We start from the raw sequence: 71,353 nt of genomic DNA on the forward strand, positions 1-71,353 counted from the left end.
GCTAGAAGTCCTAATGCTAGTGCTATAAATTTAGCCTATACAAAACATATTACAAATGCTCTCATTAAAGCTAGAGAAGAGAAATTAAATCTTGAAACTTCTATTCCTAGGAAGTTAGAGGATGGTTGGGAGCCCATCATTAAGATGAAGGTCAATGATTTTGATTGTAATGCTTTATGTGATCTTGGTGCAAGTATTTCCGTTATGCCTAAGAAAACCTATAATATGCTTGACTTGCCACCATTGAAAAATTGTTATTTGGATGTTAATCTTGCTGATAATTCTACAAAGAAACCTTTGGGGAGGATTGATAATGTTCGCATTATGGTTAACAATAACCTTGTCCCCGTTAATTTTGTTGTGTTGGATATTGAATGCAATGCATCTTGTCCCATTATATTGGGAAGATCTTTTCTTCGAACTGTTGGTGCTATTATTGATATGAAGGAAGGCAATATTAAATATCAATTTCCTCTCAAGAAAGGTATGGAACACTTCCCTAGAAAGAGAATGAAGTTACCTTTTGATTCTATCATTAGAACAAATTATGATGTTGATGCTTCATCTCTTGATAATACTTGATTCACACTTTCTGCGCCTAGCTGAAAGGCGTTAAAGAAAAGCGCTTATGGGAGACAACCCATTATTTTACTTCTGCACTTTTGTTTTATATTTGAGTCTTGGGAGTTGTTACTACTGTAGCAACCTCTCCTTATCTTTATTTTATTGCATTATTGTGCCAAGTAAAGTCTTTGATAGTAAGGTTCATACTAGATTTGGATTACTGCGCAGAAACAAATTTCTTGCTGTCACGAATTTGAGTAGTATTCTCTGTAGGTAACTCAGAAAAATCTGCCAATTTACGAGAGTAATCCTCAGATATGTACACAACTTTCATTCAATATGAGCATTTTCATTTGAGCAAGTTTAGTGCCCCTGAAAAATTTGCCTTTACGGACTGTTCTGTTTTGACAGATTCTGCCTTTTATTTCGCATTGCCTGTTTTGCTATGCTTGATGGATTTCTTTATTCCATTAACTTTCAGTAGCTTTGTGCAATGTCCAGAAGTGTTAAGAACGATTATGTCACCTCTGAACATGTGAATTTTTGATTATGCACTAACCCTCTAATGAGTTTGTTTTGAGTTTAGTGTGGAGGAAGTTTTCAAGGATCAAGAGAGGAGGATGATACAATATGATCAGGGAGAGTGAAAGCTCTAAGCTTGGGGATGCCCCCGTGGTTCATCCCTGCATATTTCAAGAAGACTCAAGCATCTAAGCTTGGGGATGCCCAAGGCATCCCCTTCTTCATCGACAAATTATCAGGTTCCTCTAGTGAAACTATATTTTTATTCCATCACATCTTATACGCTTTACTTGGAGCGTCTGTTTGCTTTTGTTTTTGTTTTGTTTGAATAAAATTGGATCCTAGCATTCATTGTGTGGGAGAAAGACACGCTCCGCTGTTGCATATGAACATATATGTTCTTAGATTTATTCTTAATGTTCATGGCGAAGGTTGAAACTGCTTCGTTAATTGTTGTATGGTTGGAAACATAAAATGCTACATGTGGTAATTGGTATAATGTCTTGAGTAATTTGATACTTGGCAATTGTTGTGCTCATATGGATCATGTTTAAGCTCTTGCATCATATACTTTGCACCTATTAGTGAAGAAATACATAGAGCTTGCTAAAATTTGGTTTGCATGATTGGTCTCTCTAAAGTCTAGATATTTTCTAGTAAGGGTTTGAGCAACAAGGAAGACATTGTAGAGTCTTGTAATTCTTGCAATATGTTCTTATGTGAGTTTTGCTGTACCGTTTCATACTTGTGTTTGCTTCAAACAACCTTGCTAGCCTAAGCCTTGTATTGAGAGGGATTACTTCTCATGCATCCAAAATCCTTGAGCCAAAAACTATGCCACATGTGTCCACCATACCTACCTACTACATGGTATTTCTCTGCCATTCCAAAGTAAATTGCTTGAGTGCTATCTTTAAACACTTCAAAAGTTATTACCTCTTATTTGTGTCAATGTTTTATAGCTCATGAGGAAGTATGTGGTGTTTATCTTTCAATCTTGTTGGGCAACTTTCACCAATGGACTAGTGGCTTCATTCGCTTATCCAATAATTTTGCAAAAAGAGCTGGCCATGGGGTTCCCAGCCCCAATTAATTAACTTTCATAATTTTACAAATAGACACTCCTCCATGGTATGTGATTGTTGGACGGCACCCGAGGATTCGGTTAGCCATGGCTTGAGAAAGCAAAGGTGGGGAGGAGTGTCATCTAAATAAAACTAAAATAAAAGACACTCCTTCATGGTATGAGATTGTTGGAAGGCACCCGAGGATTCGGTTAGCCTTGGTTCGTGAAAGCAAAGGTTGGAAGGAGTGTCACCCAAAAATAAAATAAAAGATTTTTCATGGGAGCCGCTCTTTGAAAGTCTATCTGGCAAGGGGGTTAGAGTGCCCACTACCATTCGTTGACAACAACAAACACCTCTCAAAACTTTACTTTTATGCTCTCTTTATGTTTTCAAAATAAAAGCTCTAGCACAAATATAGCAATCCATGCTTCCCTCTTCGAAGGGCCTTTCTTCTACTTTTATGTTGAGTCAGTTTACCTATTTCCTTCTATCTTAGAAGCAAACACTTGTGTTAACTGTGCATTGATTCTTACATACTTGCATATTTGCATTCATCATATTACTTTGTATTGACAATTATCAATGAGATATACATGTTACAAGTTGAAAGCAACCGCTGAAACTTATATCTTCCTTTGTGTTGCTTCAATACCTTTACTTTGAATCTATTGCTTTATGAGTTAACTCTTATGCAAGACTTATTGATGCTTGTCTTGAAAGTACTATTCATGAAAAGTCTTTGCTATATGATTCAATTGTTTAATCATTGTCTTTACCATTTCTTCGAATCACTGCATTCATTACATATGCTTACAATAGTATTGATCAAGATTATGATAGCATGTCACTTCAAAAATTATCTTTGTTATCGTTTACCTACTCGAGGACGAGTAGGAACTAAGCTTGGGGATGCTTGATACGTCTCAAACGTATCTATAATTTCTTATGTTCCATGCTACTTTATTGATGATACTCACATGTTTTATACACACTTTATGTCATATTTATGCATTTTCCGGCACAAACCTATTAACAAGATGCCGAAGAGCCAGTTGCTGTTTTCTTCTGTTTTTGGTTTCAGAAATCCTACAAAGGAAATATTCTCGGAATTGGACGAAATCAACGCCCAGGGTCTTATTTTTCCACGAAGCTTCCAGAAGACCGAAAGTGACACGAAGTGGGGCGACGAGGCGACGCCACGCCAGGGCCGTGCGGCCAGGGCTTGGGCCGCGCCGCCCTGTTGTGTGGGTCCCTCGTGACGCCCCCTGACCTACCCTTCCGCCTATAAGAATCATTCGTCGAGAAAACCCCAGTACCGAGAGCCACGATACGGAAACCTTCCAGAGACGCTGCCGCCGCCAATCCCATCTCGGGGGATTCAGGAGATCGCCTCCGGCACCCTGCCGGAGAGGGGTATCATCTCCCGGAGGACTCTTGATCGCCATGATCGCCTCCGGAGTGATGTGTGAGTAGTTCACCCCTGGACTATGGGTCCATAGCAGTAGCTAGATGGTTGTCTTCTCCTCATGTGCTATCATTGTTCGATCTTGTGAGCTGCCTAACATGGTCAAGATCATCTATTTGTAATGCTACATGTTGTGTTTTGTTGGGATCCGATGAATATGGAATACTATGTTATGTTGATTATCAATTTATCATCTATGTGTTGTTTATGATCTTGCATGCTCTCGGTTGCTAGTAGAGGCTCTGGCCAAGTTGATACTTGTAACTCCAAGAGGGAGTATTTATGCTCGATAGTGGGTTCATGCCTCCATTAAATCTGGGACAGTGACAGAAAGTTCTAAGGTTGTGGATGTGATGTTGCCACTAGGGATAAAACATCAATGCTATGTCTAAGGATATTTGTGTTGATTACATTACGCACCATACTTAATGCAATTGTCTGTTGTTTGCAACTTAATACTGGAAGGGGTGCGGATGCTAACCCAAAGGTGGACTTTTTAGGCATAGATGCATGCTGGATAGCGGTCTATGTACTTTGTCGTAATGCCCAATTGAATTTCACAGTACTCATCATAACATGTATGTGCATTGTCATGCCATCTTTATTTGTCAATTGCCCAACTGTAATTTGTTCACCCAACATGTTATTTATCTTATGGAGAGACACCACTAGTGAACTGTGGATCCCGGTCCATTCTTTACATCGAATACAATCTACTGCAAACATTGTTCCTACTGTTCTTCGCAAACATCATCATCCACACTATACATCTAATCCTTTGTTACAGCAAGCCGGTGAGATTGACAACCTCACTGTTAAGTTGGGGCAAAGTATTTTGGTTGTGTTGTGCAGGTTCCACGTTGGCGCCGGTATCCCTGGTGTTGCGCCGCACTACACTCCGCCACCATCAACCTTCAACGTGCTTCTTGACTCCTACTGGTTCGATAACCTTTGTTTCTTCTGAGGGAAAACTCGCTGCTGTACGCATCACACCTTCCTCTTGGGGTTCCCAACGGACGAGTGCTTTACCGTCACAAGCAACACCCAGATCAGTTGCGTCCCCGAACCGTCCTCTAAGCGGCGTCAGATCGAGCGTTTGGGGGACGTGTTTTGTTCGTGCCGCGTTTGGGGGACGTTGCTCCCCAGTTGTCGTGGATATGACCACTGCAGATGCTACAGGGGGTAGCACTTCGTTGATGCGGGGGCAAGGGAACATTGCCATCTGCGGGTCGAGGTGCAAGGGACGCAAGGTTTTACCCAGGTTCAGCCCCTCCGGAGAGTAAAAGGCTTACGTCCTGCTAGATCTTATTGCTCAGTGGAGAATTACAGTGGGGGGGCCTAGTCGGCGCGTAGCCAAGAGCTTACAGGGGAGAGATTGGATCTTAGATGTTGTGTCGTCTAGGGTTTAGCCCGGGGGTTTATATATCCACCCCCGGTCTAGGGTTACAAGGGGATAACTCCGAATCGTTTCAGTTGCTACTAATCCGGGATACACCACCCTTCTGCAAGTAATCTTCTTATACAGCCGTACGGATCTCCTCCTTGGATCTTCGGCCCAGTCGCCTTCGGGTCCAGTCGGCCATGCGACTGGCAATCTACCTGGGCCTCCATCTTCATGGCGAGTGGAACTGGCGACCCACCCCCTATGGGCATATCCCCATCAGTAGTCCCCGAGCGCGGTGGTGACAAGGCGCAGATCCGGAGCGGGTCACGAAGGGGCACAGGGACGGGTTAAGGCGAATCGCCATCGGGCTCCCAAAGAAGAAATCACCAGCTGGCCTCCAGTCTCCAATCGCCTGAACTCAATCAGCTAGTCGGCGTGTGACAGTCGGTGCTGGCCAGTCATCGTCTGACAGTCTGCGTGAGCCAGTCATCGTAGGCCAGTCAGCGCAGGTCCACTGCGTAGACACGTGGAGGAGCCAACGGCTAGATTTCACGTTGACCGAGGCGCAAGCCGTTTGCATGTAGCGGACCGTTGGGCCTGATGTGACCGTTAACGGCTAGCTTAACGCCCGTTCCACCGGACCTGACGTTAATCTCGACCGTCGATTACGGGCGGCGATTCCGGGGCGCATTAACGGACGGATCTCATGCTTAGTTTGAGCGAGTGTGGCGGTACAAAGGGTCGAGTCCGGGGGTTAAGGCTTATCACTCCGCCGCATTCTTCTCCCCTTCTCTTCTCATCTGCTCCCTGTTGAGAGTTCCAAGTGAAATCATGGCGGCAAGAGGTTGGGGCAAGTCCAAGGTCACGCGCGAGTCCCTCCTCCCGTATGTCGCCTCCGGGGTCATCCCCGAATTCAAGCAGGAGCGATGGCGGGTTCCGGCGTTGAACGAGGTGGAGCCACTTCCGAGGCCGTGCGAATTCGTGCTCTTCCTCAGCTTCCTCGACCGCGGATTCGCGCTCCCCTCCTCCGACTTCATCCGGCAACTGCTGGCCTTCTACAACATCAAGAGCTGCGACCTTGGGCCGCACAGCGTGCAGCAAATCTCGTTGTTCGTGGCGTTGTGCGAGTGCTACTTGGGTTGCCCGCTGTACTTCCCGCTGTGGGTGTCAATCTTCCACGGGCGGGCGACCCGGGTCAGCAAGAACAACCAGGCGCTCATCCCGAACGGCGGGATCACCTTCCAAGTGAAGTCGGGGGAGAGCTTTATCGACATGGCGCTCCCCAAGAAGGCGCAATCGCAATGGCGCCGGTTCTGGTTCTACGCCAAGGAGTACACTCCCCCGGGCGAGGTCTGCATCCCCCAGTATGATCCTGAGCCGAGCGTTCCTCGGCGCCTCAACGTCCGGTCGCTGCCGCGCGAGCAGGAGGAGGTGGTGAAGGAGATGCGCCTGGCGATCCAGGCGCTGAAGGACGGCGGTTTGACGGCGGCCAACATGTACAACTGTTGGCTCGGTCGCCGGTTGATCCCTCTGCGGTGTCGAGCCCATTCTATGTGGGAGTACCGGGGGCAAAACGATTGCACCCGGTCAACGGCGACCGAGTGGGATGAGGCCGAGTATCGGAAGACGCTCGCCAAGATCACCACGGCCACCTTCACTTCCTTCGAGGACGGCCTGCAGCCCTTCTCCGAGGATAAGCCGGCGCCCCAGGTATTGATCTGGTCACTGCCGCGACCCCGAATGCCTAAACTGTGCTTCTCCTTTCCTAACTTATTTCCTTGGCCCGGATGCAGCGATGGCAGAAGGTCGCCGATCATCTCCCCCCCCCCCCTTGCGGAGAAAGAGCCTCCGGAAATGACCGAGGGCGAGGAGGAGGAGGTCGATGACGAGGAGGAGTGCACCGAGTCGGACTCCGAAGCAAGGGACTTTGTCCGGCTCCCGCGCGGGACGAAGAGGGGCGCGACGTCCTCGTCGCAGGGCGCGCCGAGGCCGCCAGAGGGTGACGGGGACGAAGAGGCGACTTCGCACCCCGAGGAAGGAGGGCCCTCGAAGGGAGGAGTCGAGCCGCGGCCCAAGCGGTTGCGCCAGACCATCCTTGAGGGCTCCATGAAGCTCCAGTGCCCCCTGAAGGACGCCATCGACGCTGGAGCCCGAGCCGGTCCGGGCATGAAGGCGATCCCCACGGTGAAGTAAGTATCTCCCGCTAAGTTTTGCTTCCTTGTAGGCGGGGTGATGAGGACATCCCTACTACACCACTACCTCCGTCATTAATAAATGAAGATGAACCTGCTGTGAAGCTCAAGTCCAATGAAGTTCGGATTGGACCAATTACAAGGGCTCGTGCGAAGCTACTTAAACAACAGGTGAACTTGTTTCTAAACGGTACTTTGATTGATGAGAACTTTATACTGCCTAAATCCTATTACTTATGTATCATCAGGTATCAAGAGGAGACGAGCGTCGCACGAGGAGTAGAAGAGCAGCTGGACATGAAGACAGACGTCAAGATGGACGTGAAGCTGGGCATGGAGCTGGACATGAAGATATCTCATGGTCGCGCGAGGGAGGAGCGGGAGGCATGCGCGAGAGGAGAAGACGACGTCCAGGCCGGTCCAGCACCCGGTTAGACCAGCCTCCAGACCGGCCAGCCCGGTCCCTGGCCCGGTTGACCGGGGTGCCAACCGGATGGTATGCATCGTACCGGGCAAAAACCGGAAAGTTGCGAAGTTTCCGGTTGCCGCTCGGTTGACCGGACGCCAGACCGGCCGATCCGGTCCCTGGCCCGGTTGACCGAATTCCAGACCGGATTCGTCCGAGTCTGTTTCGACCAGATCTATTATGGGTCGGTTATTTTTGTATCTTTTCGACCAGAACTCGTCCAGGACACCTATATAAGTGCCCAGGACGCCCCCTAGCTGCTTTAGACCATGTTTAAGATAAACCCTAGTTCTTAGTTGTTTGCTCTAGCAAAACTATTGAATCCCTACACCATATTGCTTGATATTGTGTTGATCCTGAAAAAATCTTGTGTGATCTGCTGTTCCATTGGGAATTAGACGGTTGCAACTTACCGCTTCGTGGTCGGCGGCAACATGCGCAAGTGTGTGGAGTTGCGAATATCTTGCAGGGTTGAGAGCTGTTGCATTGGCGACAGGGACCAATCGAGAGATCTCGTTGTGTCATACAAGTTATCTTCCACTTCATCGTCGTGTATCTCCGCTGCCATCACCCTGTGATCATCATCACCACCGTTGCTTACTGAGAAGATCGGGCCACCCCTTATCATCTTGGTATCAGATTTCTAGTTTTTCTCGGTAAGCCATCCACAATCCACCCCATAGTTGAGTTGTGAGTGTTTTCCTATCCAGAAAAAGCCATAAAAAGTTAGGGTTAGGGTTTGCCATAGCCTTAGATTGCACTAATTTCAAGTTTTAGTTGTTTTTCGTAGTTGTTTTTGCGTATCTTTTCTTTCCATCTAGTATTTTAGGGTTTGAGTTTACTCTATCATCTTGTGTTACTCTGTCGTCTAGTGTCAGTTTTTGTTGCTCCGAGTCCACATAGCGTACAGTGTGCTTGTTCCCAACCATAGACACGGTCTTTCGATATAAAGTGACTAGGAACTTCCCCAGAAGAGACTAGTTTTACCGCTCGACAGGCTGCTCGTTAGGTTATCGGTGCTTTGCATATTTCTGTTGGCCGTGTTATCAAGGAGTTGTGTCAGAAAATCAAAAAAAAAGAGAAAATTGAAAAGAAGCAACAAGAGCTACATAGCTGCGTGTGTTATACAAAAAGAAAAATCCAAAAAGAAAAGTGTAGTGCTAGTTGAATCAAGTGAAGGCCTAAGTTTACTTTACTGCACCTGTAGTTGAGCAATCTTGTGCCTGTCTCGTTGAGCTTTGGTAGCGTCTCTCGTGTGCATTGCAACTTTTCCCACATATAGTTGCATTGCCCCATTATATCGCCTTGTGTGAGTATCATTGGTTGTCTACGGTCAGCGCTAGAGCTTGTTATTGGTGCAAATAGGTAGCCTACCTATAGCCCCACATATACCCTGCTTTGTCGTGTGATTTTTTCTCATACCCTTGATATTCGCTTTGCTACATCCATGCACTAGTTGTTACTACAAGTGGTAAGCAACACTAATTTACTTTGGAACGGTAAGATCTCCTTTTCTTATCAGTTTTGAGTGAGTTGTGAGAGTACCACCATATATTTTTGATTTAGTGCACTAACCTACTAACGATGTCTGCTAGTGATCATAGAATTGTTAACCAGGAAAATAAGAGTGCTGCAGATATCATCACATGGAGGGAGTATGAGGCTCTTCGTAATGAGATGCGACGTGAATTCCGCGCTCAGGACGATGTGCTTAATGGGAAGATTGACGAGATCTCCCAAAAGCTGGATGCTACTCATGTGACCGTCACTGATACGTCTCCGACGTATCGCTAATTTCTTATGTTCCATGCCACATTATTGATGATATCTACATGTTTTATGCATACTTTATGTCATATTTATGCATTTTCTGGAACTAACCTATTGACGAGATGCCGAAGAGCGATTCTTGTTTTTATTGCTGTTTTTGGTTTCAGAAATCCTAGTAAGGAAATATTATCGGAATTGGACAAAATCAACGCCCAGGGGCCTATTTTCACACGAAGCTTCCAGAAGACCGAAGAGTCAACGAAGTGGGGCCACGAGGCGGCCAGAGGGTATGGCGGCGCGGCCCAGCCCTTGGCCGCGCCGACCTGTCTCCTGGGCCCCTCGTGTGGCCCCCTGACCTGCCCTTCCGCCTACATGGTATTTCTCCGCCATTCCAAAGTAAATTGCTTGAGTGCTACCTTTAAATTTCTAATCCTCTACCTTTACAATATATAGCTCATGGGACAAATAGCTTAAAAACTATTGTAGTATTGAATATGTACTTATGCACTTTATCTCTTATTAAGTTGCTTGTTGTGCGATAACCATGTTCCTGGGGACGCCATCAACTACTCTTTGTTGAATATCATGTGAGTTGCTATGCATGTCCGTCTTGTCTGAAGTAAGGGCGATTTACCACTTAATGGTTAGAGCATGCATATTGTTAGAGAAGAACATTGGGCCGCTAACTAAAGCCATGATCCATGGTGGAAGTTTCAGTTTTGGACGAATATCCTCAATCTCATATGAGAAAATTAATTGTTGCTACATGCTTATGCATTAAAGAGGAGTCCATTATATGTTGTCTATGTTGTCCCGGTATGGATGTCTAAGTTGAGAATAATCAATAGCGAGAAATCCAATGCGAGCTTTCTCCTTAGACCTTTGGACAGGCGGCATAGAGGTACCCCTTTGTGACACTTGGTTAAAACATGTGCATTGCGATAATCCCGGTAATCCAAGCTAATTAGGACAAGGTGCGGGCACTATTAGTATACTATGCATGAGGCTTGCAACTTGTAAGATATAATTTACATGACACATATGTTTTGTTACTACCGTTGACAAAATTGTTTCTTGTTTTCAAAACCAAAGCTCTAGCACAAATATAGCAATCGATGCTTTCCTCTTTGAAGGACCTTTCTTTTACTTTTATGTTGAGTCAGTTCACCTATTTCTCTCCACCTCAAGAAGCAAACACTTGTGTGAATTGTGCATTGATTCCTACATACTTGCATATTGCACTTGTTATATTACTTTGCATTGACAATATCCATGAGATATACATGTTATAAGTTGAAAGCAACCGCTGAAACTTCATCTTCCTTTGTGTTGCTTCAATGCCTTTACTTTGAATTATTGCTTTATGAGTTAACTTTTATGCAAGACTTATTGATGCTTGTCTTGAAGTACTATTCATGAAAAGTCTTTGCTTTATGATTCACTTGTTTACTCATGTCATTTACATTGTTTTGATCGCTGCATTCATTACATATGCTTACAATAGTATGATCAAGGTTATGATGTCATGTCACTCCAGAAATTATCTTTGTTATCGTTTACCTGCTCGGGACGAGCAGAAACTAAGCTTGGGGATGCTGATACGTCTCCGACGTATCGATAATTTCTTATGTTCCATGCCACATTATTGATGATATCTACATGTTTTATGCATACTTTATGTCATATTTATGCATTTTCTGGAACTAACCTATTGACGAGATGCCGAAGAGCCGATTCTTGTTTTCTGTTTTTGGTTTCAGAAATCCTAGTAAGGAAATATTCTCGGAATTGGACGAAATCAACGCCCAGGGGCCTATTTTCACACGAAGCTTCCAGAAGACCGAAGAGTCAACGAAGTGGGGCCACGAGGCGGCCAGAGGGTAGGGCGGCGTGGCCCAGCCCTTGGCCGCGCCGACCTGTCTCCTGGGCCCCTCGTGTGGCCCCCTGACCTGCCCTTCCGCCTACAAATAGCCTTCGTCGCGAAACCCCCAGTACCGAGAGCCACGATACGGAAAACCTTCCAGAGACGCCGCCGCCGCCAATCCCATCTCGGGGGATTCAAGAGATCGCCTCCGTCCCCCTGCCGGAGAGGGGATTCATCTCCCGGAGGACTCTACACCGCCATGGTCGCCTCCGGAGTGATGAGTGAGTAGTCTACCCCTGGACTATGGGTCCATAGCAGTAGCTAGATGGTTGTCTTCTCCTCATTGTGCTTAATTGTCGGGTCTTGTGAGCTGCCGAACATGATCAAGATCATCTATCTGTAATGCTATATGTTGTGTTTGTTGGGATCCGATGAATAGAGAATACCATGTTATGTTGATTATCAATTTATATCTATGTGTTGTTTATGATCTTGCATGCTCTCCATTATTAGTAGAGGCTCTGGCCAAGTTGATGCTAGTAACTCCAAGAGGGGGTATTTATGCTCGATAGTGGGTTCATGTCTCCGTGAATCTGGGGGAGTGACAAGAACCCCTAAGGTTATGGATGTGCTGTTGCCACTAGGGATAAAACATTGATGCTATGTCCGAGGATGTAGTTATTGATTACATTACGCGCAATACTTAATGCAATTGTCTGTTGTTAGCAACTTAATACTGGAAGGGGTTCGGATGATAACCTGAAGGTGGACTTTTTAGGCATAGATGCATGCTGGATAGCGGTCTATGTACTTTGTCGTAATGCCCAATTAAATCTCACTATACTCATCATAATATGTATGTGCATGGTCATGCCCTCTCTATTTGTCAATTGCCCAACTGTAATATGTTCACCCAACATGCTATTTGTCTTATGGGAGAGACACCTCTAGTGAACTGTGGACCCCGGTCCAATTCTTTATACTGAAATACAATCTACTGCAATACTTGTTCTACTGTTCTCTGCAAACAATCATCATCCACACTATACATCTAATCCTTTGTTACAGCAAGCCGGTGAGATTGACAACCTCACTGTTTCGTTGGGGCAAAGTACTTGGTTTGTGTTGTGCAGGTTCCACGTTGGCGTCGGAATCCCTGGTGTTGCGCCGCACTACATCTCGCCGCCATCAACCTTCAACGTGCTTCTTGGCTCCTACTGGTTCGATAAACCTTGGTTTCATACTGAGGGAAAACTTGCTGCTGTACGCATCACACCTTCCTCTTGGGGTTCCCAACGGTCGCATGCTGTACGCGTATCAGTCACTACAATGCAAGATCAAATGACGGATGTACAACGCAATCTTGCTGATTTGCGCTTGGCTGTTGAGAATTTGACCGCGCAACAACAACAAGAAGATGACGATGATCCTTAGCTTCAAGATGACGCACACAATGCTCGTGATGCGCCACGTGGTAATCGTCCTCGCGGTTGGGTTCCACTTGGCCGCAATGGTCGTGGACAAGATGAGGAAGATGGTTTGGGTAAGCCCAAATTTTCTATACCCAAGTTTGAAGGAGGAGCTGATGTTGAAGAATACCTCTCTTGGGAGCTCAAGATTGAGAAGTTGTGGAGCTTACATCCACATTATACTGAAGATCGGAAGATCAAGCTTGCTTCTTCCGAATTTGATGGCTATGCTTTGCGTTTGTGGGATGCTTTTGTTCGTAACCGCGAAGAGGATCGTGAGCAGCCTATACACACATGGCGTGCTATGAAGGAGGCGATGACTTCTCGCTTTGTGCCTACAAATTAATTGCGGAATATATATGATAAGCTGACTCTATTGAGACAAGGTGTGAAGACTGTGGATGAATACTACATGGAGATGGAGATGCTTATGCAGCGTGGCCATGTCCGTGAGTCTCTCGAGATGACAATGCAGCGTTTCCTCAACGGATTGCAGTATGATATCAAAGGCATTGTTCGTCACTACAGCTACACCAATATGAATAAATTGTTACATCATGCAAGAGAAGCTGAATCACAGTTGGCTGACGAAGCAAAGATCAAAGGTCGAGCTACAGGAGCTGGGCGTTTCACACCCCGCGCGGCCCCATCTACGGCGCCGGCGCCTTCGACGCATTCCGCACCTTACTCTACTACGCCTAGTAAGCCGGTCTCCAATGTGTCTAACACAAAGAAGTCCGAATCTGCTGCAAGTACAAGTGGCTCTAATGTGTCTACAGCGCGTAACCGTGATATGGTTTGTCATACATGTGGTGGCAAGGGTCACTTCAAAAGAGATTGTCCTAACCGCAAAGTCATGGTTATCAATGAGGACAATGAGTACGAGACTGGAGATGATGTTGATCCTAATGCTCCAGAAGATGATGACTATGACACTGATGGTGAAGATGCATATCCGTCTGATGCTCGCACCATTGTTGTGTCGCAGCGTGCTCTTAATGTATTGCCTAGTGCATCTACTCAGCGCTGCAATTTGTTCCAAACAAAAGCTTTAGTTGGTCCTGACGAGGCTTGCAAGGTCATTATTGATTGCGGGAGTTGCCGCAATTTAGCAAGCAAGGAGTTGTGTACCAAGCTGAAGTTGAAGTATCTACCGCACCCACATCCATACTATATTCAGTGGTTGAGCGACAATGGTGAGATGAAGGTAAACCACATGGTGCGTGTTGAGTTTGCTATTGGACCGTATAAGGATTGCATTGATTTTGATGTCGTTCCTATGACGGTGTGTCACCTACTATTGGGTCGGCCTTGGCTCTATGACCGTTCTGTGCAACACAATGGCCGTGCCAATACATATCACTTGGAGTTCAAGGGCAAGAAAATTAATTTACAGCCTATGACACCACAGCAAATTGTCAATGAGTCTCGTCAGAAAGTTGAAGTCAACTTGGAGGATGCTTCTTTAGATAGGCGAGAGAATTGTAATGTTGTGAGTGATATAAAGAAAAGTGAGAGAGTGAATTCCTTAGTCTCATTAGCCACCAAAGAAGACATGAGAGAATTTAGTGAGGATCCTACAGCCATGCCTCTTGTGCTCTTGTACAGGGGCACGGTTTTGGTTTCTAACGACATGACCCCTCTTCCTCTTGGTGTTTCTAATGTTTCGCAGGAATTTGGCGACGTGTTTCCGGATGAGGTACCCGCAGGACTTCCACCATTGCGAGGTATTGAGCATCAAATCGACTTGATTCCCGGAGCTTCGCTACCCAATCGGGCACCATATTGAACGAACCCCGAAGAGACGAAGGAGATACAGAAGCAAGTACAAGCACTACTCGACAAAGGTTATATCCGCATAAGCCTTAGTCCTTGTGTTGTTCCTGTTATTCTTGTTCCTAAGAAAGATGGTACATGGCGTATGTGCGTAGATTGTAGAGCTATAAACAATATCACTATTCGATATCGTCACCCTATTCCCCGTTTAGAGGATATGCTAGATGAATTGAGTGGTGCTGCTGTTTTCACTAAAATTGATTTGCGCAGTGGTTATCATCAAATTAGGATGAAAGAAGGGGATGAGTGGAAAACCGCCTTTAAAACAAAATTTGGTTTATATGAGTGGTTAGTAATGCCTTTTGGTTTGACTAATGCACCTAGCACTTTCATGAGACTGATGAACCATGTTTTGCGTGAATTTATTGGTAAATTTGTGGTTGTGTATTTTGATGACATATTAATTTACAGCCGTAATGAATCTGATCATATTATACATATTCGACATGTTTTGCAAGTGTTGCGTGATAGTAAACTCTATGGTAATCTTGAGAAGTGCACATTTTGCGAAGATAAGGTCATATTTCTGGGTTATGTTGTCTCTAAGCATGGAGTAGGCATAGATGTGTCTAAAATTGAAGCTATTCAAAATTGGCCTACTCCCATGAATGTGAGTCAAGTTCGAAGTTTTCATGGTCTAGCTGGGTTTTATCGCCGTTTTGTGCCCAATTTTTCTACTATTGCTGCACCTTTGAATGAATTGACTAAAAAGGGTGTTGCATTTGAGTGGGGCGTTGCCCAAGATCATGCTTTTGATGAACTGAAACGATTGTTAAGTTCTGCACCGTTGCTTGCACTTCCTGATTTCAATAAGCAATTTGAGATTGAATGTGATGCTAGTGGTATTGGAATTGGTGGTGTGTTGATGCAAGAGGGTCGCCCAATTGCATATTTTTCTGAGAAATTTTCTGGTGCTAAGTTGAACTATCCAATATATGATAAATAATTGTATGCTTTAATTAGAATTCTTGAGGTTTGGCAACATTATTTGTGGCCAAAAGAATTTATCATACATTCTGATCATGAAGCTTTGAAATATCTGAAAGCCCAATCTACTTTGCATAGGCGTCTTGCTAAGTGGGTTGAGTTCATTGAGTCTTTTCCGTACATTATTAAGCATAAGAAGGGAAAAGATAATATTGTTGCTGATGCTCTATCTAGGAAGAATATGCTATTAACTCAACTTGATGTTAAAATTTCTGGATTAGAAGTGCCATGTGATTTGTATGCTACGGATCATGATTTTGTTGAACCATATCGCTTATGTGCTCTTGGTAAAGCATGGGAAAACTATCACATACATAATGGGTTCTTGTTTCGAGCTAACAAACTATGTGTTCCAGAATCGTCTGTGCGTTTGCTCTTATTGCAGGAATCACATGCTGGAGGTTTGATGGGTCACTTTGGGCGTGAGAAGACGCTACTCATGCTCGCTGATCATTTTTATTGGCCAAAGATGAGGCGGGATGTGGACAGGTATGTGAAGAGATGCATTACTTGCAACAAGTCCAAGTCCAAGCTGAAGCCTCACGGTTTGTATACTCCATTATCGGCACCTACTACACCTTGGGAAGATATTAGTATGGATTTTGTGTTGGGTTTGCCGCATACTAAAAGAGGCCATGATTCTATATTTGTGGTAGTGGACAGATTTTCTAAAATGTCACACTTTATTGCCTGCCACAAAAGCGACGACGCGTCGCATATTGCTAACCTGTTTTTCAGGGAGATTGTTCGACTACATGGAGTCCCAAAGACTATTGTTTCTGATCGTGATGTGAAGTTCATGAGCTACTTCTGGAAGACACTTTGGGGGAAGCTAGGAACAAAGCTACTGTTCAGTACTACTTGTCATCCCCAAACTGATGGTCAAACTGAGGTGGTGAATCGAACCTTGTCACAACTGCTGAGATCCATGATCAAGAAGAACCTGAAGGAGTGGGAAGAGTGTTTGCCGCATGTAGAGTTTGCTTACAACAGGGCGGTACATTCTACCACGGAGCTATGTCCTTTTGAGGTGGTGTATGGTTTCAAACCCATTACTCCACTTGACTTATTGCCTTTGCCCATACATGAGAGAGTTAATATGGAGGCATCCAAGAGGGCAGATTTTGTGCGAAAGATCCATGTGAAGACTAAAGAGTTGATAGAGAAGAAAGGCAAGAGCAATGCTGCAAGGATGAATAAGAAGCGCAAAGAGATGTTGTTCAAGCCTGGTGATATGGTCTGGGTACATTTTCGCAAGGATAGGTTCCCGAAGCTGCGGAAGTCTAAGTTGAAGCCTCGTGGTGCTGGTCCTTACAAAGTGCTTGCCAAGATCAATGATAATGCATACTCGATAGATCTTCCAGTTGATGAGTTTGGTGTCAGTAATTCTTTCAATGTTGCTGATTTGACACCATATGACGGAGAAGACCTTGGAGCGTCGCGGTTGACGCCTTTTGAAGGGGGGAGATGATGAGGACATCCCTACTACACCACTACCTCCGTCATTAATAAATGAAGATGAACCTGCTGTGAAGCTCAAGTCCAATGAAGTTCGGATTGGACCAATTACAAGGGCTCGTGCGAAGCTACTTAAACAACAGGTGAACTTGTTTCTAAACGGTACTTTGATTGATGAGAACTTTATACTGCCTAAATCCTATTACTTATGTATCATCAGGTATCAAGAGGAGATGAGCGTCGCACGAGGAGTAGAAGAGCAGTTGGACATGAAGACAGACGTCAAGATGGATGTGAACCTGGACATGGAGCTGGACATGAAGATATCTCATGGTCGCGCGAGGGAGGAGCGGGAGGCATGCGCGAGAGGAGAAGACGACGTCCAGGCCGGTCCAGCACCCGGTTAGACCGGCCTCCAGACCGGCCAGCCCGGTCCCTGGCCCGGTTGACCGGGGCGCCAACCGGATGGTATGCATCGTACCGGGCAAAAACCGGAAACTTGCGAAGTTTCCGGTTGCCGCCCGGTTGACCGGACGCCAGACCGGCCGATCCGGTCCTTGGCCCGGTTGACCGGATTCCAGACCGGATTTGTCCGAGTCTGTCTCGACCAGATCTATTCTGGGTCGGTTATTTTTGTATCTTTTCGACCAGAACTCGTCCCGAACGCCTATATAAGTGCCCAGGACGCCCCCCTAGCTGCTTTAGACCACGTTTAAGATAAACCCTAGTTCTTAGTTGTTTGCTCTAGCAAAACTATTGAATCCCTACACCATATTGCTTGATATTGTGTAGATCCTGAAAAAGTCTTGTGTGATCTGCTGTTCCATTGGGAATTAGACGGTTGCAACTTACCGCTTCGTGGTCGGCGGCTACGTGCGCAAGTGTGTGGAGTTGCGAATATCTTGCAGGGTTGAGAGCTGTTGCATTGGCGACATGGACCAATCGAGAGATCTCGTTGCGTCATACAAGTTATCTTCCACTTCATCGTCGTGTATCTCCGCTGCCATCACCCCGTGATCATCATTACCACCGTTGCTTACTGAGAAGATCGGGCCACCCCTTATCACGGGGTTTGCGAATGATCCATATCAATCCTCCGCGGGTCCAAGAGGAAGGTCTTGGCGAAACCCGCTTCGGTGGGCGGGGCGGCAGCCACGAGAGCTGCCGAGGCAAAGAAGGCGGCCGACCTGAAGAAGGCCGCCGAAACGAAGAAGATGGCTGCCGACCCCGCGGGCATGGGGTCGACCCGGGAAGAACCCGCCGCTGCGGGTAAAGCGACGGACGCGACTGCCAGCCGCGCCGAGCCCGTCGCTGAGACTTATCCCTTGGCCAGTGTAGGTCGCGGTGGTGCGGCGAGCGCGGCCGTGGGTTCAGACGCCGCTCCCCCCGTGGTAGAGGAGGAGTCGGCGGGTGTCGGATCGACTGAGGCCCGGGGGGCGGATGTCGTGACGCCCGAGGTCGAAGAAGGTACCGCTGAGGAGGATGGCCTCTCGGTGCCGAGGAAGGAGCTCCGGTCCAAGGCCGCTAGGGACCAAGTCCGCACCAGCGACCCCGAGACGCGAGCGGAAGGGGCACCGTCGACTGAGGCGGTGTTGCAGGCGAGCGAAGCGGCCGAGTCACGCTGTCCTCCGCCTTCAACTTTGTCCTTTACTGAGCTCCACACGGCGCTCAGCGAAGTGCATGTGGTACGCACCCCTTTACTCGCAGTCCGGTCCTCCCCCAGTCCCCGAGGGTCGACTTGGTCTGAAGGGGCGAGTCGAGGCTCTTATTGCACCTGGACTGCTGTTGTTGACATTCACCCATTCTCTGCGCAGGCGGAGGTGAAGCGATTGACGACGCTTGTGGAGGAGGTGGCGCAGAAGAACCGCAAGCTTATCGCCCTGGGCAGTAAGTCGCTTTCACGTGTCTCCCCCTCCTTGTCGCGCGCATGCAAGTTGACCTTGTTCTCATCATACCCTTTTTCCTGTAGCAGAGGCGCAGGCGAAGGCGCTTGCCGAAGCCCGTGAAGGATTCGTAAAGGAGTCCTTTTATCAGGAAGCCATGTTCCGGGTGAAGCAGGCCGAAGAGGCGAGGAAGAAGGCGAAGGCGGAGGTTGTGGACCTTACGAAGGTCCTGGTGGACAAGAGCCGGGATCTTGAGGACGTTATCGCGGAATACAAGGGGAAGCTGGAGTCCGGGACGGAGGCGCGGGACGCTGCGCGGGGGGCCGCAGCGACTCTTCGAGAGGAGGTCGCGGCTTTGAAGCTGCAACACGCCAAGGAGCTTGCCGCGGAGAAGGAGGCGTCCGAGGGCATTGTCCTGGCGGTGCAGGCCGAGAAGACCAGCTTCGAGGCGTTTGTCCGCGAGATGTCACGGCAGCTCCTTGGTAAGTTCCTGCAGTCCTCCGTTGATGTTTTGCTGATCGCCGGGTGGGCGAGTCCGCTCCAGGGGGCTAGTCCCCGAGCGTGGCGAGTCGGCCTCGGGGGCCAGTCCCCGAGCGTGGCGAGTCGGCGCCAGGAGCGAGTTCTGACTTGACTTTCTTTGTTGTTTGTTGGTTTCAGGCACGAGCAACTTCGTGGAGACGGCGACCCCGCGGGAGTGCCTGTCAACTGCGACCGCGCGCATTATCGCCTGTGCGGGGGAGATCCTGGCGGCGCTCCAGTATCTGAGTCCGCGGGAGGTGATTCCACGGGACACACCATCAGTCTTCAAGGCTATTGATACGTCTCCAACGTATCTATAATTTCTGATGTTCCATGCTTGTTTTATGACAATACCTACATGTTTTGTTCACACTTTATGATGATTTTATGCGTTTTCCGGAACTAACCTATTGACAAGATGCCGAAGTGCCAGTTGCTGTTTTCTGCTGTTTTTGGTTTTAGAAATCCTACAAAGGAAATATTCTTGGAATCGGACGAAATCAATGCCCAACATCTTATTTTTCCCGGAACCTTCCAGAAAGTCAAAGAGACACCAGAGGAGAGGCCCAGGGCCACCACACGTGTGGGCGGCGCGGCCCAGGGGGGTGCGCCCCCCTACTGTGTGGCTGCCCCGCAGCCCCTCCGACTCCGCCTCTTCGCCTATTTAGGCCTCCCTGACCTAAAACATCGACACGGATTGACGAAACACCAGAAAACCTTCCAGAGCCACCGCCATCGCGAAACTCCAATTCGGGGGACAGAAGTCTCTGTTCCGGCACCCTGCCGGGACGGGGAATTGCCCCCGGAAGCCATCTCCACCGCCATCGTCACCGCCATCGCTGTCTCCATGATGAGGAGGGAGTAGTTCACCCCCGGGGCTGAGGGCTCTGCTGTAGCTATGTGGTCCATCTCTCTCTTTGTGATCTAGTTGAATATCATCTATGTGCTACTCTAGTGATGTTATTAAAGTAGTTTATTCCTCCTCCATGATGTAATTGTGATAGTGTGTGCATCATGAAGTACTTGGTATATGCTATGATTGTGATCTCTTGTAGATTATGAAGTTAACTATTACTATGATGGTATTGATGCAATCTATTCCCCCTTTCATAGTCTGTCGGTGATGGTGTGCATGCTATGTTAGTACTCGGTATAATTGCGTTGGTCTATCATGCACTCTAAGGTTACTTAAATATGAACATCGAATGTTGTGGAGCTTGTTAACTCCAGCATTGAGGTGCTCTTGTAGCCCTACACAATTAATGGTGTTTGTCATCCAACAAGAGAGTGTAGAGTGGTTTTATTATGTGATCAATGTTGAGAGTGTCCACTAGTGAAAGTAGGATCCTTAGGCCTTGTTTCCAAACATCGAATCTCCATTTGTTTACTGTTCCGTTGCATGTTTACTCGCTGCCATATTTTATTCAGATTTCTATTGCCACTCATATTCATCCATATCATTTGCATCTCACTATCTCTTCGCCGAACTAGTGCACCTATACATCTGACAAGTGTATTGGGTGTGTTGGGGACACAAGAGACTTCTTGTATCATGATTGCAGGGTTGCTTGAGAGGGATATCTTTGACCTCTTCCTCCCTGAGTTCGATAAACCTTGGGTGATCCACTTAAGGGAAAACTTGCTGCTGTTCTACAAACCTCTGCTCTTGGAGGCCCAACACTGTCTACAGGAAAAGAAGTGTGAGTAGACATCAAGCTATTTTCTGGCGCCGTTGCCGGGGAGGAAAGGTAAAAGGTACTCACACTCCGGATCTCGGCAACTAAGCTATTTTCTGGGTGAGTGCTCGAAGCTATTCCTTTAGATCCTGCAATTGCATCTTTTTATTTCTTGTTTATCACTAGTTTGGCATAATGGAAAGCAACCATGAACTTTTTAATCTATTTCCTGAGTGAAGACATGGATTGTTTGCTGCAAAAATTAAAAAACCTATGGAATCTTATTTGCATGCTAGTAGCAATGATATTAGTATGAACGCTTTGAACACCATTGTTGCTAATGATATGGAAAATTCTAAGCTTGGGGAAGCTGGCTTTGATGAGCATGATATTTTTAGTCCCCCAAGCATTGAGGAGGAAATTTTCTTTGATGATACTTTGCCTCCTATTTATGATGATTATAATGATAGTGGTCTTTTGGTGCCACCTACTATGGAGGATAAAGGTTATTATGATTACACTATGCCTCTTATATTTGATGATTATGGTGATGAATTTGCTCCCACTACAATTAATAAGAATGACTATGCTTATGTTGGGAGTAGCAATAATTTTATGCATGAGACTCATGATAAGAATGCTTGATGTGATAGTTATATTGTTGAGTTTGTTCATGATGCTACTGGATATTATTATGAGAGAGGAAAATATGGATGTAGAAATTTTCATGTTACTAAAACACCTCTCTATATGCTGAAATTTTTGAAGTTACAGTTGTTCTATCTTCCTATGCTTGTTACTTTGCTCTTCATGAACTTGTTTATTTACAAGATTCCTTTTCATAGGAAGTGGGTTAGGCTTAAATTTGTTTTGAATTTGCTTTTTGATGCTCTCTTTTGCTTCAACTCTTATTTCTTGGGAGTGCATCATTGAAATTGCTGAGCCCATCTTAATGGCTATAAAGAAAGCACTTCTTGGGAGATAACCCATGTCTTTATTTTGCTACTGTTTTGTTGTGTCTTGGAAGTTGTTACTACTGTAGCAACCTCTCCTTATCTTTATTTTATTGCATTGTTGTGCCAAGTAAAGTCTTTGATAGCAAGGTTGATACTAGATTTGGATTACTGCGCAGAAACAGATTTCTGTCTGTCACGAATTTGGGCAGGGTTCTTTGTAGGTAACTCAGAAAAATCTGCCAATTTACGTGCGTGATCCTCAGATATGTACGCAACTTTCATTCAATTTGAGCATTTTCATTTGAGCAAGTCTGGTGCACCTAAAAAATTCGTCTTTACGGACTGTTCTGTTTTGACAGATTCTGCCTTTTATTTCGCATTGCTTCTTTTGCTATGTTGAATGGATTTCTTTGTTCCATTAACTTTCAGAAGCTTTGAGCAATGTCCAGAAGTGTTAAGAATTATTGTGTCACCTCTGAACATGTGAATTTTTATTATGCACTAACCCTCTAATGAGTTTGTTTTGAGTTTGGTGTGGAGGAAGTTTTCAAGGGTCAAGAGAGGAGGATGATACAATATGATTAAGAAGAGTGAAAAGTATAAGCTTGGGGATGTTTGTTTCGAGTTTGGTAACATTGATGAGTTTGTTTCGAGTTTGTTTCGAGTTTGGTGTGGAGGATGTTTTCAAGGGTCAAGAGAGGAGGATGATACGATGTGATCAAGAAGAGTGAAAAGTCTAAGCTTGGGGATGCCCCGGTGGTTCATCCCTGCATATTTCAAGAAGACTCAAGCATCTAAGCGTGGGGATGCCCAAGGCATCCCCTTCTTCATCGACAAATTATCATGTTTCTTCTCTTGAAACTATATTTTTATTCGGTCACATCTTATGTACTTTACTTGGAGCGTCTGTTTGTTTTTATTTTTGTTTTTTTGAATAAATTCATGCTTGTGTGGGAGAGAGACACTCTCCGCTTGTTCATATGAACACATGTGTTCTTAGCTTTACTTTTAATGTTCATGGCGAAGGTTGAAACAGCTTCGTTAATTGTTATATGGTTGGAAATGGAAAATGCTACATGTGGTAATTGGTATAATGTCTTGAATAATGTGATACCTGGAAATTGTTGTGCTCATGTTTAAGCTCTTGCATCATATACTTTGCACCTATTAGTGAAGAAATACATAGAGCTTGCTAAAATTTGGTTTGCATGATTGGTCTCTCTAAGGTCTAGATATTTTCTGGTAAAGGTGTTTGAACAACAAGGAAGACAATGTATAGTCTTATAATGCTTGCAATATATTTCTTATGTGAGTTTTACTGTACCGGTTCATACTTGTGTTTGCTTCAAATAACCTTGCTAGCCTAAGCCTTGTATTGAGAGGGATTACTTCTCGTGCATCAAAAATCCTTGAGCCAAACACTATGCCATTTGTGTCCACCATACCTACCTACATGGTATTTCTCCGCCATTCCAAAGTAAATTGCTTGAGTGCTACCTTTAAAATTCTATTCTTTGTCTTTGCAATATATAGCTCATGGGACAAATAGCTTAAAAACTATTGTGGTATTGAATATGTACTTATGTATCTTATTTCTTATTAAGTTGCCTGTTGAGCGATAACCATGTTCCTGGGGACGCCATCAACTATCTTTGTTGAATATCATGTGAGTTGCTATGCATGTTCGTCTTGTCTGAAGTAAGGGAGATTTATCATGAGTTGAATGGTTTGAGCATGCATATTGTTAGAGAAGAACATTGGGCCGCTAACTAAAGCCATGATCCATGGTGGAAGTTTCAGTTTTGGACAACAATCCTCAATCTTTTATGAGAATATTATTTGTTGTTGAATGCTTATGCATTAAAGAGGAGTCCATTATCTGTTGTCTATGTTGTCCCGGTATGGATGTCTAAGTTGAGAATAATCAAAAGCGAGAAATCCAATGCGAGCTTTCTCCTTAGACCTTTGTACAGGCGGCATAGAGGTACCCCTTTGCGATACTTGGTTAAAACATATGTATTGCGATGATAATCCATGTAAATCCGAGCTAATTAGGACAAGGTGCGGGCACTATTGGTAATCTATGCATGAGGCTTGCAACTTGTAGGATATAATTTACATAATGCATATGCTTTATTACTACCGTTGACAAAATTGTTTCTTGTTTTCAAAATAAAAGCTCTAGCACAAACATAACAATCCATACTTCCCTCTGCGAAGGGCCATTCTTCTACTTTTATGTTGAGTCGGTTTACCCACTTCTTTTTGTCTTAGAAGCAAACACTTGTGTTAACTGTGCATTGATTCTTACATATTTACCTATTGCACTTATTATATTACTTTATGTTGACAATATCCATGAGATATACATGTTACAAGTTGAAAGCAACCGCTGAAACTTAATCTTCCTTTGTGTTGTTTCAATGCCTTTACTTTGAATCTATTGCTTTATGAGTTAACTCTTATTCAAGACTTATTGATTCTTATCTTGAAAGTACTATTCATGAAAAGTCTTTGCTATATGATTCAGTTGTTTAATCATTATCTTTATCATTGCTTTGAATCACTTCATTCATCTCATATGCTTTACAATAGTATGATCAAGATTATGTTGGTAGCATGTCACTTCAGAAATTATCTTTTATCATTTACCTACTCGAGGACGAGTAGGAACTAAGCTTGGGGATGCTGATATGTCTCCAACGTATCTATAATTTCTGATGTTCCATGCTTGTTTTATGACAATACCTACATGTTTTGTTCACACTTTATGATGATTTTATGCGTTTTCTGGAACTAACCTATTGACAAGATGCCGAAGTGCCAGTTGCTGTTTTCTGCTGTTTCTGGTTTCAGAAATCCTACAAAGGAAATATTCTCGGAATCGGACGAAATCAATGCCCAACATCTTATTTTTCCCGGAACCTTCCAGAAAGTCAAAGAGACACCAGAGGAGAGGCCCAGGGCCACCACACGTGTGGGCAGCGCGGCCCAGGGGGGCGCGCCCCCCTACTGTGTGGCTGCCCCGCAGCCCCTCCGACTCCGTCTCTTCGCCTATTTAGGCCTCCCTGACCTAAAACATCGACACGGATTGACGAAACACCAGAAAACCTTCCAGAGCCACCGCCATCGCGAAACTCCAATTCGGGGGACAGAAGTCTCTGTTCCGGCACCCTGCCGGGATGGGGAATTGCCCCCGGAAGCCATCTCCACCGCCATCGCTGTCTCCATGATGAGGAGGAGTAGTTCACCCCCGGGGCTGAGGGCTCTGCTGTAGGTATGTGGTTCATCTCTCTCTTTGTGATCTAGTTGAATATCATCTATGTGCTACTCTAGTGATGTTATTAAAGTAGTTTATTCCTCCTCCATGATGTAATTGTGACAGTGTGTGCATCATGAAGTACTTGGTATATGCTATGATTGTGATCTCTTGTAGATTATGAAGTTAACTATTACTATGATGGCATTGATGCAATCTATTCCCCCTTTCATAGTCTGTCGGTGACGGTGTGCATGCTATGTTAGTACTCGGTATAATTGCGTTGGTCTATCATGCACTCTAAGGTTACTTAAATATGAACATCGAATGTTGTGGAGCTTGTTAACTCCGGCATTGAGGTGCTCTTGTAGCCCTACACAATTAATGGTGTTTGTCATCCAACAAGAGAGTGTAGAGTGGTTTTATTATGTGATCAATGTTGAGAGTGTCCACTAGTGAAAGTAGGATCCCTAGGCCTTGTTTCCAAACATCGAATCTCCGTTTGTTTACTGTTCCGTTGCATGTTTACTCGCTGCCATATTTTTATTCAGATTGCTATTGCCACTCATATTCATCCATATCATTTGCATCTCACTATCTCTTCGCCGAACTAGTGCACCTATACATCTGACAAGTGTATTGGGTGTGTTGGGGACACAAGAGACTTCTTGTATCATGATTGCAGGGTTGCTTGAGAGGGATATCTTTGACCTCTTCCTCCCTGAGTTCGATAAACCTTGGGTGATCCACTTAAGGGAAAACTTGCTGCTGTTCTACAAACCTCTGCTCTTGGAGGCCCAACACTGTCTACAGGAAAAGAAGTGTGAGTAGACATTAGCTGTCTCCAACATTCCGGCGGTTGTCGACTGGCTCCGTCGCTGCTCTTGCCGCGTGGGCATTACCATGGCGCTGAGCATGGTGCTGGCCCACTACTCGGAGGGGTTTGACGTGGAGGAGGTTACGGCTGGCTTCCCCTCAGAGACTGGCGAGTTTGACGTCGCCGAGGTGCTGCGCTTGATGGAGGCGGTGCGCCCCTATGCCGACCGGGTGTTGGCGACCGCGGACTTGGAGACGCATCTTGCCAGCAAGGCGGCGCCAGAGGACGCGGAGAAGGAAGCTGGCCTGGTGGATTTCCCTGCGGAGCAACTGTTCCATGCCGCGGCTGCCAATTCCTTGTCCACCTATCCGATCGTCCGGTACACTCCGAAGTTCCGTCATGGTGATGGTGGTGCCGAGCCGGTCGTAGAGGAAGCCCCGGGGCCGTCCCAATAGGGCCTTGTAAATTTGTAGATGATGCCATTCAAATTCCCGCGAGTATATGACTCGCGGGTGTTAGTTGTAAATAAAGTACTAGCTTTTGCATAAGTATGACTTGGCGACCACTTTTGAAGTGTGTAAACGTATTGGTAACGCTTTTCTGTTTGAGTTGGGTCCGACTCTCCATGGCCAGCAGGCCAGTCGCCATGCGACCCCGATGAAGGCTATCGACTTGACTGTTTTCCTGGTCGAGCTAGGCGTCCCCAGTCGCAGTACGTAGTCATTTTAGTGCGAATAGCAGCCTCATGGGTGGAGTAGTGGGTTGGGTATATTTGCGCTGTTTATATGTAGCGCGCCTCTCGTCGTGGCTCGGTGAGCCAGTCGCTTGGCGACTCCAAAGGGGGTTCTTGGGGGCGTTGTTCCTTGGCGAGCCGCGGGTCCGTTTTGCGGGGTCCCTGGTCGAAGTACTTAGCCGTTGAAGTCACCAGCCTAAGGTAGAGGAGGGCATTGGTGTGATGTATAGCGTAGCACTAGATGATCGCTGTGGCCCGGGGGGCTGGTCGGGCATGCGACCCTGCTGTAGGTTCCAGTCGCCGTTTTCACCTGTCGGCGTAAGGGGTGGGGGGTAGCTGGGCCTGGTGTTGAGCCCGGGCTGCCCGTCGTGCCCTTGTTAGCCCGGCTACTTGGCCGATCGTGGACTTTCTCTTCCAGCAGCAGCGATCGAAGGTCTCCCAGTACCAAGTCGCGTGTCATGGCGATTGGGCTCGTGTTTAACGAGATGGGAGATACAGTTATCTGGCGAACAACGGAGAGGCGACCGGTGTTGGAGATTGACGCAATCGGCGACTTTGATTAATCACTGAATTTGTGGGTTACATATCTTCCTTAGGTGTAAAACCGTCGGAGGAGATTGACGTTCCAGGGGCGCTCCACCTCTCGGGTGAGTGGTTCGCCTTTGTCGTCCTTGCGGACGTCGGTGAGGTAGTAGGAGTCATTGCCGAGTACGCGGCTGACGGCGAAAGGTCCTTCCCATGGGGGGGACAGCTTGTGCATGCCTTTCTTGTCTTGGATTAGCCGGAGCACGAGATCCCCTACTTGGAAGGAGCGACTGCGAACGCGATGACTGTGGTAGCGGCGGAGACCTTGCTGGTAGATGGCGGTCCTGGAGAGTGCGAGGTCCCTGGCCTCGTCGAGGAGGTCAATGTCGTCTTGGCGAGCGCGCTCGTTATCGTCTTCGGCGTAGTTGGTGACCCGTGGCGAGTCGTAAGCAATGTCCGTGGGCATGACCGCCTCGGCACCGTATACCAGAAAGAAGGGCGTGAAGCCGGTCGACCTGTTTGGTGTTGTGTGAATGCCCCACAGCACGGAGGGGAGTTCTTCTGCCCAGCAGTCGGCTGCGCGCTCCAGAGGCACCATTAGTCGCGGCTTGAGTCCGTGGAGGATGCTCTGGTTTGCTCTTTCCGCTTGTCCATTTGACTCGGGGTGTGCGACTGATGCGAGGTCGAGTCGGATGCCTTTGTCCTTGCAGAAATCCGCCATCTCCCCTTTGGCGAAATTTGTGCCGTTGTCGGTTATGATGCTGTGAGGGTAGCCATAGCGGTAGATAAGCTAGCGTAGGAACTTGGTGGCTGTTTTTCCGTCGCACTTCTTGATGGGTTTTGCTTCTACCCATTTGGTGAACTTGTCCACCGCGACTAAGAGGTGAGTGTACCCGCCGGGGGCTGTTTTAAATTTTCTCACCATGTCCAGGCCCCAGACGGCGAACGGCCAGGTGAGGGGTATGGTCTTCAATGCCGATCCCGGCATGTGCGATTGGCTTGCATACTTTTGGCATCCGGCACACGCGCGGACGAGCGCGACTGCGTCTTCGTGGGCTGTTGGCCAATAAAAACCACACAGGAAGGCTTTGGCGACGATTGAGCGTGCGCCTGCATGGTGGCCGCAGTCCCCTGCGTGGATGTCGTGCAGGATCTTGCGTCCTTCGTCAGCGCCGACGCACCGCTGGAATATTCCCGAAATGCTGCGCTTGTATAGCTCGTTGTTGATAATGGTGAAAGACTTGCACCTGCGTACGATCGCTCGTGCCTCTGTTTCGTCCATTGGGAGCACCTGGCGTTCAAGGTAGCTTAGGTACGGCTCCGTCCAGTCGCCGCTATCGGAGGCGAGTGCGACTAGGATGGAGTCGGGCGCGAGAGGCTCGGCGATGTCCAGCTCGCGAGGTGCGCGCACCGAGGGGTGGCTGAGGATATCGAGGAAGACGCCTGGAGGAGGCTGGAGTCGCTTGGACCCGAGTCTGGCTAGCGCATCTGCTTCTTCATTCTTGCGCCTATCGACCCACTCGACGACGTGGCCGGCGAAGCTGGCGCCGGCTTGGTCGACCGCTCGTTTGTAAGCGATCATGTTGGCGTCGCAGGTGCCGGATGTCTGGCTGGCGACGAGGTCGGAGTCGCCGAGACAGCGCAGCCGTGTTGCGCCCATCTCTTTTGCTACTCGCATGCCGTGTAGGAGCGCCTCGTATTCGGCCATGTTGTTGGTGCAGGGCTCGAACCGGAGTTGCGGGACGTATCTCACGATGTCGCCTTTTGGCGACGTGAGGACGACTCCTGCGCCTGCCCCCTCGAGGTTCTTGGAGCCGTCGAAGTGCAGTGTCCAATGCTTGAGGTCCGCGGGGGGGCTCGGTTGCTGGGCCTCTTCCCAGTCGACGAGGAAGTCGGCGAGTGCCTAAGACTTGATGGCGTGGCGTGACTCGTACGTGATGTTGTGGACGCCGAGCTCGACTGCCCACTTGGCGATTCGGCCAGTTGCGTCACGGTTGCGGATAATGTCGGCGAGTGGTGTTGAAGCGACTACCTTGATGGGGTGCTCGTGGAAGTAAGGGGCTAGTCGCCTCTGGGCCCTGAGGACTGCGTACACCAGCTTTTGATAGTGTGGGTACCGTTGCTTTGAGTCGATTAAGGCCTCGCTGATGTAGTATACTGGGCGCTGTATCAGCTGCTCTTTTCCTTCTTCCTTGCGCTCAACGACCATGACCGCGCTTATCGCGCGATTCGACGCAGCGACGTATAGTAGCATAGTTTCTTGTGGCTGCCGCGAGGATGGGGGCGTTCTGCAGGGCGTGTTGGAGCTCTTCCAGGGCCCGTTGTGCTTCTTCTGTCCACTCGAACGATTCCGACTTCTTGAGTAGGCGATAGAGTGGCGTGGCCTTGTTGCCGAGTCTGGGTATGAAGCGACTGAGGGCTGCGACCCGGCCGGCGAGCTTTTGCGCATCGACCAGGCAGGTTGGCTGCTTGGTTCGCATGACCGCCAGGGTTTTCTCCGGGTTGGGCTTGATGCCACGCTTGGAAACGACGTAGCCGAGCAGATGTCCCGAGGGGACCCTGAAGGTGCACTTCAGAGGGTTGAGCTTGATCTTGTAGCATCGTAGGTTGGCGAATGTCTCGGTGAGGTCGGTGATGAGGTCGTCCTGTCGAGTCGACTTGACTACCACGTCGTCTATGTAGACGTGTACGTTGCGGCCGATTTGGCTCTCCAGGTAGCTGTTCATGCACCGTTGGTATGTCGCTCCAGCGTTTTTGAGGCCAAAGGTCATGGATGTGTAGCAGTAAGCACCCAGTGGCGTGATGAATGATGTCTTCTCTTGGTCTTCTTTGGCCATCTTTATTTGATTGTACCCGGAGTAAGCGTCGAGGAAGCACAGCGATTCGGACCCGGCGACCGCGTCGATAATCTGGTCGATTCGCGACAGGACGAATGGGTCCTTGGGACATGCATGATTGAGGCTAGTGTAGTCGATACACATACGCCATGTCTTATTCTTCTTTAGCACCAAGACTGGGTTTGCCAGCCATTTGGGGTGCTTGATTTCGATGATGAAGCCGGTGGCGAGCAGCCGGTTCACTTCTTCGGCGATTGCGCATCGTCGCTCTTCTCCTACGGGGCGCATTGCCTGCCTAAGGGGGCGTGCGGAGGGGTCAACGTGTAATTTGTGCTCAGCAAGTTCTCTCGGGAAACCTGGCATGTCAGATGGTTTCCATGCAAAGATATCTCGATTCTCACGGAGGAACTTGATGAGCGCGCTTTCCTATTGGGCGGACAGGCCCGTCCCAATGGTAATTTGTCTACTCGGATCATCCTCTACAAGATCTACTTGACGAGTGTCGGTTGTAGGCTTGAAAGTTGCTGCGGACGAGTCAAGCTCGGTCGGTTTCTCCAGGATGGCGGGGTCGTTGCGGTCGACTGGGTACTTGGCGAGCTCGGCGGAGTTGTCGTGTTCGTTGGCGATGACGGCGTCGGCGAGCTTGGCGCTGACGTCCTCGCATTCCAGTGCCATCTCCGGGTCGCCGTGGACGGTGATGACGCCGCGAGGCCCGGGCATCTTCATCATGTTGTAGGCGTAGTGAGGTGCGGCCATGAACCGGGCGAACGCATGTCGGCCGAGCACGCAGTGATAGGAACTGCGGAAGTTGACCACCTCGAACGTTATCCGCTCGGTGCAGTAGTTCACGGGTGTGCCGAAGGTGACTGGCAGCGTGACCTTGCCGATCAGGAAGGCCTTCTGCCCGGGGACGATGCCATGGAATGTGACCTTGGCGTTCTCAAGGCGTGAATCTGGTAAGCCGAGTCGTTGGAAGGTCTCGTAGTACAGAATGTTGATGGAGCTTCCTCCGTCCATCAAAGTTTTCGGCAGCCAGTAGTCGGCCACCTTGGGCCTGACGACCAGCGCCACTCGGCCGGGGTACTCGATGCGAGGAGCGTGGTCTTCGCGACTCCAGGTGATGCTCTGCTCGGACCAGTTGAGCCACCGGGGCACGTCGAGGACGACCGCGTGTACTGCCACTGCCCTTGCGAGGACCTTCCTGTCCCGACGATCGCCGACTCCGGTGAAGGTATGGAGCGAGCCGGCGCTACGGCCGAACCCTTCTCCCTTGTGCTGATCTGGGTCCTTGGCGCGAGCTTTGTGCTGATTGCCGCCGTCGTTTTCCTTGGCGCGGTGGGCCTTCTCTATCTGCTTCAGGGAGTAGCAGTTCCCTGTTGTGTGTGTTGAGGGCTTGCCCTCCCTGCTGTGGTAGATGCATGGGGCGTCCAGCAGACTGCGTGCATCGAAGCGCTTGGGCGGAGGTCGGTCCTCCCGCGGCGCACAGTTGTCGCGTCGGAAGGATTTTGGCTCACGCTGCTCGTAGTCGGCGTTGGCGACGAGCTCGTTGTGTCCTCCGTCGGCGTGGCGCTTTCCATTGTTGGATCGACCGCCAAACCGGTAGTCGCCGCGTCGAGAATCGGTGTGAACAGGGCGGCGATTGCGCCGCTGGCCGTACTCATCGTCCGAGTCGACTGTAGGGTCTTCGTCGGCGTAGCGAGTGGCGATGTCGAAAAGCTCAGAGATTGAGATGTTATCTCTGCTAACGCGGCGGAGTTTGGCGCTTAGCGGTTCGTACCGGCAGCACCGCCAGAAGCAGTAGATCGCCGTGTCCGTGCTAATGCCGCTGGAGGTCGTCCACATATCTTGCCAGCACTGCACCCATCGGCGAGTTGACTCGCGCGGGCCCTGGACACAGCGATCCAGGTCTTCTATAGTTGTTGCGCGGGTGTACGCGCTGGCGAAGTGCGGGATGAATGCGGCACGGGCTTCTTCCCAAGAGTCGATGCTGTTTGCGGTGAGGGTGTTGAACCAATGGCGATTTACGCCGTCCATCATGAGAGGCAGGTAGCGTGTCGCGAGCAACTCAGAATGGCCTTGGATGCCCATTGCCATGGCATACGAGTCGATCCAGACTGTGGGGTCGATGTGAGTATCGTACTTCTCGATGTCGCGGGGCCCCTTGAATCCTGCGGGGTAGGGCTCGCCTCTGATCATCGGCCCGAAACAGGCGGGGCCGACTCAAGTGAACGCGCTTTGACGCGGGACTTCGTCAGCGTAGCAGTTATTCATGCGGTTTCGCGCCCGCCATTCTTGATTATTGACGATGTGGGTGCGCGCATCGACGGGTTGCCCATTGGCGGCGACCATCACTCGCGCGGGGCGCGGCTCGATTCGGTTGTTGGTCGAGTGGGCCGCGCGTGGTGCTGGCGGCGGGCAGTTGTTGGCGTTGGCGACCGCGCGGTTTGCCGCTCCGGAAGACGCCGCGCGACTGGCGGATGAGCGCGAATAGAGTCGCCCTTGCGAGTCGGCGGCAGCGTGTTGCTGCTCCAAAGCCTTGGCGACCAGGGCCTTGGCGTGTTGGACGAGGATCGCGCCGTCTCCCGTTTCGGGGAGCCTCGCAAGAACGGCTTGGGCAGCTGCGACGTTGTCAGCTGGAGACGAGTGTAGTGGTAGGCCATTGGCGTCCACTTCCGCCCGAGGAACTTCGGGTGGTGGTGGTGGTGGCGGTGGTGGTGGTGGCGCTCCATGCGCCGTCCTACCGGCGGCGGCCCGACTTCCTTCTGGGACGTCGGGGTTCTGGACTCGGGAAGTCTGAACTTCTCCATCCGGGTCGTCAAAGTTGAGACGCGCGCTGGGGAAGTCGTGCGCGCGGGCACGCTCCATGCGCAGGCGATTGCGCTGTTGGCGATAGTGGGACACGGCTCTCACCTCGTATTGCTCGAGGCGAAATTTCTGCCGCTCGGCGAGCTCCTACTTCCTCTGTTCTTCGAGGGCCGCCCGATGCGCCTCGATCTCGGTCTCGGTGGCGGTTGCAGGGAGAGGAGTGGTGAAGGCGTCATTCGGAGGTTCCTCCTCGCCTCCCGCCATGAAGACGGCGGTTGGGTAGCGGTAGCGCGGGGCCACAACGGAGTCCGAGTCAGAATCGCTGCCGAAGAGGGAGAGAACGGAGTCGTCCTCGAAGTCGCTTGGGTGAGAGACCAGGGAGATGGAGTCCTTCAACGACGCCGTGGCGATGGAGCCGGCGGTCGGGGACACGGCGGTGGACCCGGCGACTGATGCCGTGGCGGTGGAGTCGGCGTCAAACGCCGCGACGACGGAGTCGGCGGCTGGGGTTGCGGCGACAGAGTTGGCGGCTGACGCCGTGACGGTGGGATCGGCGATCAGCGCCGTGGCCGCCGAGTCGGCGTCGTCTTCCAGGGCAGACTCGGCCTCCGCGTATACTTCACCGGTGACTGGGCGAGTGGCGGTGAGGAGTTGGCCCGGCGCGAAGGGGTCGTGTGATCGGTCAGGGCGGGGCTCGGTGGGGTCGCTGACGCCAGCGAGCCCAACGAAGAGGTTGATCGAGCCGATCGGCACCATCCAGGCGTGCTTGAGGGGCGATGAGGCAGGCCGGTAGGTGCTTGGCTGGATGCAGAAGAAGTTGCCTGTGGCGATCATCCTGCCGGAAGCAACCGGCCGCCGCACTGGCGAGTAGGGCCTCGCCGTAGCTCGGAGGCTTGATGTCCCATGCCCCACGGTGGGCGCCACTGTCGTGGATATGACCACGGCAGATGCTACAGGGGGTAGCACTTCGTTGATGCGGGGGCAAGGGAACATTGCCATCTGCGGGTCGAGGTGCAAGGGACGCTGTCGAGGGTACTCCTCGCCAATGCCCTCCGATAGGGGCTTAGGGTTGATGGAATCCTGCAAGATGATACGAGACATCGGTTCACAGACAAGCGGGGAGAGCGATTTACCCAGGTTCGGGGCCCTCGATGAGGTAAAACCCTTATGTCCTGCCTGTCTGTTCTTGATTATGAAGACAATGGGTTACAATGGGATGCCGAATAGTTCGGCTGAGATCTCGGCGAGATTGCTATTGCTAGGGTTCCTAGCTCTAAGCTTTTGCTGGCTATGATTGCTAAGATTGTTCGTGTCCCTCGGCAGCCCCTCTCCTGGCCTTTATATAGGAGGCCAGGTCTCAAGGGTCCTAACCGAGTACGACTAGATTTACAGTACTTTTAGATCTAATCTTTCCTTGTTGACCGCTTCCTTGTCTTGCCCGCCAAGGTTTCTTCTGGTGCGTTGTCCAGGTGGCTCATCTAGCCTTCGGGTGTCTTCATGGGCCTCCAATTAGTCAATACAGGATAGGGCAACGTCGGTTACTCGAAGGGTAGTGCCCACGTCAGTAGCCCCCGAGTGTCTAGCCGAAGATAGTTCGGGTAGAGACTAATGTATGTCTTCTCCTGATGTTCTTCTCCTGATGTTCTTTGCTCATCTTGAATTTGCTCCGTCTTCATTTTATCGGGTGCGCGTCAGCGCTCCCGATGGGAGTAGCCCCCGAGTCTAGGTACGGATGCTTGTAATCCGTGCGTAGACTCAAGTTGTACCACTCGAATATTCTCCTCTGTCGATGTTTTCCACAGGTCTTCATAGGTCATCCGATATATTTTCTTTATACAAAGGATAATGAGTAACGTGCCCAACTTTTGTTGGTTAACTGCCGATGGCAAAACAACGTTACCCTACACAGAATCAAGTCCTCGGGCATGATCCTGGAGTGCAAAAAACTTTTATTGGGTGTGCATCATGCACTCCCGATGGGAGTGTCTAGGTGCAAGTGCTTGTAACCGAGTGCAGACTCAATCCTTCTTCCTTCGAATGCTCATTCTGTCGACTCTTCATTTTATCGGGTGCGCGTTAGTGCTCCCGATGGGAGTAGCCCCCGAGTCTAGGTACAGATGCTTGCAATCTGTGCGTAGACTCAAGTCTTTACCCGATAACTTTTCATCTCTCCTTCGAATGCCTCAAGTTTTTTTATGACGTCACTGCTGACGTGTAACTGTTGTGGGCTGATTGACAGGTTTTGACCTGACGGGCCCACCCTGACTCTGTACGGACAGTTTTTTAGGGTTTGATCATTGCACGCATGGTGACCGAGGCGCCTCCTCGATTTTCGCACAACGTGGACATAGTGGGCCGCCGGTTCCACCCCTCCTTCAAGCGCCACGTGCTTACTTAACTCTTAACTTCTCCTCAAAATCTTCAAGGAGCGAAAAATTCCTAATCTCCTCCACGGTCCCCGCAGTATCTCCTCATTCTTCCCCTTCTTCCTTCCTTCGCCGTTGTCGCGCTGCCACCGCAATTTTTCCAATCTTCCTCAGATCCCACAATGGTGAAGAAGAAGAATCCTGCCGCCGCCGCCAGCTCCACCAGCGGAGGTGCCGCCGCCAAGTCCTCCTCTTCTCTTCCGAAGGGGAGCGCCCCGAGCGCTCCTCCCCCAGCTCCGGCGCCGCCAGCGCCGTCGAGCTCAATAGTCAAGCCCGGGGACTGGGTAGCATCAACCGTCACCAAGCGTGACGAGAAGAGATCCCGAAGCCTAGGATTGATATCCTCCGATGCGGGAGATGTAATCCTTCCAGGTGCGATTTCTCGGCCTGATCCTCCTGCTGGCTTTACTGTGATGTTCTTATCTTTCCTTCACCGAGGCCTTTCGCTCCCCACTCATGGATTCCTCCCCCATCTCTTGCGGACATACGAAATCCAACTATGGCAACTTACTCCCAACTCAATCCTCCATGTTGCTGTGTTCATCACCCTTTGCGAACCTCATTTCGGGCTGTGGAAAAAGATCTTCTATGTGAAGAGATACAGCAGTAGTAATGGGTACTTTGTCACCGGAGGAGTAGGTTTTGTCGCTCGTTCAGAGGTCAATTACTTTAATTTCCCAATGAGAGAGTCCGTGCAAGGATGGAGGCTGAAATGGTTTTACGTCAAGGACTCCCTGTCACCCGAATCTCGGCTTCCTTGCTATGCTGATGTTTCCGAAGCCAAACCCAAGAACTCTTGGAAGAACATTCTCTCACCCGATGAGAGAGCATCAGCCGAAGAATTATTCGCCAAATTTCTTCGAATCAAAGAGGCCAACGGCCAAACTATGATCGGCACAGAGGTGGCAGCGGTATTCTTGAAGCGCCGAATCCAACCAGTCATGGCCAGAGTTCACCCGATGTGGTTGTACTCAGGTCCAAAGGATGAAACCAGGATTAATGCTGCCGACCTGTCGGAAAAGGAGTTGCTTGATGAAGTCCGGCGCCTTACTTCCTTTAACCAGGAAGATTCGATTCCACTGATCTCTTCTCATTCTCCTCTTGATGCGGATCACCCACCATCAGAGGTATTTTCTTTCTCACGTCTTTACTATGCCTTTTTTTCCTTAGCCGACACAATTGCCATTGTTCTTACTTGTTATTTTCTTCGACAGATCCCCACAGTTTCTGGTAATATACATGATTCTCCAGATGACACTTCTGAAGGGAGAGGCTCCTCAATCCCTGTAGATTTCCACACTGTCGAGCACACAGGCCTAGAGGACGAATACAATGGTCCGATAGATTTTGAAGCTGCCCACACCGACCTTCCCTCCTCAGCTGATGACGCTGGTGTCGTGGATGGATCAACGCGTAATAACGACGCTGACCATGATACCTTTGTTGATGCAGCTGCAGAGGGGGCCAGGGCTTCACCTGTGAAGAGATCAACCGGCGGCTTTGCCGATGAAGATGATCTCTTCGACATGTAAGTAGTTTCCTTTCTGAAGTTATACTTTGCCCTTTTATTTTTCTCACTCTTTCTATAACCATTGTCGCCCTTTCACCTTTGCAGCGACGAAGGATTTATCGAGCCCCCGACTAAAAAAGCCAAATCTGATACTGCCTCACCGGTCGTAGTGGCTTCCGAAGCTTCGGCTCCTAAGGCCGCCCCTAGGGAAAGGCGTCTCTCCAACTGCTGTCACCGCAACTCCTCCTTCTGTAAGCCTTTTTCTAACTGTAATGCAAATCTCTTGGAGCGTGCTCTGCTTGACAATTTCTAGTAAAATATCTTCTTTCTTAAGGACTTGCGAGGTGTTATTTCCTCTTTGGAGGCCTTCGCCTCCCAATTCACTTCTCTGGAAGCTGACAAGGTTCGGCTGCAAGAGGAAGTCAAATCTTCCTCCTTGAAATTGGATGGCGCAGTCAAGATAGCTGCTGAGGCTCGCCAAGAGATTGACTCTCTGAAGGCAGAACTGGACAAGCTGAAAGAGAAGTTGAAGGAGGAAGAAACATCCAGGCTGATGGCTGAAGCTCGATCAGCCGAAAAGGATGAAGTCCTTCGCCAATCTTCTTTAGCCTTACTTGATAATTTTTATACACCTCTGTCGAATAACGCACTTATGGATTCGATCTTTTTTGCCAATGAATTTTTTTCTTTCTCCTGCAGAGGCGGCGAACATCCCTGCCGATGCCCTGGATAAAGTTCCAAATAACTCTCCAGCGAATGCTGTATCAATGATTCTTGGTTCTCATCAGCTTACACAAGAGCTTCTTGTAAAGGGGAAGGGTGCCCTGGCGCGGATGCACTCGATGATCTTCCCCAAGATCAAGCAAGAGAAGACCCTGGGACAGCTGATTGATACCTTCGCGGTTGACACCAAGGAGGTCATCGAGGTATTCAAGCGTACATCGCGCACTTTTGGTGCTGTCCTTCCCTTCCAGCTTATGATGGGTTACGGCTTTAAGGGTGACATCGATGAAATGACTAAGGGGCTTCCGAAAGAGCGAGACGGGCAGCTTGTTGATTTGAGCGCCTTTAAAGCGTCTGCCCTTACTTGTGCCCGTCAGCTCCTTGAACTGGTTTCATTAAGGAAGTCGTCGGCTGGGCCCAGTTCATCGACTCAAACCCAACTTCCTTGATTCTTGTAACGAACTTGTGCTTAAGCTGATGTGAAACGTTGTTCTGCCGCAAAACTTATGCTTGTAATAAACTCCGTGCTAGCAATGTTGTTAGCACACTTTTGTTATGATATTACTTCTTGCAGTTCTCCCGATGGGAGTTATTTTGGATGTTCGGCTGTACCATATCCATTATCCCTTTATAACGATATCTCCTGCAGGTCTTCCCGGTGCCCTCGTTTATTGATGACTCTTCAGGTGCCCTTCCTGAAAGTGACCGGATCCAGCTATGAAGGACCGGGTTACGCAGATGGAAAAGGACTTACGCAGCACTTATGCCTTGGCAGCCATTGTCAATAAAAAGAGCGAGATTGCAGCCGACGTGGAGCGGTACACTCTTAGTGAGCTGCATAAGGCTACCGAAAGTTTAAACTGTAAGTTTCCTGATTCCTTTGCCTGTTTGTTAACAACTCCTTGTCTGACTCTTTACTAATTCTTTTTCCAGTCATAGCTTTGAACCGTGCTGAAGAGAACAAGCGGATACATGAGCGAGTGCATGCTCTAACCCAGCTTTCTTCATCCGAAGAGATTTTCTGGCGGGAACACTCGAAGACTTCGGCTGTCGCCAAATTTCAGGATCGAGTCCAACAAGTCCACCAGTTCTTCGACAAGTGCTACAAAGCTATGAGGGTGGTTTGGAAGACGATGTTTCCTTTAAATGCTGTTCCCCCCACTCTGTTGACTTTGATGTCCGAGTTTGGAAATGCCAAGAAGGTTCGGGAGCTGGTGAGAGCCCAAGTGTTTGCAGGGGCCAAGTGCACACTTGCCCTTGTGCTTGCTCGTTATCCTTCATCATGTTTGTTATCTATTGCCAATGCAACTGGTGATTTTGAAGAACTGTACCCGAAGGTTATAGTGCCCGCCCATATAATTGTTGACAGGCTTGAGGAGGAGTCTAAGGTACCTGAAGAAGGAGAAACTCCGCAAGGGTGATGTCAGGGTGTAAAGTTACTTTTGTAAATTGTATTGGCTAATCCATCCGAGTGTTAGGATTGTTAAGCCAAAACTTTTTAACTGGTTAATACATGAATATTACTTTTACCATGCCGTTGGCAAATATTCAAAGGAGCAAAGCTTAATTGCCCGTTAGATGTATGTGTACTAGTTGGTCAGCAAATCATTATGAGTGATCAGCTCGTGTTGCAGGTTTTGCTAAACCTGTTGTATGCGCAACTTTGCTTTCAACCGATTGTAAGTTTCGACAATCATTCCCAAATATTTCGGGTGTAATGATTCTGCCGATGAGCCCGTTGCTCTTTGATATTTCCATAAGTGAAATATCGAACGTGGGTTGTGTTTAAATTTTCCGAACTCTTGCTTTGTACGGCACTCGTAGAGGCATCTCAAGCAGAGGGAAGGATTAATGTCCTCGTTTTTCTTTGCAGTGCTCGTAGAGGCTTTTGCCCTGAGGCGCTATCTCCTGCCGCGCGGTACGTTGTGCCGTTACTTGACAGCGGCACGGTCATAGATGCTTTAAATTACTGCAATGCTTTAACAAGAGTCGAAACTTAAGTGCTTATTGATAGGGTAAATACGAAACTAGAGGGCAAAAAAAGGAGGCCCTGTGTAAAGAAAAGGAAAAAAGTTAAAAACTAAGGGAGTGTTTTATCAAGGAAGGGGTTCTTCTCTTCTTCAGAAGGATCTTCCGATTTCTTCGTCATCTTTGGTGGTTCTTTGCGGCGTTGTTGATTTCGCCAGGCGTCTGGGCAGCGATTGTCAACGTCTTGCTGCCTCCTATATCTTCTGCATCGACAACTGCCGAAACTTTTTCAGCCGATGCTTTTGCTGCTGGGGCTTAGGGAGCTGGCTTCTTCTTGATTTCCCTGTCGAGTTTTTCCTCCTTGATTTCTTGTATCGTCAACCTGGGTGGAGGGTCGACAGTCTCTCGCCGTGGCCCAAACTTTGCAGCAATCCTTTGAAAGTCACGATCACAATTGTCCGAGCGCGAGAAACTTCCGTAGACTGTGATGTTTGTCCCGTTGTTCCCTGGCATCTTCAGCTTGAGGTATGCATAGTGCGGCACAGCCATGAACTTGGCATAAGCTGGTCTCCCGAGTATGGCGTGATACTGTGATTCCCAGTTCACGACTTCAAACTCGATCTTCTCCTTCCTGAAATTGTCGGGTTTGCCGAAGACGACGTTCAGGTATGCTTTGCCAAGAGAGTGCGCTGGTGAAGTAGGGAGTATCCCATGGAAGCGGGTGTCTGAGTCTTCCAACATTCTCATGGTGATCCCCATACCTTGAATTGTGTCAAGGAATATCTGGTTGAGTCCACTTCCTCCATCCATAAAGACTTTGCTCATCTTGAACCCTCCTATCTGTGCTTCGACCACTAGGGCGGCGTGTCCTGGTTTTGGTATAGTCATCGGGTGGTCCGTTCGACTGAACGTGATGTCCTGAGACGACCACTCGACATACTCAGGAATGTTTTCCATAACACTTTCTGCCAGGTTAATTTCTCGGGTGAGCCTCTTCATTTCTCTCCTTGAAACGCCTGTCCTGTGGATCATACTCATCTGCCCACGTGGTGGTGGAAATGCCTCATTGGGTTGATGAGGTTGAGCTTGCTGGACCTGATGTTGTGATGGGGGTGGCGGTGGTGGTGGTGGTAGGCTGTTGCCGGCACACTGCCTTTGGATGAGTTTATGCATATCGATGAACTGCCAACAGTCCCTGAGCAGGTGGCTAGACTTTACTTTACCATCCTTGGAATCGGTATATGAATGCAGATAACAAGGGGCGTTGATCTGTTCAGCGTAAGGCAATTCGGGAGTTCTCTGTTGTCGTGGTTTATAGTTGCCACGGTTCCCAGAGTTGTTCTGATTGCCGTCCTGTCGATCGTCTTGCCTGTCGTCGTACCGATCATCCTGCCGATCAGAGTAACCTGCGGCCACCAAGTTATTGTCATCGTAACTGCGGTTCTTCCTTCTCTTGTTGCGATCCCTGCGACCACCCGAATCATGCTTCGGCTGGTCATCTTCTTCGTCGTCACTGCGCTGTCGTGGCTTTCGGACGTTGTCTTCGCCATCGGCCCAGCTGTTGGCGATTTCCATTAACTTGGTTATGGTTTTCGGCTTCTTGCGGCCAAGTTCTTCTATATAGCTTTCACGTCGGATGCCATCACTGAAAGCGTCGATTGCTCTGTCGACAGATACGTCTTCCGCATCATTCAGGAGTTTGGTGAATCTCCCGATATATGCGCGCATCGACTCCTTCTGCTTTTGCTGACAGTGCCGTAACTCCTCGATCCCGACGGGACTTTTGTAGGTTGCTTGGAAGTTAGCGACAAAGGCTTCTACTAGGTCGTCCCATGACTTAATGGAACCCTTTGGCAGTCCTCTGAGCCAGGCTCGCGCTGAGTCCTTTAGGTAAAGCTGCAGGCATTGCATTGCTGCTATCTGATTTCCTTTTTGCAGAATCACTGTCTGCAGATAGTCCTCTATCCAGGACCTTGGCTCCTGTTGCCCATCGTATTTGGCGGCGTCGGTAGGAGTGGGTTTGAACTTCTTGGGTGGCATCGCTTCCCGAATTTTGTAGCTCAAACAATCGGCTCCTCTAAGCTCGCCGTCGTTCTCCTGGGTCTCATCCGAAGAATCACTGTCAAATTCTTCCCTGGTGGCGCGTCGTCGCCTTGCTTTGTCGATCCTGCTCTGTGTAATTTCATCCCGAGCGTCTCTTGCGTGATGCTTTGAACCGCTGGCCTGCAGGGTCTTTTCTTTCGGTGGAACTAGATTATGTCCTAATATTGCGAGACTTTCCAAAGCGCCACGGTGGGCCTGAGCCATGGATCCTTCGGGACGCTGGTTAATAAGGTATGCTGCAAGGTTGGCTGTTGCTCCTGCAACGGTTTTTGGCCGTGGCATGCCTGCGGTGTCCGTGGTTATAAAAGACTTGGTCAGGTTTGATGTTATCTCCCTTGCGTCATCTTCCGAAAGTCTGGACAGTCTCGATCGATGTTTGCCTCCTCCGTGAGTACTTCGAGAGGCACTCCCCTGCGAGCCCCTTCGTCGCTCGCTGGACCGGTCTGCCGCAGATAGGCGTCTCTCGAGGGTGCCTTGCTCCTTAGATAGGCGCTCCCGATTTTTCTCCAATATGGAGCGGTAGGCATTGAGTGTGCCAACCGTAGTTCCCGCCGAAAGCGGTGTATTGTTGAGTACGGCTGCCTTGGCTGCTGCCCATTCCTCCTCTGTAATGGTGTGGTCGCTGTTGTCATTGCTGGCGCTGTTCTCAAAACTAGCCCGCCTGCTGGAACGGGGGGTGCGATCTCCGTCTCCCCTGTTAGCGACATAAACTTGGAGGGGCGCCACTCTTCGGGTGTCTCCTCGGGCGATGCTGCCGATGCTGTCCTCTCCTGATGAATAGTAGGCGTTGCAGATGAATGGCGTGTCGCTTGACCCCAGTCCATGCCTGGTGTTGCAGTTCATGCAGTAATACGAGGTCAGCTCCGAGGACACGGGATCATCAGATCCGACCGACATGAAAGATGCCGAACGGGGAGTCGAAGGCGCAGACGGACTCGACGGGCTTGTCAGGCCAGCCGAAAGGTCAGGTGTCGACGATGCGCTTGGACTCGTCGATCTGGAGATAGGAGATTCCAGCAACCGAAGAATTCCTTCTGAGTTGACGTTGTAGTGGACGCTCCCGAAAGCCATCTCCATGTTTCCTTGTAAACCAGAGAAGGTCGAGCGAGATGATTCGCTGTGCGGGGTGAATTCGTAGGAGCCGAAGCGGATCGGGCTTCCCAGATGAGGCGATGATGGTGTTGATGAAGCTGCTGATGACATGACGGGTTCAGCCGATGTCCGATCTTGTGCCGACAGGTTCCCCACAGACGGCGCCAATTGTCGAGGGTACTCCTCGCCAATGCCCTCCGATAGGGGCTTAGGGTTGATGGAATCCTGCAAGCTGATACGAGACATCGGTTCACAGACAAGCGGGGAGAGCGATTTACCCAGGTTCGGGGCCCTCGATGAGGTAAAACCCTTACGTCCTGCCTGTCTGTTCTTGATTATGAAGACAATGGGTTACAATGGGGTGCCGAATAGTTCGGCTGAGATCTCGGCGAGATTGCTATTGCTAGGGTTCCTAGCTCTAAGTATTTGTTGGCTATGATTGCTAAGATTGTTCGTGTCCCTCGGCAGCCCCTCTCCTGGCCTTTATATAGGAGGCCAGGTCTCAAGGGTCCTAACCGAGTACGACTAGGTTTACAGTACTTTTAGATCTAATCTTTCCTTGTTGACCGCTTCCTTGTCTTGCCCGCCAAGGTTTCTTCCGGTGCGCTGTCCAGGTGGCCCATCTAGCCTTCGGGTGTCTTCATGGGCCTCCAATTAGTCAATACAGGATAGGGCAACATCGGTTACTCGAAGGGTAGTGCCCACGTCAGACGCAAGGTTTTACCCAGGTTCAGCCCCTCCGGAGAGTAAAAGGCCTACGTCCTGCTAGATCTTATTGCTCAGTGGAGAATTACAGTGGGGGGGCCAGTCGGCGCGGAGCCAAGAGCTTACAGGGGAGAGATTGGATCTTAGATGTTGTGTCGTCTAGGGTTTAGCCCGGGGGTTTATATATCCACCCCCGGTCTAGGGTTACAAGGGGATAACTCCGGATCGTTTCAGTTTCTACTAATCCGGGATACACCACCCTTCTGCAAGTAATCTTCTTATCCAGCCGTACGGATCTCCTCCTTGGATCTTCGGCCCAGTCGCCTTCGGGTCAAGTCGGCCAGGCGACTGGCAATCTACCTGGGCCTCCATCTTCATGGCGAGTGGGACTGGCGACCCACCCCTATGGGCATATCCCCATCACCAGTCGCGTCCCCCAAACAAAATTTCGGAAATTTCAAACTTGAGCAAAATTCGATTAAATTCATCCAAACTTGCTATATATTACATAGATTCGAACGAGGTTCGATTAAATTTAAACTAAACCTAATCTAAAAGTACTTGCGGCGGCCGGAGGCGTCGTAGTACTGGTGGAAGTTGTACATGTCGTCGGTGATGACCTCCTCCTTGACGCGCTCGTCGGGCTCGTTGACGGGTTCGTCCTTCACCAGGTCGCTTGGTCCTGCCTCGCCGTCGTCGGTGAGGTCCACAAGCGGCTTCCCGTGTCGCGGATGGACATGGCGATCGCCGTGTCGAGGTCGCCCCTCCAGGCGTCCTTGTCATTCAGCGACGCCAAGCACGCCGCTCGCAGCCCTGGGCAGTCCTCGGGGTCGTCGCTGTTGTCGCTCGTACTCCGCCAGCAGTGCCGCCTTCGCCGCTTCCTCGTCGTCCTACTCCTCCTTCACCTCCGGCTTCGACATGAGAAGGGCACCGCCACCGCGCCTTTGCTGTTTCCGCTGCCGCCGTGCTTCAGATTGACGTGCATCGCCAGCTCGTCCTTCACCACGCGCTTGGGGACAGTGTAGGGCGCGGAGCGGTGCGACGAGGACGGCATCGATCGGGCAGGTCCTAACTAGGAATAGTTGGAGGAGGATTACGTCCTCCTCGGCTGCCAGCGCACTGCGGACACGGTGGCGGTGAGGATGGCACCTCCAACCTTGGAGCACCGTTGTGGATGCCGTCGATGACGTTCTGCAGGGTGCACCTATGCCGTTTACGGTCATCTTCCTGTCGTCGTTGCTTGGCAGGCGCATGTCCGGCGGGACGGGATATCCCGCGCGGTACAGTGCCCACGCCTCCTTCACGGTGAGGCTCTCGCGGCCGAAGCCGTTCGCCGCGGCGATCTTGCGGGAGGACGACAACATTGGTTGGAGCAGAGAGGAGAAGATCTAGGAGCGGCGAGGAGAAGATTTGGGAGTGGCGAAAGATTAGGATGAACCGCATGGCCTCTTAATGTACAACGGCGGCAAGCGAAGCGGCAGCGGGTCGTTTGGACGCAATAACGCTGGCGCGGATAGCCACGCGGCCATGCACGATGAGACGCGCATCGCCGGGGAAAACTGGGACGCCATTAACATTGCTTGACCAGGCGACGGGTTTTAGGCTTCCGAGCCGCTGACGCGTCGGTCCTGCCACGCCTCGCCTCGCTTTTCGTTGTGTCCGGCGTGCCCGGAACGTCCCCTGTGGGGCGGGGACGGGCTCGGGGCGTCGGACACCGTATCGGATCGCGCGGACAAAAAACGGGTTTGAAACGTTTTCTTATCCGGCGTGTTCCAAATCCTTCTGGGAGATGGTTTTGGGGACGCGACTGAAAATGGTCTAAGCCAGTCAAGATGGATCGTGTACGCAGGCGAGACCCTCGACCGTAACAGCGGCGGCGCAAGCGGAACCCCTCGGTCCGGACGGCGCCGGAGCGAGGATGGTCAATCGCGATCGAAACGGCGAGGACACGAGGGAAGGCCGTAGTTTGCTAGTAGGGGATGCGGCGACCACAGGTTGCTGATCCAGGACGACGGAGGTGGTCCGGCGGCAGCATGCCTACAGAGAAACGAAGGCGTCGCCAAACGAATGTGATTATCGTGGAAAATCAATCTCAATCAGGTGTTCATGGTCTGGTAAAAAGTCTAGCATGTCGTTCCATTAGCTTGAGGTAAATGACAGAATTACCATCCACACGGACGGTCACATGGTACTTCACTGCATGGTTTGGGAGTGCCGGAGTGCCGGGCACAGTAAATTCCTCATCTGTACACTATATCTATACAATAAAATACATCTAGATATATCCTTATTATTTAGATAAAATTGATCCACTTATTTTTAAACTGAGGGAGACTAAACAGTTTTTTTTTTTTTAGAAATACTAGCAAAAATGCCCATGCGTTGCATCGAAGGAAACAAATTTAAAACACTATAGCAAACCATTCGTGTTGGCCACATTTTCTCCTACTCATGACAAACATAACCATACCTTAGAAGATTAGATTTTAAGCCCCTAGCTGCAGAGACTTGTAATACTGCAGATTGATAATGATGACTGTGAGGAAAAAAGAACAAAGGATACCGCTATTCGTACATGGTCGCTTTGCCAACCAGAAGAGGTGCGCTTGAGCATGTGCCGTAGCTAAAAGACATCAAAATAGATCCATCCTGCCTGAACTCCTACGCATGGGTTCGTCCTAATTCACTCTGGGCTAGCATCTCGCATGTTTCGTTCGCTCGCCGAAGCAGATAGATGATCACATCGGTCTGCTACGTACGAAACAAATGAGCATTGCTTCGTCAAATCGTTGGAGCAAACTTTGCTTCGCACGACTCCTCTCGAAGTTAACGTGTCATCAATACTTTCGTACCTTAGCCATATCTCACGGCCAGCATCGTCGCAGCGAGGCAGGCACCATCCTTTATGCCGACGTGACGGAGATTGGAGAACAAAAATCCAAAGCGATGTCAATGCCTCCACCTCACAAGCACCACACAAGCTCGATCGATCTAAAACACGACCTAGAAAAGAGCAAATGAAGCTTTATTCGCTTCGCCACCATCTACATCATATATGGTGCTCGGAAATGTAGCCTTGATATGTTGAAGCCATCATAATTCGGTTTTACCAACCTAGTTTACTCAGACGAACCTAATTATGGCATGAAGAAAAACCTAAGTAGCGGCATGAAACATCTTCGATCCAATGTGTGCTCTGAAGCTACCGACTTTTTTTGGGTACCATTTTCTCTTTAGAGATTTATAATATCTTCTTCTCATACTTTTTTTTACCTATTGACATTCTAACCAATTTATAAGAAGGCACCTTGGGATCGAAAAAAAGTAGTCCCTCCAGTTAACTATTCTTCGATTATTTTCATCCATTTCGTGGAGTTTGCCCATATCTGGTAGTGCACTACATTTTCCATAACCAACGGCTGAAATCCCCTAATCAATTGACTTATTGGCCTGCCTCTCTAACAGCAAAAATTAAATATTTTTTTGCTATTTTCCAAAGGTTCAATATACCCACTCAGTCACTTATCACCATGGCTTTATCTCGGCCTATCTATCTCTTCACAAAAACGACTTAAAGAACTTCTTCTCTGTACCACAGGGAAATGGCTGTACAAAATTGTCCTGTTCGTGCATCACCAAAGCTTGGCAGGGCATGCTCTTGTAGGCAAAATTTAACTAAGGTTGGGAGAAAATATGACTAACTATCCGTGCTACAGATTTCGCCGTCCGCCAGGAAGATGCCTTTCGCGTTCTGAAGGGATAGGGCCTAAGTGATATCCACACGAAAAGGAAAAAAAAAGTTTGTGGTACCCTCAAATAAATAACAGCCCTTCATTTTCGTCCATCCAAAGGTCTACAAAGATTCATACTCCTCTCTAAAACGTGGGAGGTATGTATCATACCTGGGCAAATTTCTGCAGCAAACAGAGAAAAGACCTAGCCGGGCCACGGCCTACTAGACGAACACGGCCAGATAGACAGCCCAGGCCCATGTGAAAAAACTTTAGTTGGTGGGGAAACCGGGAAAGGGAGGACGGGCATAACCCTAGCTCTACCGGGAACTCGCTGGGTGGGTGCCGCCGCCGCTCCACAACTCCGGCGACATCGCCGCCTCGCTTCCTACCACCGACGTCTACGCCGAGATCTCCACCTACATTCCCTCCGCCGCCCTCTACCTGAACAGCAGCCTGTCCTGGCCGCGGCGCCCTTGACTCAACGCCGATCGAAGATCGACGGCGCCGCCCTCTTCGCTCGCGAAGAATGCCGAGGTCTTCAGGGTGGTACGGGAGAGATGCCTGGCTTTCATTTCCTCGCGACGCCCGTGACAGCTCAGCGGTGACGCACGATATTGGAGGGCGCCGATGCTGGTAGGCGAAATGGAAGGCGTCGCCTGCGCGTTATTCGGTGGTCCAAGACATCGGCGGCGCGTGAGCTTCTCCGGCGTAGGTCCTTCCAAGTGTTCGTGGTCGACGTCGAGCTGGACAGGACTTCGTTGCACTGCCGCTGCAGTTGCGTGCGACAGGACGGGTTTGGCGTGCAATTGTCCTTGCCTAGGGTTCAGTGGCGAGATGCCCGCTACGGCCAGGTGGCTGACGCTCACGCAGGGTGCCGGGAAGGTGTGCCTGGGCTCTCAGTGGCAGCCTGGTGGCCAGCACTGGGTTACTGAGCGAGTGCCAAGAAGACATCAACAGGCTCCTTAAGGTTTGTGCTATACCACCTTCTGAAATGAGTAGTGAAACTGCAGTATAGAATATTGGTACCTTTTTACTACACCATTGTGTCATTACTGGTTGAAGAACAATTATCTTGATGCATAGAAGTTTACAATTGCATATAATACATGACCATTAGAAAAGAGCCAATTTCTATGGATGAAACACAAAGATTGTTGAAGGGAGGATCCACCCCGCATCAAAAGAATTAAGTCCCTGGATGACATGAATGAATGCAAAGACAAAGGCTAAGGCTGAACCTCCAGCCAAATTTATGTAATAACTGATTAAGCTTCTCTCTAACTGAACTTGTCCACTATCTAGTGAAATCTGCTTGCATGTCATGTTACTTTTGCAATTGCATTGGGTCCAGTCTTAAGTCATCATGGCGCAAATAAGCTTAGAAGTAAATCTCCGCAATCAACAAAAGCCTCAAACGAATTAATTAGAGAAAAGGAAATGGACTTTGTCTTAGTATGGTGGACTAATATAGATACTTGGCATGACCGGCATGAAAGATATCCTTTAGGCTCTAGAGGGAAACAGGTCATTGCTTTTCCACCAGTTGCATTAATATGTTTGTCTACAAATTTCTATGTTCCTTGTCTTCTAAGTTCTAATGTTCCAATTAGCTGATGTATGAACCTAGCTTGTAAAAACAAGTCCGTACATTTTAAGCTCATTTTCACAATTGGCAACGAAAAATCAACAGAACAGCCAATCAAGGTGCCAAGAAAATGAACAATGACCAATCAAGGTGCCGAGAAAATCAACAGAACAGTCAATCAAGGAGCTATTAGTAGTGTGCGGAATTGAGATGCATGCCACTAAGAGGTATTTATTTAATTTTTTAACTCACACATAGTTGATATGCAAGAAGTGAAGCTGAATCTGTTAACCCTGACCTATGTAAACACATGCCTCATCCTGCAGTAGTACGCTTGGCTTGGGCTGCAGGTCTAGATGCCTCTTCACCACGGCGATTGGTACTTACCCTGCTGTCCCTACATCCCAATGAGGACGGGGCGCGTCGGGCAGCTCCCTGGCCGAGAGTGGTGCCCGTTCTGTCGTCTGACAAACATGAAAAAGAGGCACCATGCATCATTATTGGCTTAGATTAGGCTGAATTACTTGGCGCTTCCTCTAGTTCATTAAAATATTGTTCTTAGGTGAATGTGTTAATACAGATCTACAACAACAACAACAACAACCAAGCCTTTCAGTCCCAAACAAGTTGGGGTAGGCTAGAGTTGAAACCCATAAGATCTCGAAGCCAAGTCATGGTTCCGGAACGTGGATAGCTAACTTCCACGCACCCCTATCCATGGCTAAATCTTTGTCGATATTCCAAACCTTCAGGTCTCTCTTAACGGACTCCTCCCATGTCAAGTTTGGTCTACCACGACCCCTCTTAATATTCTCATCACGCTTTATCCGTCCGCTATGCACTGGCGCTTCCGGAGGCCTCCGTTGGATATGTCCAAACCATCTGAAACGATGTTGGACCAGCTTCTCTTCAATCGGTGCTACCCCAACTCTCTCCCGTATCTCGTCGTTCCGTACCCGATCCTTTCTTGTGTGGCCACATATCCATCTCAAGGTGCAACATCACCTTCACTTATGATATATGTTAACAAAATCAAGTACTAGTTACTTTACTTACTATTTATACATTATCACTTGCTAGACTTTAGGAGATTTTATATGGTCAACTACTATACAAGTTTGAGTTTCTTTTTGAAGTAGTAATTTTTTCATCTACTTGTGTGCAGGGTGATCAATCTTCTCGTTCTGCCAAGCCTCCACAAGAGCCACCAACCAATATCCTCTTCATCCAGAACTATCCTGGTCTTTATGGCGAGGCATGATCGGAATTTGCTATGATCCTTTTCTCCGGTGTTTACTTTAGTTAGTTTATAATGTTTCGAACTAGAGTTTAGTTCTACATGTGTTTACTTAAGTTAGTTATTTTGTTTGATTGAGAAGTCTGGCGTGTTTACAAAAGTCCATCTCAGAATATACATTTTAGGGTATTTTTTCCCTAGATATTTTTTCAAAATACAAGCAATCACTCTGATACCTTAACATGACCCATTCTACAAACGTGACAATGGTGTCTTAAGTGAGACCAGAATACAACACTGTTCAGCACGCAAATCAACAATTGGGATTGCTTTGTTACGTCAGTCGAGATTGCTTACGGAGCTCCATCAAAACAAGTTAGCAAGCATCAGGAGAGATCACATAAAAATATTTTATTTCAAACTAGTTGACTGCAAATAAGTACCAACCAAAATACTCTTCCAATTACAGTCAGTTTAACTAGAACACCATCAGCATTATTCCAACATATCTATTCTCCAGTCGGCAACGAGAAAGCTCGACGTCTAGTAGACACATGACAAGCGTCTTTTGTGCATATTCATCCCGTTAGGCATTAGCGGTGGTAGCCACCACCTTGGGAAGACAAGGCACCAGCACCTGCAGATTGGGCACGGACTGCATAGCCAATATCGATTCCGTGAGCCTGCAAAAGTTAAGAACAATTTAGTTCCTGCTATATTGTTCATGGTGAAGTTACAACATTGGAGGTGGGTTGACTCAGCGAAACAGGACATGAAACAGAGGTTTGTAGATACCTTGATCCAGAGCTTTTTCCTCAAGTCACAAACCACCTGGTATATGCATGAAGAGATAAGAAGGAGACACAGTAAATAATATGTATAGTATACCACAAATAATATTGGTGAAAAAATATAGATATAACTCATATCCTTCTTCCTCACTTCTGAAGGTCTTGCTAACCACTAGCGTCTTTTGTGCATATTCATCCCGTTAGGCATTAGCGGTGGTAGCCACCACCTTGGGAAGACAAGGCACCAGCACCTGCAGATTGGGCACGGACTGCATAGCCAATATCGATTCCGTGAGCCTGCAAAAGTTAAGAACAATTTAGTTCCTGCTATATTGTTCATGGTGAAGTTACAACATTGGAGGTGGGTTGACTCAGCGAAACAGGACATGAAACAGAGGTTTGTAGATACCTTGATCCAGAGCTTTTTCCTCAAGTCACAAACCACCTGGTATATGCATGAAGAGATAAGAAGGAGATACAGTAAATAATATGTATAGTATACCAGAAATAATATTGGTGAAAAAATATAGATATAACTCATATCCTTCTTCCTCACTTCTGAAGGTCTTGCTAACCACAAACTCATACCTTACAGAGAAAGATGGCGTTGTGCATAAACAACAATCAGTAAAAACGGATTTGTTGTTTCACTCTCATACATTCAGCAGCCATGAAAATTGATGGCATCAAGATAACATTTGAAGGCATGACAACATCTACAAAAGCAACAATATCATATTAAGGTGCAATTCATGTCATCAAGATACCACAAGCCTAAAGGTTTAATTTTGACAACTTCATCAAATGAGTATGAGCACAATAATTCAGCAGCACATTCCATCAAGTTTGAAAAGCTTGTTAAATACGATACATGGTTTGATTTCTATAGCGCATACATTTGTTCTGAAAATAGCATCACGCGGTTACTCCATACATGAAGAATACTAATGTGCAATGGTGTGGTCGTGTGTGAGCATTCCAAATCAATAAAAAGTTTAAGTCCATGCATGTTCCCAGGCTATATACTACTAGTATGCATCGTCATAGATAGAATATGTACCACAGTATATATGTCAGTCCATTGTGATCCGGCCTGGACCGCCTGATATCTCTCTCTCAATTTCTCTGTAGCTAGGATTATTTAACAAAAGAGGCCAAAAAATTTCAGGTACATGACGCTTTGTACTCTGGATTTTCGTTCTGAAGATAAATACGGAGTACATGAAGGAACGACAGATGGTGGCGGAGTACCTGGCAGCGCCTCTCGATGTTGCGGCGGCCTCGACGTGTGGCGGCATAGCTCGCCGGCGATGCAGGACAAGCCCGATCTGCTGGCGGCGGCGGTCGCCCGCGATGGACACGGTGGCGTCGTCATTCGCCGGTGATGCAGTATCTGTCCGATCCGGGTGGCGGCAGCGGTCGCCCGTGATGGTCGCCCGCCATGGAGGACAGGGACGACCTGGTGGCGGCGTCACTCGCCGGAGATGCAGTATCTTTCCGATCCGGTAGCGGCGGAGGCGGTCGCCATCGACGCAGACGGGGCGTCGATGCCAGCGGCGGCCGCCCTCGACCCAGATACGGGCGTTTCTCTCCGCTCTACCAAAGATCTGTTACCCAATTGTTGGGCCGGGCCAAATACTGCTAATTTTATTTATTTTTTCATTATCAACGTTTTACTGGGCTGCCGGGCCTAATCTAATCGGCTAATCCTGACCCTTCCTCAAATCATACCTCTATCCTTCCTAGCTGTGGTAAAAGGTACCGTAAAAGATGCCAAAAAAAACACCCGAGCCGTTTATCCCTGAGACCATGACCTCCCCAATTCACGACCACCGCGCCGATTCCACAGCTCCTGCGTGCCGCCCCTGCCCTTATGCCGGCCGCCTCCGTGCTCCACCTGCCGTTGCTGATCTGCCGTCGGCGTTGAGTTTGCTACCACCAGAGGCTGGGTTGGATATCAAGGCGTGGGCTCCGTTACTCCTACAAGAGAAGGTAGGCGCCTCCGTTCGACGGGTATGTCGCCGGCCACCGTTCTTCCGCCTCCAGGTAGCCCGCGTGCCACCCCCACCGGCAGGGTCTACCCGCCGCCGGCCGCCTCCGTGCTACACCTGCCGCTGCTGGTCTCCCGTCGGCTTCGAGCTTGCTACCACCAGAGGCGGGGCCGGATCTCAGGGCTTAAGCTCCGTTCCTCCGACCAGAGAAGGTAGGCGCCGCCGGTCGCCTGGGATCGAGAGGGTGGCAGCGGGGAAGAACCTAGAGACGGCTCTCTTCCTCTCTGTTTGAGCAGAGTCGTCAGGAGAAATTGGGCTAAGCGAATCGTTAAGTTTTGACTAAGCGGTGGCAAGACCTGTAATTTTAACGAAAGTGAGGGGCAAGAAAAAACGGACGACGGAAACCCTTTTTGCTTTATTATTAGGTATAGATAGGGGCCAGGCCTCCCGGTTCCATTCAAAAATGCAACCATAATTCAGTACAAATATTCAAGTCTCGACCCAGCAGCATCATTTTTAACCGCACAAAAGCGATTAAAAAGGGAAAAGAAAAGAAACAAAACCAAGGCAGGAGACTACATGAGAACCTAAAATTTGACTAGGTGAGCATTATCAACCAGCTTCTCACATTGCTCATTGAGGTTACCTGACGGGTATCTGGGAGCAACTTTGCTATGTCCCAGACCCATCAGCGTGTTCAAGTCCAGGCTATGCGTAGCAATTCCCCACGTCGATGATCCAAAAACATCAAGTTGTCGTCCAACAGGCTCGAATGACAATCCTTGCACAGCGGCCTCCAGCTTCTGATGGTCGAAGAGATACGTTTTAGCATTTGTTTGACACATGCCATCTTACATCCTGAAAACACATCTCATTACGGATTGTCCAAATAATCCACATGGTAGCAGAGGACAAAATATTCAGAACATGGTTCCTTTTTTCCCTAATCCACCACCTAGCCACTGACTCAAAATCAGCACCAAGGTCTTTATTAAAGCAAGATGATATACTTTCCCACAGGAAACGAGAAACAACACAATCGAAGAACAAGTGATGAATAGACTCTTGTTCATTGCAAAATAAATATGTGAAATCATCAACTTGTCTACGTTTACTCAAATTATCTCTAGTCAGCAGCTCATTATTTGAAAGCAACCATAAAAAAATTTGGATTCTGGGAAGAATATGTAGCTGCCATACAGCTGGGGTATGAACGGAAATGATACAACCATTGTTAACAATTCCATAAAAAGAACTAACAGAGTAGACACAAGAAGGATGGAAAAGCCAAATGGGGGCATCATCATCAAAAGAAAAAGAGATGGTCTGAACCAAGGCAACCAGTTCAAACCATCTAGAAAACAAAGCAGGACTAACAGTTCTACGGAAAGTAAACTTAAAATTGACCCATCCCAAGCATCCGCAAGAGTGCATTGTTCCTCATTAATAATGATGTAAAGATCCCAAAACAGGATGGTAAGGGAGCAGTTTCCTAACCAGATGTCCTCCCAAAAGAGGATCCTCTTACCATTGCATACTTGCCATTTGAAGCCAACCTTAGCCGCAGATGTCGCCCACATTATTCCTTTTCAAAAGGGAGAACAATGTGACGGCTTGGCCCGGAAGATGTTGGCAGACAAGTTATACTTATAGTCAACTATCATTTTCCATATTTTATTATTATCAAGATGGTATCTCTTAATCCACGAAGATAGAAGACAAAGATTAAAATCTCGAAGGTTCTGGATACCCAAACCACCAAACTCTTTTTTCTGGCTAATAAAGTCCCAATTAGCTAACTGATACTTATGGGAATCCCCAATATTATTCCAGAAAAAGTGGGCCATTTGAGAGTTAATTATTTTGATGGCCCACTTAGGAAACTTCAAGAAAGAAAGAAGATACATAGGAATAGGAATAGATGCAACACATGCTTGCAGCAAGATCAATCTTGCCTTATATGACAGGAGCTTCCCTTTCCACCCAGAGATGCGTTTAATAATTTTAGCAATGATAAATTGCAAGTCCTCTTTTCTAAATTTAGAGAAATGGACGAACTCCTAGGTAAATGAAAGGAAAATGATGCGGGGTGGCCTTCGGTCACCTCCACACCAAGACCAACAAGTCCCCCAAGTGGACCAATGACACGAGCCCGAGTTAAAGCTCTACATGATGAGGTGAACTCGCTCCTCACCACCCTTGATCTTGGTACACCTTTGGACGGAATGCTACCTCATGCCGATGTGTTATGTGTCATTAGTTACAAGGCGCATCAAGACCCCGGAGAGGAGGACACGCCATGGCCAAGGGAAGGAGAGGAGCAGCTGGACATGGAGATGATCACGAAGCCGAACCCGACGTCGCTCGAAGCGCTCCAAGGAAGAGAAGGACGATGGCCGGTCCAGGACCCGGTCAGACCGGCCCCACAACCGGATGCCCCGGTCCCAGGCCCGGTCAACCGGGCGCCAACCGACGCAGCTCCCTCGTACCGGACGAAGACCGGAAACCTCGCAGATTCCCGGTTGGCGCCCGGTCGACCGGACCCAGGACCGGACCACCCGGTCATAGGCCCGGTCAGACCGGATCCAAACCGGGTCTGACGGGAATGACCCACCAAACCGCCTAAGTTATCCATTCGCGTACCTGTTCGCCCTTGCTGGCCATGTGTGCCTATATAAGTAGCCTGGACCCCTCCTTTACCCTTTAGACTTGTTTTGAACTCAAACCTACCTTTGAGCTTAGTCTCCCTAGGGTTATCATCCCTCTGTAATCAAGGCACCTTGGTTGTTGATTTGGATCTTGTTGAGTGAGATTCTAGTACAAGCTACTCTCTCTCCCTCATCAAGCTCTTCTTCTCCAACCCCAATCTCTCTCCGGGAATTCTGCCGCGTGCCTCTTCCTCGGAGATTCTATTGGAGTGGTCCATCGAGCCACGGGGGTAAGTATCGGGTGTATCGGGTTGGTGTGCGTGCGAGAGTCTCGGCGTTCTTCGTGTTCTTCGTGTTCCTCGCGTTCTCCCACCTCTTCCCTTGGTATTCGGGGTCAAACCGCGAGATCGGGCCACACACGGGGTCTTAGACCTCATCATATGGTATCAGCAGCTCTTGGTTACCGCGGATTTGACCCTCCACCCACCCGATTTCGTTTCTAGAAAATTTTCCAAAAAATCCCCAAAAATAGCCCCAAATTGCCTCTTGACCGATCTGTGATTTGGTTGCGTTTTGAGTGGTTTTGGTCCGTGGATCTGGTGTTGTTGTGCTTGATCTACTATTTCCCCAACTTTGAGCCTCCAATTCCATCGTTTTCCCGTCGATTTGCTATTTGGATTTGGTTTGGGGAAGAACAGGAGAGAGAAAATCGACGAACCCGGTTGAGACCCGGTCAACCGGAACCCAGACCGGACGAGCCGGCCCAGAACCCGGTCGACCGGGCGGCAACCGGATCCGCCGGTCATCAGTCCGGTCCAACCGGCTCCAGACCGGGCGCAGCTCCGCGCCCTCCTTCGAGCTCGTTTTCCGGCGACATCCACCACCACCACCACCACCATCATCGCAGGTATAACTTGCAGCTTTCCCCTTGTAACCCCTCTTCCTTTTGCGATCTATCCCATCGAGCATTGCTTGTTTAGTGTTGCGAGACATTGCACGTGGCCCCGCATTGTGAGGTGTGTGTGTCGTGTCGAGTAAAGCATCCAAGCAAACACTCGTGTGGCAAGATAGCAAAAGCGAGGCTAACGCTAACATAGTGTGTGAAAAAGCCCCAAAAACACAAAAAGAGTGCAAGTCGCACCATACATCCATACATACAAAAGTGTGAAAGTGCCAACATAGATACAAACGAGTGCAAGTGCCACCATATACAAAAGAGAAAAAGCTTTTAAGCAAAAGAGAGATACGAGAAGAGAGGCCGCGTGTGAATCTTGTTGTCTCTTCCTTTGCAACCGAAGCTTTGGCTCTCCTTGTGTTAGTGTGACACCGAGCACTTATACATACACTTTTCCGCTCACTTTTGGTTGCACTAACCCCGCTTATCTCGTGTGTGTGTTCCACAACTTTTCCGTGTTTATAGTGATCTTCACATTGACATTTGGATTTTTGGACCTTACCCACTTTTAACAACATACTCGATCTTGGATTTGTCTTTTGGCTTTCCACAACACTCGCCTAACACCATATTTGCTAGCTTTTGCGTATGGTTTTGCGTGTGTCCCGATACACTTGATCTTGCTTTTGAGTTGGTGGATTGCCTCAATACTATCTTACCTTGGTAAGAGTGCGAGGTAGTCTCCTTCCACTAACATACACAACATAGTTCTTGTGTTTCCATCATGGATAGGAACGGAGATACCCCAAGGGATGAAGAAGTCCTCCGCAACACCGAGAGGTTGGCTACTCAACACAACCTATGGACGCAACGACAAGAGTTCAAGGAGCAACTCACCCTCTTCGAGACGCGCATCGATGAGCAATACGATGAGGTGGCTCACAACTTCTCCGCCATGAACCAAGACTTGGCTCTCCTTCGTGAAGCTACGGACAACTTGAATGGCCAAATGGCGGCCAATGATGCGAACATGGAGCGGCGCATGGATAGCCTCGAGCGCGCCATCACCAACTTGGGTCGTCATCGCCGACACCGCTCTACTTCATCATCCTCAAGCTCGCCACAAGATTACTACTCTCATGGTGGCCTTTCGTCCTCAAGCTCCTCCTCAAGGCATGAAGACCATCATCGACCTCATCGCCCACAAGCTCGTCATGAAGACTCTCGCTCCAACTCTAGGCGCGGAGAAATCCATCGCCATGCTCGTCCACATGAGCGTCCTCCACAAGACCAAGTCCTACAACAAGATCGTCACCAAGCGGATCGCCATGCCCACCATGGGCGTGACGGCCAACCCCAAGACCAAGGTCCTCAAGATCCACCTCGACGAGACCTCCGGCGCCATCCTCGCCATGATCAACGTGGAAGAGGAGATCCACCACATGATCAAGATGAAAGGGCCAACAATGAGCCTCGTCAACAACCTCGACAAGATCTTCAACAACATCATCACTGTGAACCAAGTGAAGCTAGTGTGCACCTTCAACGCCAACCCAATGCTATGGTTGGTTGTGCAAGACTTCCTCTCCCACCTCAAGCAGCAAGAGATGAAGGCATCCGTCCTCGCCGGAGAAACTTAGAGGATGAAGAAAACATGTTTGGAAGGCTCAAGTTCACCATGCCAAAGTTCAAAGGTGAAGAAGATGCCGAGGCCTACCTCTCATGGGAACTCAAGGTTGACAAGATATTCCGCATCCACAACTACTCCGGTGCCAAGAAGGTGGCTATGGCGTCTCTTGAGTTCGAGGACTACGCCAACACTTGGTGGGAGCAAGTCCTCACTCTTCGGGAAGAGAAGGGTGAACCGCCTATTGACACTTGGGAAGAGATGAAGAAAGAGATGCATGCTCGTTTTGTCCCCACGCACTACATGACCGACCTCTTCAACAAGCTCCAAAAATTGAAGCAAGGCACCAAGACCGTTGAGGAGTTCTACAAGGAGATGGAGCTCACTATGATGCGAGCCAACATCCAAGAGTCCGAGGAACAAACCATTGCTCGTTTCTTCAATGGCCTCAATTACCCCATCAAGAGAATTGTGGAGTTCCAACCATACTCCAACATGGTCGAGTTGGTCCACCAAGCATCGAAGGCCAAGCGCCAAGTGATTGAGGACATCAAGTACTCCAAGGCCAAGACCTACTTCTCCTCCAAGCTCGCTACATCAACTCCTCCTACTACATCAACTCCTCATACTACAAGTGCCAAGGCCGACGCATCCTCTACACCATCCAAGAAACCGACTATCCAAAGTCATATGAAGCAAACGGTCTCCTCCACCGCCTCCTCTAAGGCATCCACGGGACCCTCTAGTGTCACTTGCTTCAAGTGTGGCACCCAAGGTCACAAATCGTTTGAGTGCAAGAACACCAAGGTTATGATCACGATGGAGAATGGTGACATCGAGACGCTAGATGAAGATGAATACGAGGCCCTTGTGCAAGCCGCCGTGGAAAGTGAAGAAGCTTATGAGCAAGAAAGTGGAGAAGATCCTCTCTTATGTGAGCATGACCCAAGTCCCTCACTTGTGGTCACGAGGGTGCTAACAACGCAACCTCATGCTATGGAAGAACAACGGTGCAACATTTTCCAAACCCGTGCCGGAATTGGTGGCAAATCGATCAAGGTCATCATAGATGGTGGAAGTTGCCATAACCTTGCAAGCACCGAGTTGTGTGAGAAGCTCAACCTCACTCTCCGCAAGCATACTCACCCTTACCATATCCAATGGTTGAGTGACAAGGGCAACGTCAAGATACAACATACCGTCACCGTCACTTTCAAGATTGGACATTATAAGGATACTATTGAGTGTGACGTGGTACCCATGACGGTGTGCCACATGTTGCTTGGCCGCCCTTGGCAATATGACAAGAAGGCTATACATGATGGACTCTCCAACACATACACCTTCAAGGTCAACGACAAGAAGTTCGAGTTGCGCCCGATGACTCCTAGCCAAATCATCGCGGATAATGCGAAGGCTTTAGCGAGGGCACAACTCCGCACCCACCATAGTGAGATGAGAGGAGAGGAAGCGAACCACCACAATGATAGTGAGCGCCACAAGCCATATATGAGTGAGTCCAAGAGTGTCCTTCTAGCCACCAAGAGTGAGTGGAGAGAGGTCCAAGATAACCCATCCACCATATTGCACTATGTGCTCATATGCAAGGGACCATCGTCGGCGACTAACGACTTAACCAACATTCCTTCGTCTTTGTTGTCTCTTTTGAAGGAATTTCAAGACGTCTTCCCCGACGAGCTCCCTCATGGACTACCACCACTCCGAGGCATAGAACACCGCATCGACCTCATACCCGGCGCTCCGCTTCCAAACCGTGCCGCCTACCGCACCAACCCCGAGGATACAAAGGAGATCCAACGCCAAATTCAAGATCTCCTCGCCAAAGGGTATGTCTGCGAAAGCCTTAGCCCTTGTGCGGTTCCCGTGATTCTTGTGCCTAAACCGGATGAGACGCAACAGATGTGTATGGATTGTCGCCCCATCAATGCCATTACCGTCCGTTACCGCCATCCCATTCCGTGTTTAGATGACATGCTTGATGAGTTAAGTGGTGCCACGATTTTCTCTAAAGTCGATTTGCGTAGTGGCTACCACCAAATCCGCATGGCCATTGGTGATGAATGGAAAACGGCATTCAAGACCAAACTCGGTCTCTATGAATGGCTCGTTATGCCTTTCGGTCTTTCCAATGCCCCATCTACTTTCATGCGCCTCATGAATCACATCTTGCGTCCTCTCATTGGCAAGAGTGTGGTTGTCTATTTCGATGATATTCTCATTTATAGCAAAAACCTCGAGGACCATGTACAACATGTGAGATAGGTCTTGTGCAGCTTGCGTCATGAAAAGCTTTATGCTAACCTCCCCAAGTGCACCTTTGCTCAAAACAAATTGGTTTTCCTTGGCTTTGTGGTTTCCGCTAATGGGATTGAAGTTGATTCTTCCAAGGTGGAGGCCATCCACAATTGGCCTACTCCTACAAATGTTGGTCAAGTCCGAAGTTTTCATGGACTTGCCGGTTTCTACCGCCGCTTTGTGAAAGATTTTAGCACCATTGCTTGCCCTTTGAATGAACTTACCAAGAAGAATGTTCCGTTTGTTTGGGGCAAGGCCCAACAAAATGCTTTTGATGAGTTGAAGAAACTCCTTACCGAAGCTCCCCTTCTTGTGATTCCAAATTTTGCAAAAACTTTTGAGATTGAGTGTGATGCAAGTGGGCTTGGTATTGGTGGTGTTCTTATGCAAGAGGGCTGATGACCCACAAGTATAGGGGGTGTATCGTAGTATTTTCGATAAGTAAGAATGTCGATCCCAACGAGGAGCAGAAGGTGTTGACAAGCAGTTTCGATGAAGGATTCACTGTAAATGCTCACAAACAAGTATTCAGGGGGTTTTGATGTAACAGTTGAATAAAGTACGAGTAAGTAAAGTGCGAGAGTAACAATTGCAGCGAGTGGCCCAATCCTTTTTAGCACAAAGGACAAGCCGGTTTGTTTACTTATAATGACCAAACGTTCTCGAGGACACACGGGATTTTAGTCTAGTGCTTTCGCTACATACGGCTAAATAATCTTCATTGTTATGATAAGTGTTGTGTGGGTGAACCTATGCTAATGTACCGCCCTTCCTAGGACTAATACATACTTGTGATTATACCCCTTGCAAGCATCCGCAACTACAAGAAAGTAATTAAGAATAAATCTAACCACAGCCTTAAACTCTGAGATCCTGCTATCCCTCCTGCATCGATATACCAGCGGGGGTTTAGGTTTCTGTCACTCCGGCAACCCCGCAATTGGCAAACGAATACAAGATGCATTCCCCTAGGCCCATAAATGGTGAAGTGTCATGTAGTCGACATTCACATGACACCACTAGAAGAATAACACCACAACTTAAATATCATACCATTGAATATTACTCAACCATAGTTCACTACTAACATTTAGACTTCACCCATGTCCTCAAGAACTAAATGAACTACTCACAAGACATCATATGGAACATGATCAGAGGTGATATGATGATGAATAACAATCTGAACATAAACTTGGTTCAATGGTTTCACTCAATAGCATCAACAACAAGTAGAGATCGACACGGGAGAGTTTCCCCTATCAAACAATCAAGATCAAACCCAAATTGCTATGGCGGTGACGGTGTCCAGCGGTGGAGACGGCGGTGATGATGGTGGAGATGATGATGATGGTGATGGAGATGATGTCCAGCTCGATGACGGTGACGATGGCGTCGATTTCCCCCTCCCGGAGGGAATTTCCCCGGCGGATTCCTACCCGCCGGAGAGCTCTTTTCTCTCTGGTGTTCTCCGCCCCCAGGCGGTTGTAACTCTTCGCGAGGTACCCTCTCGTGGCTTAGGTTTTCGGGACGAAGGATTTCGCGAAGAAAAGGAGGCGAAAGGGGCTGTGGGGCCCCCACACCACATGGTGGCGCGGCCAGGCCATGGGCCGCGCCGCCCTATGGTGTGGGCCCACCTGGGTCCAACTGGCTCCTCCTTCGGCTTCCTTCGTCATCTTGAAAAATAGGATTTTTGGTATAATTTCCTTCCACAGTTGATCTTCCAAAATATTGCGTTACGACGGTGCTTTTTCCAGCAGAATCCCGGCTCCGTGCTTGATCCTCCAATAATGATGAAACATGCAAAATAGATGAAATAACATAAGTATTGTGTCCCAATATGAAATATATCAATGAATAACAGCAAATTATGATACAAAATAGTGATGCAAATTGGACGCATCAACTCCCCCCAAGCTTAGACTTCGCTTGTCCCCAAGCGAAACTGAACTCGATAACACGGGACCACATGTTTATGGAGTGAAGAGTCGATAAATAAAATACGGACAAGAAGCATCATATTCATTCACACAAGACATTATAGTAAACAACTTCCTCATATAACTCAACTTGAAACAAGTATAAGGTAATCACAAATAAAGGTGCATAAGAAATCATAATTGGTGATGGCAAACTTCGTTCTTGGTCAGAGAACAATTAACAGATTATACTTATCTCATTGAGCAGCGCTCCCATGTTAAAATTTATAAGGCACAACTTGCACACTCAATCATAATGGTCTCTTCATGATCATTGATAACTTGCAAAGCTATATTCATTCAGATAAAACTTGTACTAAACAAGGAAGAATAAAAGACATGATGAAGCAAATCACAATATAATGGTTTGATCACAACTACTCAAATGCTTGCTTGAGATGGAGGGAAATAGGTTTACTGACTCATCATAAAGTAAAAGACAGGCCCTTCGCAGAGGGAAGCAGGGATTAAATCATGTGCTAGAGCTTTTTCATTTTTGCAATCATATAAAGAGAATAAAAGTAACATTTTGAGAGGTGTTTGTTGTTGTCAACGACTGGTAGCGGGTACTCTAACCCCCTTGCCAGACAAACCTTCAAAGAGCGGCTCCCATATTATTTTCATTTTATGTGGCACTCCTTCCAACCTTTCTTTTACAAACCATGGCTAACCGAATCCTCGGGTGCCTGCCAACAATCTCATACCATGAAGGAGTGCCTTTTTATTTTAGTTTTATTATGATGATGACACTCCCCCCAACCTTTGCTTTCTCAAGCCATGGCTAACCGAATCCTTCGGGTGCCGTCCGTCAATCACATACCATGGAGGAGTGTCTATTTAGTTTAATTAATTTGGGACTGGAAATCCCATTGCCAGCTCTTTTTGCAAAATTATTGGACAAGTGGATGAAGCCACTAGTCCATTGGTGAAAGTTGCCCAACAAGATTGAAAGATAAAACAACACATACTTCCTCATGAGCTATAAAACATTGACACAAATAAGAGATACTAAGTTTTGAATTGTTTTAAAGGTAGCACATGAAGTATTTACTTGGAATGGCAGAAAATACCATGTAGTAGGTAGGTATGGTGGACACAAATGGCATAGGTTTGGGCTAAGGTTTGGATGTACGAGAAGTATTCCCTCTCGCATGTGTCTTTGGCTAGCAAGGTTAATTAGCAAGCATAAGAGTTGAAGGAAACAAACAAATATACATGTGATAGAAACAATCATGCATCTTCCTTGTAAGCACAAACAATTTTAACTTCAGAATAATAAGCTATGAGCTAACAAGAAAGAAAGACAATGAAACAACTACATGTATTTCTCTTTTCTACTTAAACCTCAAAGTGTTGTTGCTATTGACCAATGCTAAGTTTGCCAAAACCAAATAGATTTATTCAATGCTCCCAAAGTGATACCAATACTAACAACAAGGTAAATCATATAGTAGAGATTGCAAACTAAAATAAGATGTGCAATACGTAAATGATAAAACTTCTCATTAATATTCCATAACGATAACTCACACCAAGGGATACATAGATAACCAACTAAAGGAGAGATACTTCCAAACTGCAACCCATCTTATATGATAACTTCCCTACTCATGATATGACACTACTTGACAATAAAAGTAAAAGATAGTGATGATGTGATACCGCGGCACTCCCCCAAGCTTGGAACAAACCAAGGGGATGCCAATACCGATGATGAATTACTCATGCGGAGATGGTGGTGATGAACTCCTCCCGCGCTTCTTACAGAACTCCTTCAACTTCAGTTTCTCAGCTTGACAATTCTGCACTAAGACTCGAAGAGATTCATTGTTATCTGAAGTTGGCGATGATGACCTTGTGATGCGAATCGAGTGGTATTCTAGCATTCTTCGGAGACGGCAATTCTCCTCCTGGAGTATCTCCACTTCTCTTCTTAGAGCCCGATATTGATCACAAAACTCATCGGTAGTCCGTAGAACTTCTTCCAACATAGGGAAGGAGTCGAGGCTAAGAGCGGGTGGTAAAGGTCCCTGCAGGTTGTGAGAAAAAGAACGTCGAGTGTCAACAGATCCCACCAAGATTTGCTTGCTCCCTCCGGCTTGCTGCTCTTGTCTTGATGGCACCTTCTTCACTTCTTCCTCCGAAAGCCCCTTACCCTTGTTGTTGGAGGCCATGGTGCTTCTAGACCGAAAACAGATCCTGGCAGAAACAGCTCGAAGCAAAACACGTCGAGAAAACGATATACGGACCTCCAGGGGTCCGGGGGATTATATAGCAAAAATTTTCACGACACAAGGAAAGTACCAGATCGAACTAGAGTCGGAAAGGGGCGACGAGGCGGCCAAACCATAGGTCGGCGCGGGCCCAGGTCTGGCCGCGCCGGCCTATGGTGGCACCCCCTCGTGCGTCCTTTCCACTCCGTTTCGAACTCGTAATTTTTCATATTTTCCAAAAACAGCAAAAATATTGTTCGGAAAGTAAATTGCGTACTTTTCATTACCGCATCGTTACCTATTCAAAGTCGAGTTCGACGGATCATCAATTTGCCCTTTGATGAAAGCCTCCGGTGTTTCCACTTGAATAATATCAACATCAACATTATAAGAATCACCTGAGATATAATGCTTGAGTCTTTGTCCATTCACCACTTGCGTAGCATTGCCTTGAAGAGAGCTAATTTTAATTGCTCCTGAACGATACACCTCCTCAACAACATATGGTCCTTCCCATTTCGAGAGTAATTTCCCTGCAAAGAATCTGAGACGAGACCGATACAATAGGACTTTATCCCCAATATTGAATTCTCTTTTGATAATTGTAATGTCCCAGGTTTAGAGACGATCGAGGGGTAGACTTTAGAAAGGGATGTGCATTGCATAGTAAATTCTGGGGAAATTTCGCGCTTTTAAACAAAAACTGCATCGAAGGGGGACAAGTTTCTCTCTCGACACCTTACAGGGTTAGGGTTTCGAGAGTGCGACAAACTTGCATCTCACTTAACTAGTTTAGGGTTTTGAGAAGAGAGGGGAGAGTTTACATCAAACTTAAGTTGCATGATTGAATTCTAAATTAAGTGACATGATTGAATTCAAACTAAAGTTGAAATTTGAATTTCAAATTAAAACATTAAATAATTACCCTAAATAATGAATTGTGAGGAAATTCATTAAGTAAATTATAAATAATAAACAATATGAGCAATTAAAATAAAGTAAAGCTCATTAGGGAAAAATTTTGAGCTTTATTGATCATCACACAATTTACATTGTCATTACAATATTCATAAGAGAAATAAATGATTAATACAACACATTACATAAATGGGCAAAATAGAAGAAAGAAAATAAAAGAAGATTACAAGTGAATGATCTATCCTAAACTACACAAGATGATCATCATGGAGATCTTTCCAAGAGGATCTGGATCTTCATCCAGAGCATCACATTGTTCCCTGTAATCACACAAACAAAGACCAAAGACAAGTGTTATGCCAAGTGGCATTGCCACTTGGCAGGTTAGCAAGAAAATGAGAAGTTGAGAGGATATTATCAAGATCAGCCGAGCTGATCCACCAAATGGACCAAGTTCCAACCAGGAACCACACAGGCAGCTCACAAGGCAGTATGCATGCCCACCAGCACATACACAGCCAGGGAGAGTCACCAAAATGACCAGGCCAAGCTGTCGACCGGAGAGAGCAAGGGAGAGGCATATATAAACTTTTCAGAGCCAAACCCTAGCCATTTGCTTCATCCATTGACAGCAACAGGGTAAGTCACCAAGAACATCAAGAACAGCTAGAACAAGAAGAACAGCCAGTGCTGTTCAACCTGTCCAACCTCACCACTGAACCAAACCAAGAATCACAAGCCACAAGGAGGAGCAGGGCAAGTCAAGCAAATCACCAGAAGCAAATCCTCTACAACAACACTTTAATCTAGGAGCTGGAGTGAGGTATCCACTTCATCATGAACAAACCAGATGGTTTTGTTCATAAATTGCACAGGCATGATCTCAAACACACCACAAGGGTAGAAACCCTATATGTGAGTCATCATATGGCTACTGGCCAAATTTGGTGCAAGTGAACAAGAGAGAAACAAATAGGAAAGCACCCTGGGAACATTGGCTATGCCAAACCAGTGACATAATCAAAGAAATCCAACAAGGGATGATCCTATCTAGCTAGTCAGTTTCACTTAGCACCTATAGCCACTACACCATCAGACAGATAGACTATCAAGTGTCTATTCATGTTTATCAACATCAAAGGAAACTGGAAAAACCACAAGGATTCTTCCAGTGAGATATTTCCCAAATCACAGTAAGCCAACACAGGTAGGAGCAACCATTTCTAAGCAGACAGAGCCTGCTAGGGTCACAACAGCTACTTATCCACATAAGATATTCACCAAAGCATCACATAATTATCCAGGGGATTCAGTATGAGCTAGGGTACCCAACCAATGGTTGGCATCCCTCTAGCTACATCAAATTCATCCATATGATCATTACTGATAAACAGTTCACATCATTTATCCATCTAGTAAAACCAGGAATTACAGATAAATGAAACAGTAAAGTAACTAAAGCACCAACATCTTGCCAGTGAACCAATGGCTCACTGCAAACATCAGATGATGCTTGAGTAAGCATTAACACACACCAGCACAAGTACAAGTGTCACACAGACACCAGATGAAGCATCAGTAAGGCACAGGCAACAAGCAAGTGATGATCATTTGATCATCAGGGCCTGCTAAAGCATGCCAGGGCGGGCTAGAATCAAACACTGGAATTCCACATGAATTCTATGAATTAAACAGCCACAGATAAGCAACACTTGTATTACAGACTAGCACATAACCATTTTATGGTTATAACCAGAAACATATCATCAAGGAATTGATTTATATGAACAACAATTAAGCAAGGCCAAACCTACTGTGAGCCAGAACTCAATAATCATCACATAAATAACACTGCCTCTTGCTAAACAGCAAGAACCACTCACAGTAATAAACCAGGGGAGCTAGAGCTTGCTACAGCATAAGCAAGCAAGCAACAGCAAAGGCTAGTGGTGTTCAGATGAACATCTAGCCGGATAATAACATATATAACCAAGGGTGAGCAGAGACATGAATCAAAGGAAGCACACGCCACAGCACGATTCACACGAGCACATAGACTAGAGCAAGCATGGCAGTAGCAATAGCGCAGCAAAGATGGCTAGCTCAAAGACAACGCAGAGCCTAGCACAAAGACTGGCCGGCAAAGCACAAGCCACGAAGCGTAGCAAAGAAAGACTTCGTCAAGGCAAGCATCTCCACAGGGAGAAGTCGGCCAGTGGCCGAGCTAGACGAAGAAGAGGAGAAGAGAAGAAGATAGAACAGGTAACAGAGGAGGAAGAGGAGGAGAAACTTACAGGCGAAGCAGATGAGCATGACCGTGGCGGCACGACGGCACACGCCGGGCGACGGCGGCGCCAGGCCAAGCCAAGCCTCGTCGCCACATCACCGCAACGCCGGCACCTCCACGGCATCACCACGGCGCCAGTGACGCCGATGAACGGCGGACCTTCACGGATCCGTGCGGCCGAGGCGCAGATGCGTTGGGGAAGAGTCAAGGTGGACACGAGCGTCAGATCGACGCGGACCACCATGTCCGCCGTCGAGAGGCGGTCCAGATCCGCACTGGATTGTCGCCGATGATGGCCGAAGGCGGCCGGAGCAGGGCGGCGACGGCGGAGGCGATTTTGGTGTCGCGGGAGCCCGAAAGGGGATTAGGGTTACGGGGAGGAGGACGACGAAGCGACTGGGTCGGTTGGACCGAGCCCACTGGGCTGGTCCAACCTAACCAGCTCGGCCGCTTGACAGGTGGGCCCGAGGGGTATTTTGGACATTTCCAAAATACCCATTTAAATGGGAATTTCCAAGAATTCTATAAAATAAAATACAGCTCTAAAAAAATAAGTAAAAATATGAAAATTAATCAGCATAAAATTCTCTACTTAAATAAAATATCAAAGAGAATTTTTGAAGACAATTAAGAATAAGTCCTATTTTGATGATTTAAATAATCATTTAAATCACACACCTAATTTTCTATAATGAAAATAAGTCCATTAATGTATTTGGATTTTAAAAACACCTTGACAACATTTCAAGGTTGTATTTTACTTTAAATCAAGTATCCTCAAATTATTCTTAGTATTAACCTCTTACATGAAATAATAACAACATCGGAAGGGGGGAACAAACCCTAAAATTGGAATCATGCATAATTGCTTCTTTAACCATTGCCCTTATCGGACAATGATGCTATTTTTCAGAGGCAGAGGACAAGGGTCAATCCACACCTTCCAACTGCAAAACTTTGCAGTGTTCAGGCAAGTTCATCACTTGCTCATGCCAATTGAGTATTTCTATCAAATTACTTGCAAAGTATTATGGTTATCACTATTGCATAAAAATCAAAACCACTACTTTCATAACTATGAATATGACTATGTGGTGGGCAATGGAACCATGGATCGTGTTGATATTGTGGGGGTTCCATTGCACGGGTTTATATCCATCTAGGATTAAACAACAAATGTCGCCAGTGATTCTTGTGCCGTAATACCCGTGTTAACCATAAGATCCGGAGTGGGACGGAGTAGTCAAAAGTGTTTCCACCTCTTGTTCATCAACGGATGCGCTTACCGTAGCAGTTGTGTCTGGCGGAACAACCGGAGGGTGGGGATCCCATTCTAATTCCCCACGGTAAAGCATTGCTTGCCATAGCAGTTGTGTCTTGCGGAACAACCGGAGGGTGGGGATCCCATTCTAATTCCCCACGGTAATGCGGTCTATGATGGGTTGCAGCTACCGGCGTAGGAGTGTATGGTAGAGCCCAGCACTGTCGTCGTGGTCGGGGTCCACCCTGAAATTACGGGAATAATGGGACCGGCGTGGACCCAGGGTCGGGGCATGCAACAAAGGGTGGGTGTTCGAGGTAGCGGAGGAACATGATTGGCTAGACCTTATACCGGGCCTCACACCGAAGGAAGTGTGGACGGGAAAGCTGCCCGGTTGGCACCAAGGTTAAGATCTCTTATGGGTAAAGCAACACACCTCTGCAGAGTGTAAAGAACTGTGACCTGTCACTCCCTGTTCCGGGATGAGGAACTGCGAACGCGGCCGGAAAGGAGCTCCATGAAGTTCTAGTAAACCGGTGAAGGCTGACGGACATCGCTCTTTGAAATAAAAGCAATCTCTTGAAGAAATGTTTATCAAAACTTGCATTGGTATTAGACTTTCTGGTCTAATATCGTAGCTAGTGCATTAAACACCTCTTATCTATAATGAACTTGTTGAGTACGCTCGTACTCATACCACTCTTAAATCCCATGCTTAGATTGTCTGAATCATCTGGAGGAGGACTACAACGACAATGAAGGAGCCGAGATCATCGGCTACGAGGAACCAGACCTCTCAGGAGGAGTTGAAGGCGTAGACTATCTCATAGTCTACGGATCCGGGGAGGCTTCCGGAGGAGATCAAGCCTAGAGATATCCGATAGTAGTAGTAACCGAGCAGCCCGAACACTTAGTATTTAGCTGCTCGATGAAATAAATGTTTAGTTTAATGAGACTCTGGTATTGTAAATTAAGTTGGGTTCGCCTTGAACCCAGGAGTATTCCTCTTAGGACCCAAGAGGAGCTCCAAGACGACATGTGTATGTTAATTGTAATAATATGTGAATGAGTTATGGACCTGCTATGTTCTGTTGTACTACTCTGAGGGATGTAACATTTGCGGAATGGTACTTCGTGAATGTTATATCAACGACTGGCATACTACAACATGCATTGGTATGCAGGGTCACCACAGTTGGTATCAGAGCAAAAGCTTTGACCTTAGGTTGGAACCTAGTAAATGGGACCAAACGTTAGGAGTCAAATAGGACTAGTAAAGAATTCTCTAAAAATATGGTGTATATTCAATTGAGAATACAACAATCATATCTTTTAGTGCGATAATTCTTTATTATCTCTATTATGATGCATTATTACTAATCTTATAATCTTTCTATTTCTACAGCCAACATGGCAAGTTCATGACCGGGAAGAAACGTGAAAGTTATGGATTCCACACTGAACGAATACCAAGGAGGACTTGCTGATATCCTACGAGCCATGTTACTGGAATTTGGGTGCGATTCCCAGATTCCAGTAAAGAAATACATGTTCTATGATGGTCCGGTGTTGGCCAAGTGCAGGGTAGGACTGCGACTTCCCGAATCTTTGGGAATGAGCGTAGTCATGCCAGCTGGGGAAGCTAGGACAACCAACACAGCCTACCATATAGCTGTTATGAGAGCCATAACCGACATACGGGAACATAAGACAAAAGAGCTTATGGATTCCGAGTTCTCCCATATTCCTCATAATCAGGAGGAAGAAGATCCCATGCTCAACCACTACAAATATGCTAAACGCAAACCCATAGCAGCGGCAAAATATATGGATAATAGCCGTAACTTCATATCATTACTCTTTCAGTTGAACCATCATCTGATAGGAGCAATTGATACGATGCTTGAGGAATTCACTGAACCCAAGGAGGAGAGTAGGGGGAAAGAACCTATGGAGAATGTGGTGCACACGCCAGTTTATTCAGCTGGTGACTACATCAGCATTGATCCACTTGAGCGTGAACCTACACCTGTTACACCTGGGAACTATCTAGGTAGTTCCTATGGGGGATACGAGGGTGGAGAGGAATCCGGAAACAACCAGCGTTCCGAGACTCCTATCGAGAATTCCAGGGGTTGGCGTTGGGGATCGGATACTGGAACTCATAGTACTCCTGTGTATTATGATGGGGAGATGAATGATGACGCAACAACCCAGAACCAGAGCTATCCTAGTAATGAAGGAGTGGATGGAGGATATCTGACACAAGTTGAGTCGGGTATGAGTTTTG

At 48.0% G+C, this 71,353-nt stretch overlaps 3 protein-coding genes and 1 long non-coding RNA gene across 13 annotated transcripts; 1 reads left to right on the plus strand and 3 right to left on the minus strand.

The window, feature by feature from the left end:
• Positions 1 to 27,664: 27,664 nt before the first annotated feature.
• LOC127319135 (uncharacterized) lies at positions 27,665 to 28,133 on the minus strand. The gene is made up of 2 exons (XM_051349351.1): positions 27,780 to 28,133; positions 27,665 to 27,685 (listed from the first exon to the last, which is right to left on the minus strand). The coding sequence occupies exons 1-2, from the start codon at positions 28,131 to 28,133 to the stop codon at positions 27,665 to 27,667; spliced, it is 375 nt and encodes a 124-aa protein (XP_051205311.1).
• Positions 28,134 to 28,202: 69 nt separating this feature from the next.
• LOC139838027 (uncharacterized) lies at positions 28,203 to 29,072 on the minus strand. Its single transcript, XM_071827379.1, has one exon. The coding sequence runs from the start codon at positions 29,070 to 29,072 to the stop codon at positions 28,203 to 28,205; it is 870 nt and encodes a 289-aa protein (XP_071683480.1).
• An 18,514-nt stretch (positions 29,073 to 47,586) lies between these two features.
• Positions 47,587 to 52,656, plus strand: LOC127319145 (uncharacterized). Its single transcript, XR_007862436.2, has 3 exons — positions 47,587 to 48,282; positions 50,066 to 51,325; positions 52,097 to 52,656. It is a non-coding gene; the product is annotated as an uncharacterized lncRNA (long non-coding RNA).
• On the minus strand, positions 50,534 to 52,319 carry LOC127319144 (uncharacterized). Of its 10 annotated transcripts, none has more exons than XR_011755531.1 (6): positions 52,180 to 52,318; positions 51,989 to 52,053; positions 51,517 to 51,644; positions 51,338 to 51,373; positions 50,933 to 51,225; positions 50,534 to 50,820 (listed from the first exon to the last, which is right to left on the minus strand). XR_011755531.1 is itself a non-coding variant. In XM_071828230.1 (6 exons), exons 1-4 carry the CDS (start codon positions 52,301 to 52,303, stop codon positions 51,136 to 51,138), a joined length of 321 nt encoding a protein of 106 aa, XP_071684331.1. In that variant the 5' UTR covers positions 52,304 to 52,310; the 3' UTR covers positions 50,534 to 50,820; positions 50,933 to 50,968; positions 51,080 to 51,135. The 10 variants fall into 10 exon arrangements, 4 of the variants coding, with proteins under 4 accessions (XP_071684331.1, XP_071684332.1, XP_071684333.1 ...); XR_011755530.1 differs by having other exon boundaries at positions 51,989 to 52,059; positions 52,180 to 52,316; XR_011755534.1 differs by having other exon boundaries at positions 51,485 to 51,644; positions 51,989 to 52,059; positions 52,180 to 52,316.
• Positions 52,657 to 71,353: the final 18,697 nt, after the last annotated feature.

The sequence above is a fragment of the Lolium perenne genome, chromosome 3, assembly GCF_019359855.2.
Source record: "Lolium perenne isolate Kyuss_39 chromosome 3, Kyuss_2.0, whole genome shotgun sequence".
In the NCBI taxonomy this organism is placed as follows: domain Eukaryota; kingdom Viridiplantae; phylum Streptophyta; class Magnoliopsida; order Poales; family Poaceae; genus Lolium; species Lolium perenne.

Excerpts from the sequence above, each read along its gene's own strand:
- LOC139838027 (XM_071827379.1), bottom strand. The coding sequence starts at position 29,072 with ATGGGCGCAACACGGCTGCGCTGTCTCGGCGACTCCGACCTCGTCGCC.
- LOC127319135 (XM_051349351.1), bottom strand. The coding sequence starts at position 28,133 with ATGGCGGATTTCTGCAAGGACAAAGGCATCCGACTCGACCTCGCATCA. Across the intron at positions 27,686-27,779 it reads ACATTGACCTCCTCGACGAG|GGGATCTCGTGCTCCGGCTA; the intron begins GCCAGGGACCTC and ends CCTTCCAAGTAG.
- LOC127319144 (XM_071828230.1), bottom strand. The coding sequence starts at position 52,303 with ATGACGACGCCACCGTGTCCATCGCGGGCGACCGCCGCCGCCAGCAGA. Across the intron at positions 51,374-51,988 it reads GGACTGACATATATACTGTG|GTGGTTTGTGACTTGAGGAA; the intron begins GTACATATTCTA and ends TGCATATACCAG. Across the intron at positions 51,226-51,337 it reads GGAAAAAGCTCTGGATCAAG|GCTCACGGAATCGATATTGG; the intron begins GTATCTACAAAC and ends TAACTTTTGCAG.